The sequence below is a fragment of the Mustela nivalis genome, assembly GCF_964662115.1.
Source record: "Mustela nivalis genome assembly, chromosome: 12".
Classification (NCBI taxonomy): Eukaryota; Metazoa; Chordata; class Mammalia; order Carnivora; family Mustelidae; genus Mustela; species Mustela nivalis.
Genome location: NC_139031.1, coordinates 9,061,479 through 9,133,567, shown reverse-complemented (window position 1 = coordinate 9,133,567; position 72,089 = coordinate 9,061,479). Strand labels below are relative to the sequence as shown.

At 36.9% G+C, this 72,089-nt stretch overlaps 1 long non-coding RNA gene across 1 annotated transcript; it reads right to left on the bottom strand.

The window, feature by feature from the left end:
* Window positions 1-14,043: 14,043 nt before the first annotated feature.
* Window positions 14,044-35,748, bottom strand: LOC309845771. Its single transcript, XR_014301505.1, has 3 exons — window positions 35,512-35,748; window positions 19,671-19,715; window positions 14,044-14,864 (listed from the first exon to the last, which is right to left on the bottom strand). It is a non-coding gene; the product is annotated as an uncharacterized lncRNA (long non-coding RNA).
* Window positions 35,749-72,089: the final 36,341 nt, after the last annotated feature.

Sequence of the window (72,089 nt, the reverse complement as noted above, 5' to 3'; positions counted from 1 at the left end):
ACCTCTCACCTCTCCGCAGTCGCGTGGATATCTTGAAAGGTCTCAGCTGTCAGTTCTACTATAAGAACACAAAATCACCAAAGAGAGCTACACATCGCCGAAAGGAATTTCATTATGAATCAAGACTAGAGAAAAGCTAACCTGTTTATCACCAATTTGGATAGATTCAGATACAGCTGGAGTTTCCCTTGGCTAATTACGTTCTTTTCCATCTTGTTTTATTAAAGATAGGAACAAAGAAAGCCCTTCTGGAAGTAGCTGGCACTTTTTTACTACCTGATTTTAATGGCAATAGCAATACTTCATGCAAGTGAATGTTACTATTCAATTAATCTTTTTTTTTTTTTCCTTTTAGGATATTTGAACTTTGTTATAAATCATGTCTATCTGGTCAAGTGAAGTATATAAAGATGGGATCAAAAGGCATAGACTTTCAGATTTTCCACTGGATTTAAATGTATCTATTACTCTTACTCCTTCTAATCCTCTGTTTCAATGGCTGTGAGTCGAGAGACTAGACTAGAGTCTCAGTTATTTTCTCTACCCCAAAACTAATTATTATTTCATTCTAATACATGTAAAATATTACCCACTTTCAGTTATATCATTATATCTTTAATATGACAGCCAAATTAATGCTGTCAGGGAACTAATTCTTCCATACAAGGTTTCAGGTAGCTCAATGTCAAAAAATGTGTTGCCAGTTCTAAAAACTTTTACCTGCTTTCTTCATACTTACCAGTGTTGTACCAGTGAAACCTGGCTGGCTGAGAGGACTGGTAGCCTGAAGAAGTGTAAAAGAGGGAGCTAGGCTGTATTTTCAATTTTATTAAAATTCTTATTTTCAACTAGCTGTATGCTTTTTATGCTTGGCCTAATTTCCTTTTGGCTATGGGCAACATTATGCAGGTTTTACAATCTCGTCATAAAACACAACCTATCCCATTATCACATTACATACCTCCATCGGCACGTAATATTTTACTCAACTTAGAGGTGGGGAGATAAAGCCAAGAACAGTTTTCAAGGTTTTGAACTTTTCGATAATGTATGCTTTGTTGGGCTTTGCTCCTAGTCACATATTAACCAATAGGCATAATAAAATATTTGAATCATTTTTATTTACTGGTGTCTATATGTCTCTTATGATAAGAATTATTTTAGATAAATGAATTCTTTTCACATGCCATTTTAATTTTGTTTTCATTTCTATAAATGACACACATGGAATAAGGTAAAAAAAAAACCCTCCATCTCTACTCACGCAAACAAAGTTTAAGTACTTTTTTTTAGGTAACTGAAACTTCTTTCTATTGGATGACAAAGAAACTTTTACTTACTCATATGTCCATATTTCCTGAGTTAATAATCTTCTTTTTTACTCTAAGTGTCAGTCTACTTAAATTTTAACTTATAATTTAATTCTCAGATTGGTAGGATGCAGTAGCCTTTGCACTAATCATTCCCCTCCACCCCTTTCCCTGCTATACCTCAGGATCATATCTAAGTGAATGAGTGTACCTAGGTCTGGGTGGAGAGAAGGGGGCCTTGGTTTGATGAATTGGCCCTTGGATTCTGGTTGATGATAGAATTGATTTCCTTAAGATGGAAGATGAAATCCCTTTTCTCCTGGATGTTGACTAAGGCCTCTCTCTCAGCTCTGTAATTACTTGTCCTATGGTTCCCTCCATCTTCAAACTAGCCTCAGAATGTCAAGTTCTTTCCATACTCCAAATCTTTCCCAGGACTTCTTCTGTTCTGCCCAAAACAGAATAGTCTGCTTTTAAGTATTCTTATCTGATTAGGTCTTGCTCACCTGAATAATCTGGAGATCTTAAATCAATTGACCTGGGACTTTAATCTAAATCCCTTCAAAGCAGTACCTAGATTAGCGTTTGAAAAGCCAAGGGAGTGGAATCTTGGGAGGACCATCTTAAGAATTCTGCCTGCCACAGTTTGCCTTCTGGCCCCCAGAAAGTCATGTCCTTCCCCAAACAAAATATATCTACTCCATTTCATGGTACCCCCAAATTTCATTTTATTACAGCATTATTTTCAAATCTCAAATCTCATCTAAATCTTATCAGCTCCAAATTCTAAAATCTCATCATCTAAACCATCTAAATTAGGTGATGAGGCTACCTTTCTTCCCGGAGACTGAGGAAGAAAGTGCTTCCAAGTTCATTCAGGATGTTGGCAGAATTTTGTTCTTTGTGTTGTAGGACTGAGGTCCCCTTCCCTTGCTGGCTCTTTGCCAAGGGTTGTGCTCCCCTCCTAGAGGCTAGCTGTATTACATCTACAAAGTGCTTTTTACTATACAATATAACATGTTCATGGGCAGGCTGTGGAATCATTTTCATCGTTTCCAAAGAGTGGGGAAGGAAAATAACTGGCAGCCATTTAAGAATTCTGCCCACCATGGATGAGATGCTCCTGTGGACCTTCTGGAGCCCTTGTCTTTCACTACTTCTGACTAATTAGCCCTCGGGTCTGTATATTCTTGGATTTTCCCATACATTTCTACTGGCACTGAAAGACAGGTGGGGCAAGGACCTGGTATCTGATTTATTTATACTACCTTTGTTTTCTTACAATCTACTCAGTCTGGCAAAGCAAGCTTTATAGTTCTTCTATTTTATTATTGCTTTCCTTAATGTAAAACCTTGCAGTTTTGTTTGTCACATTTGGTTCTCATTATGGTTGTCATAGGACAATTTAAATTCTAGGATTATGGAGTTCAAATATAACTATACAGTCATTCATTTCTAATATCGGTGAGGGACTCTAATGATTCCTTATAAAATGCACAGAAAGTCTACAAGAAATAAATGGAGATTCATGTGAATGATAAATATTGAAAATTAGAGAGAAGTTACATATGTGGCTACCAAGTGTTTAAATTCAAATTTGGATCTTTGACTCTCTAGTGAATAGATTACTCCTTTAAATTTTTATCTTGTCATTGTAGGCTTGTGGTAAGTGCTCCTAGGTCTGGTGTCCAGGAGAGCTCTAGAATCTGAGAAACATCCTAGTGAAAACACAGATTAAAAGAAACTGTTCATACGTCATTAGTTTAATAAATATTTATTGACTACCTACTATATGTCAATATCTATCCTTTTTTCACTCTTCTAGCGAATGAGATCATGAAAAAACAAAGCAGATACAAAATTCCTGTACTCAACTATTTAAGTAAGTTATACAGAATGTTAGAAAACAAATACTAACACAAAGCAAGACAAAAGAGATCAGAAATGTTGATTCTGGAATGTAAAGATTCAAGTTTATGAAAAATCTAACTAAGAATGTACTCTTTGAGCCAAGGCTTAAAGAATGAAAGAGAGGTTGATCTGTTACTATCTAGGAAAAGAGGATTGTAGGCAAAGAATAGTTAGCACAAAGGCAATAATAGGAATTTTCTAGGAACAGCAAAGGAGCAGTGGAGCTGGGGTGGAGGAGGCGAGGAGGAAAGGGAGAGAAAAGGAGGTAAGGGGGCTGGGCATGGTGGGAGAGAAGTCAGATAGGGACACAAAGGTATTGTAAAGATTTTAGATTTTCCTCTGAAAGGAAGAGAGAAACATTTGATGACTTGGAGTGAGGTTTGACATAAGAATATGGCTCACATTCTAAAGCAATCATTTTGACTGCTTTATTGAGAGTACTTGTATGGGGCAAGGAAGGAAGCAAGGACCTAGTTAGGAGGCCACTGCAATGATCCTAACTAAACCCAAACCAAAACCCCAAAAGGTGGCTTGCACTTAAGTGTAGAAAGAGTAAATGTGAGTAGTGGGCAAATTGTTGATGTATTTTGAAAGTATAGCCAAGATAATTTTTTGAAGGATTGGCTATAGTTTTAAGAGAAAGATCTCAAGGATAAATCTAAATTTTTGGCCTTGAGCTGTCAACTAAGATAATACAGGTAAAAACAGTTTTCAGGGCTATCTGAGGTTCAGTTAGGATGATGTTAAATTTGAAATATGAGATATCCAGATGGAAAAGTTTATTAAATATTCAAGTACAGTATTTTTTTAGATATTCACTTACAGGTATTTACTAGATACCCAAGTGGAAATGAATCAAGATTTGAAATGTGAGTTTGAGGTTCAAAAGAGAGGTATGGGCTGCAGACATAAATTTGGGATTTATTGGCATAAAGACAGATCCAACAGAATCAAAAATGTGGTGAGCATAGATGGACTAGGAATCAAGGGCTGTTCTGGAACACTTCAATTTTAAGAGTTCAGGCAGAAAGGAAGAATAAGAAAAGGAGACTTGATAAGAAGAGAATAACACGATAAGAGACTATCAAGAGGATGTAGAATTCTGAAAATCAAAGAGAATATATCAAGGAGAAGGAAGGAATCAAGGAAGGGGTGGTGGGTGTCAAGTATTGCTGGTGGGTCAGGTAAGATGCAGTATAAAAATTGACTGTTGGATTTTAGAAACTGAAGGTTATTGGTGACTTTGACAAAATTAGTTTCATTTGGGTATGGAACAGTTGCTTACATGGAGTGGGTTTAAAGGAGACTGGAAAGAGAACAGAGCGGTGAGTTTGGATAGCTCCTTGATGAGGAACAACAGGAAACTGCTGCTGAGGAGGCAGAGTCAGAGGGAATTTTTCTTTTTTTAATGAGAGGAAAGCACAACATATTTCTGTACTAATTCGAATAGCCATAGAGGAGGAAAAATTGATTTGCAGGAGAGAGAATTACTATGGCCAATATTAGAATTGTTGAGAGGGCATAGGATCTAATGCCCAAGTGAAGGAAAGGGCTAACCATCGTCCATCTGTTCTACAGGCAGGACAGCAGACGTGTGAGTACAGATACCACAGGTCTGAAGGTAGATGTGGTGGTATTGTTGGCTTCGGCTTTCAAGCAAGGCAGAATGAAGTACATGGAAGAAGTGGGGGAAAAAATGAAAGTAATTGAAGAGAAATTAGGTAGATATATATAGGATTTTCTTGTTACTTCATAGGGTATGAATTTTACAGAAATGCTTTCACATGTGATTTTGTGACCTTACTCTTGTCCTCTGTTGGTAGAAATGTGAGCCAATACACTTCCTTTCTAAGAGTTCTTTCACATGCTCTTGTGTGCTGGAACAATATTCTGTCACCTCCAGAAATGGTAGTATGTTCTGTGACAGGTATATACTTTAGTGCTATGACGTTCATAATTTATTTTTTTTGTAACGACTTTTATTTTTTTTTAAAGATTTTATTTATTTATTTGACAGAGAGAAATCACAAGTAGGCAGAGAGGCAGGCAGAGAGAGAGAGAGAGAGGAGGAAGCAGGCTCCCTGCCGAGCAGAGAGCCTGATGCGGGACTCGATCCCAGGACCCTGAGATCATGACCTGAGCCGAAGGCAGCAGCTTAACCACTGAGCCACCCAGGCGCCCTGTAACGACTTTTAGTCACTTGCATTAATTTAAAAAAATTTTTTTTGGATGACAGAGCACTTTTGCAACCAAAGTCTTGAATATTTTACATAAAAAGAAATCAAATCTGTTAATGTCAGATTAATCAGCATATTTACTCAGGCCACAGATCAAAACTGTGCAGTAACAGTGAGCAAGAAGAAAGAATATTGCTCTCACAAAATTGTGCTATGTGAAACTTAGCTGAATCATTAAATTCAACTCTTATAGTACAAAGTGGGAATTGGTACATTCAGGTAAATTCTGGAATAAGAAGGCAAGTTGTTTTAATACACGTTAAATTCCCAAGAACAGGGGCGCCTGGGTGGCTCAGTGGGTTAAAGCCTCTGCCTTCTGCTCGGGTCATGATCCCAGGGTCCTGGGATTGAGCCCTGCATCGGGCTCTCTGCTTAGCGGACGCCTGCTTGCCCCTCTCTTTCTGCCTGCCTCTCTGCATACTTGTGATCTCTGTCAAATAAATAAAAATCTTTTAAAAAAAAATTCCTAAGAACAGACTTCAGGGATGTAACTGGTTAGGCATATAGAAACCATATAGAAATGTTATCTCTATCTAGTCTCATTAAGAGAAAGACATATATAAACAGAATTTTGTAGATATCCTCATGCATTATTTGCACATTTACCTCAAATGTAGGCTTTAAACCTAAACACCTATATTGTAATTTTATTGGTAAACTGAAATGCTGTTATTAAAATACCACAGATCAATAGTTTAACTTAGTAGTACCATTTGAGTGGGAGAGCAATCCCTGTATGCATTTGAAGTTATGTGTTAAGGAAACTGCATGTTATTTAAAAGCTTACTAAACAAATAACATTAAATAGAGAAAACCGAATTACCTCTTCAGGCATGAAAATGTATTCGTTATTATGAATAAGGAGCAAATTTCTATGCTATACCATTCCTTGCTATGATGTATTTTTCTTTAGTTTTTCTGCTGAATCCCAAATTCACCAACATAAACAAATGTATCCAACCAATACTCTATAATTTATACTTTGGCAGCTTTAGTTTCTCCTTCCTTTTCTTTTCTTCTCTTTCATTTCCTTTACTTTTTTCTTTTCCTTTTTTTCCCCTTTTCTTTCTTTTTCTTAAGAATTACTCTTGCTCTTAGGGACACAGTGTCGGTTAGTACTGAAGGAAAACCAAAGCCAGAATTAAGTAAAACACAATATATATCCAACACAACTATAGACTCAATGGAACACAGAGTAGAGGGAAGTAGAAGTATAGGGAAGGCAAAACATTTCTAGAAGGTGGTCCAAGTTTCAGTCTTAGCAATGTAAGTACTTCAAAAATGCTGTGCATATAGCAAGACAAAATAAAACAAGTTCATGACAGCAAATAATAGATACTTGTGCTATGCAGTATTTTTCTGGATTGTATATGAGGCAATTAATTAAACTTACAAGATGTGTAGGACAAATAATGCAGTCAGAAATATTCAAGTGATTCAGGGTTTTCCTAGAAATATTCATTCTGCTAGTGAATATTGAGTACCTGCTAATCAAATTACTGTTAGAAATATTTCTTGTGCTTCGAGTTTGTATAATTCCCTGTCATGTTTGTTAGTGAAAGTAAGGATGATTAGACTATGGTGATCTAAGTCAAAACTTCTGAAATTACTTCTGTACAGGTCAAATAACAGTATGAAAACCATTTCAATAGACCAAAATGTACCTTTTAAAAAATCATGTTAATCACCATACAGCACCTCATTTTTGGTGGAGATGTACCTTTAAGTATAAAATTTTAAAAATTTATACTGCATTTAAAGAAAATAAATTCTACTGACATTGACCTATATATTTCTTGTTTTTGTTCCTCTGTTTTCCATGTTAACTTTGTACATATCTACAAACTGTATGTTGTTGCTTGCATGTTTGACTTTGTTATTAGATTAAGATGTTCTTTTTTTTTTTTTAAAGATTTTATTTATTTATTTGACAGACAGAGATCACAAGTAGGCAGAGAGGCAGGCAGAGAGAGAGAGGGAAGCAGGCTCCCTGCTGAGCAGAGAGCCCGATGCGGGACTCGATCCCAGGACCCTGCGATCATGACCTGAGCCGAAGGCAGCAGCTTAACCCACTGAGCCACCCAGGCGCCCTAGATTAAGATGTTCTTGAGGGCAGATACTAGGTTCATTGATCCTGATAACTTAATGTGACGTATTCGTAGTTTTTAGCATGTTATGTAGGAGCTGTACTCTATGGCACAGACTCACTGATAGCAAGTAAACACCTGTGTAGTAAACATCTAAAAAGGCTTTAAAAACTGAGCACTTATTGAAACCACAGCCTACAGAAAGCAGGTTGGAACCTAAGGACTGAACTTAACCAGGTTTGATAGTCAAAACAGAAATAGTATCATTCTCTATAAAATGGCAGTAAAACACAGACCTTTGACATAATTTACAAAATGCCCAAAATGAAATTAAAAATTACTGCATACAGCAAAGCCATGAAAATCTCAACTCACATAGAAAGACAACTAACACATGCTAATATTAAATGATATAGATGTTGAAATTACAGCAAAGCCATGAAAATCTCAACTCACATAGAAAGACAACTAACACATGCTAATATTAAATGATATAGATGTTGAAATGAGCTGATGCAGACATTAAAACAACTTGTAAAAATCTTGAATGACGATCATGAACCCTCCTTAAACATTTGCTAAAGTAGATAAGCTCAGCAAAGAATAGAGCAAGTGAAGAACCAAATAAATTGAAAACCATCATAACCAACATTTAAAAAAACAACTCACTGGAAGTTCTCAACAGGAGAATAAAGATATAAGAGAAAGGGTGAGTTAACCTGAAAATAAATCAATAAAAATGATCAAATATATTTTTTAAAGATTTTATTTATTTATTTGTCAGAGAGAGAGAAAGAGTGAGTGAGTACAAGCAGGGAGAGCAGCAGGCAGAGGGAGAAGCAGGCTCCCTGCTGAGCTGGGAGCCCGATGTGGGGCTCGATCATGACCTTAAGCAGACGCTTAACGACTGAGCCACCTAGGCATCTTCCAAATTATCAAATATTAATAGAAATTTAAAAATTGAAAAAAATCAACAGAGCTTGAAGGACCTGCTGGATAATAATAAAATGTCTTCTGCTCATGTTATTGGAATTCCAGGAGTATAGTATTGAAAAAAAACATTTGAAGAAATAATGAAAACCTTTCAAATTTAGCAAAATACATAAAACTACAATTCAAGAACCTGAGCAGACCATCAGTAGGAAGCCCAAATAATCTGTGCTCCTACATAATAATCAAATCACTGAAAACTAAAGAAAAATAAAAGCCTTGAAAGAAATTCCTAGAAAATGACAACTTTACTTGTAAGGGGGAACCAAGATTCTAAAGTGTGAATGGTCCTCACTGGAAATGATGACATCAGAACAGAGTGGCACTTCATTTTTAGTCTTGAAGAAAACTGTTAACCCCAAATTCTATGTCCACTGAAAATATCCTTCAGCACTGAAGATAAAAAAAACATTCTCAGAGGAAGGAAAACTGAGAATATTGAGCCAGGCAAACTGACTTACAATAGCTACCAAAGAGAGATTTTAAGACAGAAGGAAATGAGGGGCGTCTGGGTGGCCTAATGGAATAAGCCTCTGCCTCTTGCTTAGGTCATGGTGTAAGGGTCCTGGGATCGAGCCCCATATCGAGCTCTCTGCTCACCAGGGAGCTCCGTCCCCCTCTTTCTCGCCCTGCCTCTCTGCCTATTTGTGACCTCTCTCTCTCTGTCAAGTAAATAAATAAAATCTTAAAAAAAAAAGACAGAAAGAAATAATACTGGAAGGACAATTGGGACATCACCAAAGGAAGGATGCTCAAAAGAAAAAGTAAATATTGGGTTCATAGAATAGCCATTTTCTCAAGTTCTTTAATATGAGTTTAATGGTTTCAGGCTATGCATATGTAATTTATATGACAATTATAGCATAAAGGGACCTAGAAAGTGATAGTATTTCCGCACCATAACAAAATGGTATAATATTGATTCTAAATAGAATGTAAAATTACATATGGATTTCATAATCCCTAGAGAAGCCATAAAAATATGAAAAGATGTATAGTCAAAATCAAACTAAATAAATTAAAATGGAATGCTAAAGATTTCCAAATAACCCAAAGGAATAAAGGAATAAAATAACAGATGGACTACACAGTAAAAATTAAGTGGAAAAGCTAAATCTAAACATATAGATAATTACATTAAAAGCAAAAGGATGGAAACACCTAACAAGATCCAAGAGTGGAAGAATGGAATTTTGAAAATATTCAGCAAGTTTGAGAAGTTTCCTACCATTAGTTTTTTTTTCTCTCTCTCTCTCTCTCTCTTTTTTGTTTGTTTGTTTGTTGACTCCTTCTCTCTCTCCTCCGGGACTACCACAGCATATATGTTGGGACACCTGCTGTTATACCACAGGTCCCTGCATCCCCCCCCCCCCCAATTCGTTGTTGATGTTCTTTAGACTGGATGATTTCTATTCAACTATGTTCAAGTTCACTGATTACTTATCATTTTTTAAAAGATTTATTTATTTATTTGTCAGAGAGAAAGAGAGAGAAAAAGCACAAGCAGGGGGAGCGGCAGACAAGGGAGAATCAGGCTCCCACTGAGCAGGGAACCCAATGTGGATTCAGGACCTGAGCCAAAGGCAGACGCTTAACCAACTGAGCCACCCAGGTGTCTCTCGTCCTGTCATTTCAAGTCTGCTATTGAGCCCACCTAGTGAATTTTTCCTTAAAATGAATGCACTTTTCACATCTAGAATTTCCATTTGTTTCTTTTACTTTATTGATATTCCTTAGTGTGTTATTATCATGATATATTTCTTTATTCCATTAAACTTGGTTATCTTTAACTCCTTAAATATTTTTGTTGTATCTGCTTTGAAGTCTTTGTCTGCCAAGCCAAATATCTTGGTCCACTCGGTGACAATTTCTGCTGATTGCTTTTTTTTTTTTTTAAATACTCAGAAATGGTTCACACTACTGGTTCTTTGCCTTCCTCATCTTATTTTGATGAAAACTGGTTATTTAGGCCATTTGGTAACTCTGTATTCTGACTTTTTTCCCTTGAGGGTTGTTGCTTTTGCTTTGTTATTTATTTTAAAAGTAACTTGAGTGGACTTAATCTGTGGATTTTTCCTCCTCTGTGTTGTACAATCACTGCTGTCTCTCTTTAGATAATGGGGATGAGGATGGTTGTTAAAATTTAGGGGGATTTCCTGGATGTCTTTGTGACCAGCCAGTGATCTATTGTAGGTTGCGCTGTTGTGCTGAAATGCTTTGAGGGGTAAGGTTCCATTTTCTGCTGGTAGATCAGTATGTGGGTTTAAAAGTGCACCCAAAATTCGGGTGATTTTTAAAAATTGCCTCTGTCTTGTAGTTTTGCTGCATCCCCTCAGATCTTTCCTACACACACCTGAGGTACATGCCTGAGATGAATGGAGAGATTATGAAGCCTCATTAAATTTCTGGCTCTTCCTCCAGTCTACGGTGTGACCTAGGACTATAGTCTCAGGCTAAGGCTGCTGAAGCTTCTTGTGTCCATTCTGCTGGGTTTGCTACTTGCACTGACAGTACATCTGAATGTAGGGTGTCCATCTTTCACTCTAGACTGAGTCAGCCCCTCTGGCCACTTTGGTGGCCATAGCCAGTGATGGCTCAATGAAACCACCATGCTGTTCAAGGGATGGGAGCCCCAGGCATAAATGGTGTCGACACCCACAGCTCGTACCTGAAGTCCAGCAGCTCTGTCTGAATGACAACTTCTCAGTTTGAGGCTTTCTTTTAGTTGATATCCAGATCCCTGATATGGTTGTTTTGGGATGTTCTTATGTAGTTTTATAGTTTGGAGAATTGACAAACTCTTCACTCATTCATAAACAAAGTCCCAACTCTTTCCATGTTAGTTTTGTCTACCATTAAGTTCAATCGCATTAATAACTCATTTTGCTTTTGGTATTATTGTTATTATTTTTCTTAATGCTGTTTACACAGCTAATGTTAATTTAGGCTTATCCTTATCATTAATTATTTCCACCATTGCACTTCTAGACGTTTATCCTAGAGATATGAAAACACACTTTCACACAAAGCCTGCACATGAATGTTCACAGCACCTATATAACCTCAAACTGGAAACAACTCAAAAGTCCTCCAATGGGTGAATAGTTAGGCCTATTATGGTACATGCATACAATGAAACACTACTCAGCCATAAAGGAAACGAGCTACAGATGCCCAGTACAACTTTGAAGGATTTCAAGGGCCACATACTAAATAAAAACAGCCAATCACAAAAGTTATAAATGGGCCAATTATTCAAGGGTGAATCTCAAGTTTACATCAGAAACTGAGGAAATTCAGTACTGGGGAAGGTGCCATGTCTTTAACTTCCCATGTATTTGCCAGAAGAATTAAATCCCATGCAAATATTATTAACATGTTGGTCTCCCAACTGATTATTAGAGCATTAGCAGGAATATGCAAGAATTTACTCCTTCTAAAGCATCTTCACTACTGAAATTTGAGTACCTTAGAACATTTGAATATGAAATCATTGAAACAAAATGTAGGCAGTAAGTTGCCTCCAAAAAAAAAAAAATAAGCTGCATGAATCCATTTATATAACATTCTTTTTTTTTTTTAAGATTTTATTTATTTATTTTACAGACAGATCACAAGTATCAGAGAGGCAGGCAGAGAGAGGAGGAAGCAGGCTCCCCGCTGAGCAGAGAGCCCGATGCGGCGCTCGATCCCAGGAACCTGAGATCACGACTCGAGCCAAAGTCAGAGGCTTTAACCCACTGAGCCACCCAGGCACCCCCCCACACTTATATAACATTATTGAATAACAAAAGGATAGAGATGAAGAGCAGTTTAGTGGTTACTTAGGACCAGGGGAGAGGAGTTACTTTGTGTGACGGAACAGCTCTGTGTCTTTATTTTGGCCATGGTTACATAAGCATATACATGTGATTAAACTGTGTAGGATTCTACACACATACTAGGGATTGCATGGAAAAATTGCTGAAATCTGAGTAAGATCCCGTAGACTACAAAGGAGTATTGAATTGGCACAAATTTCCTGGTTTCTAGTAATTATTGTACGACAGTTATGTAAACTTCTTAACATTAGGGGGACCTGGCTGAGGATTCACGGGTCTCTGCTACTTTTGTTGCAGCTTCCTGTGAATCTAGAATTATTTCAAAATAAAAAGCTTTTAAAAAATGAAGAGAAAGGTAGTTTCTGAAATGATTAATGTATCTCAATTAAGATGATACTTAATATTGAAACATAGCACGTACCCTCATTATAGTGCTGCCTAACCAGGTTCCTATTTCATATGCTTCCTGAAGAACTATTTCACTTCATAAATATGCTCTGTATTTCTTTGGACAATATGCTCATTTCCTTTTATGGTGCTGTGTCTTTTCAGAGTTGCAGGAAATTGTTCTATGTCTAGATGCATGCCCAAAATTAATAGGATTTAGGATCAGAAAAAAAAAAAAATTGTTCTCAGCAGGCCCCAGCTCTGATGCCACCTTGGAAGGGGCTGTGGGTCCAGTGTAAGACCAGTGTAAGAGAGGCCGAACAGTTAGAGTCAGTGGATGGTGAGGCATGTGCGCGACCAAGTGGGACAAGGAAAGAGGCAACCTGAGATCTGAAGGAACAAATATGACCACTTAGATGAAAATCTACTAAATTACTTGCATAATGATGGAGATGTTTGTATTAGAAACTGAGAATTGGCATCATTAAGACTTACAAAAAAATTTGAGGCAGATTTTAAACATTTTAGCTTCTTTGTTAATATTATGGAGGCTGCAGAGAATGCTTTTCCTCTTATGCTTTAGTAACATATTAAAGGTGCTTTCTTTCACTGGGCTATAGTTATTCATAATTTAGTTCATACTTTACACCTGCAAAAAAAGACATCTTTAGGCAAAGCTGCATTTTCTTCAATATGAATTTTAGAAAGCCATGTTAGTGATGTTAGAATTATATCCAATATAAAAGTTCTCAAAATACAACAGAATACATTTACAAAAATAGGAGCAATTACAACTCTTTGTACAGTTGTAACAAAGACAAATGTATTTTATATATGATGGTATAATTTTCCCTAGGATTGTAAAATTTTTATAAATGGCATCTCATTGCTGCAGATGGTGGGAATTAGGATAGTAAATAGGACATTTCTATGTCATTCAGAATAGAACAAAATAACAAAGCTATGGTCTCCTTTTGGGGATCAAGGTATGAGAATTCAGGGCATCTGGTTGTCTTGGTCCATTAAGCCTTCAACTCTTGGTTTCGGCTCAGGTCATGATCTCAGGGTAGTGAGATCAAGCCCCACGTTGAGCTCCTCACACAGCGCAGAGTCTGCTTGAAGATTCTCTTCTTCTTCCCCTCCCCCAACTCTTAGTCATACATGCTTTCTCTAAAATAAATGGATAAATCTTTAAAAACAAGATATGAGAATTCTACAGCTACTTCTGACAGGATCAGAACTGAACTGATAATAATGAGATCTATCACATTAATTTTTTGACTCCCTCCAAAAACCAATAGCCCTTAAATATTTAAGATTTATTTAGTTGGATGCATAGACAAATACATTTTTATTACTGAAGTTTTAAGCTTATTCAAATATATAATTTATTACTATAAATTTTCTGGAAAATTCCTTGAAAGGCATTTAAGTTACATACATATGAATCACTCTACTTGTCCCCAGTAAAACTGCATTATACCATGCTTTTTGTCTCAGAATATCAGCTGCTTATGAATGACAACTTTGAATGACAGCCATCTGGCTGGTGCATCTTGTCATTCATTTATCCTCCAAAACTTACTCAGCTTTCACTTTTCCTGTTGCATAAGATATGTTAGTTAACTGACACCCTGTTTCCAAAATATTCCATTAATGTGGGATTTCATACTGGAAAGCTACCACTAATTTAATCTTTAATTTGATTCTGATTTCTGCTCTTCATTGTTGTTTTTTCTTTGCCCATGTATATGCCATGAAATTAATTGTCCATTGGGTATATAGTAGACAGAAAGTATAATGGCATGAACCTGGCCAAGTTATTTTTTAAAAAGATAGTCACTAACAATGGATACCCTGGAAGACAACTGGTCAACCCCAAGGAATAGACACTGGACATAGTACATGAGGCTGAGTAGATGACTGCACAGTTGGCTACATGACTATGCCAAATTGTTGTGGTTTCTAGAGATCCTGGAAGTTTCCAATTGTTTTGTGACAACATGTAAGCATGCATAATTCTCAAGAAACAGGAGGCAGTCTTATCCGGCCAGTTAGGAACGATCCTGCAGTTCTCTCAGAGGGGACAGGACCATTGCTTTTGAGGTGTTCCATTTTTATCTGGAAAATAAAGAAAATAATGATTAAGTGGAAAACTCAGTAAAGACATAACTTCATTCAACACACACCATCTGACCCGTTCCATTTTTACTTGTAGTCCACCATTCCTAACACTCAGGAAAGATCTGAACAGAACCCAAGTCCATCAGAACACTTAGGGCCATATAATTGGAAAAAGTTTAAGAAGCAGCAGGGTTGTCATCTGAATTTTGCTGTAAATGATGACAAGAAACTAATGTAGGCAGTAAAAAAAGACTGCCCCAGGGATGATAATTCGGTCAATGGAGAGTTTCAACTACCTCTTTACTATTTTAGCACTCAGTGACCATGAAACCTGAGCCACTCATGGCTACTGTGAGCACTAATTGATAATGTGGCAAATGCCTCCCCCAACACATGTACTTGTAGGATTAGTGAAGTAAGAAACCTTTGGAGTGACTGTTCTGAAACTTCCTGACCAAAAATCCCATGTGGGACTTTGTCTTCTTCTGGATTTAGGACATAAAGTGAACAGAAACAAGGAAAGGAAAAGGTCTTGAAGATACCTTGGCTGACTCAGCCAATACTAATGGGAGAACTTAAATATCTATATACACTTACATATGCTCTGTCTCTGTGTTGGAGAATATTCTCTCATGTATGGAATTAACAGCAGTGGTAAGTTTCATGTTTTCATAGTTTACAGCGTATACTTTTGACAGTTTCAAAACTTGCCCCCGCCCCCAAACCCACTTTTTTCTCTTTTGTGAAGGTGCCAGGCATCTGTTAAGCAATTGCAAAAATTTTAGTGATCCCTAAACATACTTTACATGAGGAAAATGTTTTTTCCTTTAGGGGAAAAATTACAATTAAAATCAATTTTATTCCTGCATTCTCCTTGGACTTAGAACATTTTAGTTGCCTTCCTTTTTATTAAAAAACCTGAATTTTTATCAGCTGAAAAAAATTGGAGCATAGAAATATTTTATGCAGAATTTGAATTGCTAATTAAGTGTGGGATTTATTTTAGGGTTGTAGTTTCTGAAATAGTGGAAATAACAGCTGTGACTGTTTCATGTTGTGCATTTGAGACTCCACACTCTGAGGCAAAATGGGCAGAGTATAAAATAGCCCATCTCTAATATGGGACACTTGAATTTATTATATAGTTCTCACTACACTGAGAGAAATTGACTGATGTTCTCATCTTGCTGTTAGTAACAAAACAGTTCTGTCTCCCTCCCTAGTTCCCTCGTTCTCTCTCGGCTGCCTTCCCCTCCATCTCTTTCTCTTTTTTTCTCTCCTCTCTCCCCACTACATCTTTCTCTCTCTCTCCATCCCGTACTTAGGAACCAGTTTTGTGGAAAGCAGTTGAGGATTCTGAAGGATTTTCAACTTGAACCCCACAGAAAACTTACTTTAAAAACAGAGAGTGACTCTGCTGGATAAGTATAAACCCATTTTGTAATATTATCTACCTTTTAAAAGGAGTTCTACTTTTCAGGAGACATCTGAAAAATCTTAAAGCTTTCTGATACTTACATAAAAACAGGCAATAAGTAGGACACAGTAATAGTCTCTGCAAAAGACTTTCATTTGATTCTATTTTTGCCACTCTGGGTTCGTGGGAATTCCTTAAACTCTGTCAGCCTTAGCTTGGCCTTATCTGCAAACTAAGAAAAATAATAACTAGAATGCAGAAGATTTTCTAAAGATTAAATAAAACAATGCACGTGGAAGTCATTGTGTAGACCTTCCTTGTGTTCTGAGTTACATATAAAGATACCGTAGCAACGGCACAAACCTGTCTAAGATCGAATATCTGACTCCTCAGACAAATGACATAGGGAGGGGCCAACTCCTTGAATAATGTTTTATTGATTTTAAAAATCTGTAGAAGGTTTGCCTGATATCAGGATTGGGCAGAGGAGAATGATTGGTTCCTTGGTGTTCATTTTATGAGTCTGTCTATTTTGGGGTGTTTGGAATATTTCAAAATGAAAATGGTGAAACAAATTAGTGGAGTAGAACCTGAGATTGGGCCGTGGCAAAGTGCTGACTTCTTTTTTTTTCTTCCTCTTCCTTTAAATTTAACCTTTTTACTGCCTTCGTGATGAAAGAGTATTTAGCTTTATGTCAAAGTGAGCTAAAATGAAGATATGGAAAGAAGAGAAAGGAAAGTGCTTACATAAAATTAAATTGTTGTTCTTAAAGTACCAGTAAAGTAAATTTTCTGGCAGTGGCATTTTTTTGGTTTTCAAGTAGAAGTGGCCACCTACATAGAGAAATAAAATGGAAAAAAAATTTTAAGAGTTTGACATCTTCTCCCTCAGATTAGAAAGTCTGTTTTGTAAATTCTGGTGATTAATTAAATATGGAGTAGACGCCATTGCATTACATTTTAATCAAGACAGCAAGAAAATGTACATTATGGCTAGATGTTTATGCAGTGCTCAAATTTCACTTAGAAATATGAAAATTGGGGGCGCCTGGGTGGCTCAGTGGGTTAAAGCCTCTGCCTACGGCTCAGGTCATGATCCCAAGGTCCTGGGATTGAGCCCCACATGGGGCTCTCTGCTCTGCAGGGAGCCTGCTTCTCCCCTCTCTATCTGCCTGCCTCTCTGCCTGCTTGGAGTGATCTCTGTCAAATAAATAAATAAAATCTTTTTTTAAAAAAAGAAATATGAAAATTGTATTAGCAATAAAATAGAAAAATATTTCTCCTGATTAAACTTGTATGTTTGCCTTTCTTTGTTTTAAGCAGTGTTACAAGCCAAGAAGGGTAATGAAATCAGTTTGGACAACGTCTTTTAGAAATTAGAGGTGAAGGCAAAAGTAGCATTCCAATACCAAGGACTTGCAGTCCCAGGGCTTTATGAGTGAGTGAGGGAGGAAAAACAATTATAAATAAATATGACTTGGTGGGTTGCCAAGCCACACAGCCTTATAAGAAACAGCAGCTCGGGGCGCCTGGGTGGCTCAGTGGGTTAAAGCCTCTGCCTTCGGCTCAGGTCATGATCTCAGGGTCCTGGGATCGAGCCCCGCATCGGGCTCTCTGCTTGGCAGGGAGCCTGCTTCTCCCTCTCTCTCTGCCTGCCTCTCTGCCTACTTGTGACCCTGTCTGTCAAATAAATAAATAAAATATTAAAAAAAAAAAAAAAAAAGAAACAGCATCTCTATACCGTGCAGAGGTGGGAGACGGCCTAGATTATCAGATGATGAGCAGACAGTGAGCCGTAGGGACCAGGCCTCTTTGAGCAGGAGCATGGAAAATGTATTATAAGGTGTAGAAATTTAAGGAGACTTTTGAGAAAAAAACATAAGGCATAGAATTTACCTTAGCTTAAAACTGAATATGCGGTAACATGCTGTGTAAACAGAATGCTGTTTTGCATAAATTCACATATTATAAAATGAGAAAGAAAATGAACAATAATATTAATCTAGTTGAATCCAAAAATCCTAGCCAAAAACAAAAAAAAAAATTCTGATAATTTTTAAGTGAGAAAGATTTGAATCAGGCTGCGATCTCATTAAAACCAGCCTCGTGGGTGACAGTCAGCCTCTGTCTAGACTCCTGCAGAGCTATTTGGACAACTGCGGCAAAATACACTTAATTCCTCTGAGACGATGTTGGGAAGCTTTTTTTCCTGATCTAATGAATTCTTTCACAGCAGGAGTCTAGAAATGCTCATGTGACTATTTCCAAAGCCTTCTTTAGGTCTTTGGGAACCACTTCTGGAGTTTCCTGCGTAACCATCGAACCCTACCTGTTCAGAGACTCACTAAGATAAACTGAGCCAGAAGCTTCACCCGCACATTGACATTTTAAGTCTTTGGCAGGCTGCCTGAGAAAATTCTAGATGAATTTGTCTCCAGAGGTTCAACAGTAATATTCCTGAATGGGGTTAGAATCACATATTTCAGAAATAATTAGAAGAGTACATAGAGTATTTTAAACACTAAGGGCAGAGTGCCTCGGTGTAAAGGGTTGGGATCTGAACTCCACGTCACTGTGTGACTTTGTGCAAACTGCCTTCTCTGTTAACTGTTGGGAGAGGTTTAACTCCTACGTTTGTGTGAATTTTAAATGAGTCCTATAAGTGCTTGATAGGAGTTGTTTCTCTATATTAAACATTTCTTCCTGGAGACGCTCAGTGCCTTGGAGTAATCCTGACCAGATTGAGTCTTTAACATCATGTTATTTTTTTTATAGAAGCATAGAATGACAAGGGAGGGAGAGAGTTTAGGGTAAATTGGTTCACCTATTATTTTACTTTAAAAATTCCCTTTTTTTTATTAGAACATTTTTGGAGAGTGGTCATCTAATCTCTGAGTATTTTTCATAGCAAGGAATACACATCTTTGTATGGTTACTTGTTTCACTATTGGGCACATTTTCTTCAACTAAGAGGAATTAATATTATGTCTCTAATGTGAGTTATATTATAATTTCCAGGGAATAGCAGTTAGTAACATTATATTTAATCTGATTTTTTCCTGACCACTCCCAACTGACATCTGAAAAATAATTTAAAAAAAAATTTCTTGATGTTAATAATAAAGAGAGAGAACAAAAGTACTAATAACTTAAATGTTAGTTTTTTTATTCTATACCAGTAACATTTAAACATTTTTAACACCTGGGTTTGAGGGTTTTAACACCTACGGTTGCATAATGGGTTCTAACTTGCAAAATCCTACAAAACTTGGGAAATTCTTCTCAAATCAATGCCAACATTTCCAAGATCACCACCACCACCAATAAAACCTGTCAGACTGAATCATAGTCACAAAAGAAAGCTTTTTATGGCCTTGTCGTATTACCTGATAAGTCCAGAATACATTGCCTTGATTGTTCACATCCAGTATCTATGATAGAAAGATAAAATGAATATTACTTTCTTCCAGATGTCAAATGGAATTAGGTAAAATAACTTGAAGGAATGCCTTGCTTTGCTTTGCTACATTTTTCAGCTTGTATTACCTATTCTCTCTGGAGATGGGCGGTATATTTTTCTTCTAATAGAGGGGAAGGCACTGACAGCCCATTGTGATGGAGGCTTCATTGTTAATGATTGCTGTGAGGGTTGGAGAGAGAGGAAGGAAAACTTATCCATATCAGTGTAACAAGTGTACTGTCCTTTCAATCACCAGCAGGTGCAGACTTCTCTATTCTGGGTCTGGAAAATGTAATTGATTTGATAGGAATTAAAATGCAACAATAGCAAAACTGTAACAAATACTTCAACTTTTTTGTGTTTTATCTCAAAGCCTTTCATCTGATTATGTATCTTAAGAAATATAGCACTCACAGAGGGGAAAAAAAACATGCTGAAAGCAACTATGAAATCTTGTTGAGTATTCAGATTAATGGAAAGAGAAATATAAACATGAATACTAATTTCTGGACCGAGCACGTTTGGTAATAAGCAGACCTGCCTGTTCACAAACAAGAACTTCTAGCTGCATACCTTAAAACCATGTGCACTTTCTTTTTTATAAAAATATAGATAATGTAGATGTGGAGGGGGATATTGTGTTCATAAATATTTTCCTTTTGTAGGAAGATTTTAAAGGATCAATAAGTGACATTGAATGGAACTTCCAAGACATAAATTGAGGGAAGTCTATGGATACTGATGACATTGCTCTCTTTCCAACTTCTCCCTCTCCTACTCCTATGAAAGCAACCCCTCATCTCTGAGCCCCCTTGGTGAAATAAAGAAAGATTATAGTCTGTGCCCTGTTTACATGCCTGAGCTTTTGAGATCAGAAGCTCCATATATGTTAAAGTATGCTGGTGTTGATAACGAATCTCAGTGACATGAAACATTATTTCTATATTAAGTGAAATTTGTCTAATTCGAATGTTTAACTTGAAGCAACTAGACGTTTGGAATTTTATCCCTGTAAGTATCACTAAAAATTAAATATTTTTATTTATTTTATTCACTTTTAGAGATTTTATTTATTTAGGGGTGCCTGAGTGGCTCAGTGGGTTAAACCTCTGCCTTCGGCTCAGGTCATGATCTCAGGGTCCTGGGATCGGGCCCCATATCGGGCTCTCTGCTCAGTGGGAAGCCTGCGTCCTCCTCTCTCTCTGCCTGCCTCTCTGCCTACTTGTGATCTCTGTCAACTAAATAAATAAAATCTTTTAAAAAATGATTTATTTATTTAGTTGTCAGAGAGAGAGAGAGAGCACAGGCTGAGGGAGCAGCAGGGAGAGGGAGAAGCAGGCTCCTCGCTGATCAGGGAGCCCGATGTGGGGCTCGATCCCAGGATCCTGGGATCATGACCTGAGCCGAAGGCAGAGGCTTGGCTGAGTGAGTCACCCAGGCGTCAATAAAAGTTAAATATTTTTAAATGAGGTTTTCCCCCTCTAGATTAATGTAGTGTTGCTGTAAATAGACAAAATGAATAACATTTCTAAATATTTTCATGCCCAGTTATGTCTATTACAATATGACATATCTATATTTGGGGTGGACCCCTCTGTGATATTTGGCAATTTCTTTTATGAACCAAATTTTCTATATTTTATCTTAAAACAATCTATTTGCATCTTATGTCACTTAAAATTACTAGAAAGTATATAAAACTGCTCAATATATTGCAAATTATTCAAGACATATGTGGTATCACTTAATTTTCATGTAAATATTATAAAATGGAATTTAGTTTTTGTAGATGAGGATGTTGTGGTTTGTATCTTTATCCCCAAAATAGAAAAGAAATAGAATATATTATGAGCACTTACATAAGATTTAAAAAAAATTTTTTTTAAAGATTTTATTTATTTGTTTGACAGACAGAGATCACAAGTAGGCAGAGAGGCAAGTAGAGAGAGAGGAGGGGAAGCAGGCTCCCTGACAAGCAGAGAGCCCGATGCAGGGCTCGATCCCAGGACCCCAGGATCATGACCCGCACTGAAGGCAGAATCTTTAACCCACTGGGCCACTCGGGCACCCCTTACATAAGATTTATATGGAGGAAATTTCATCTGCACTTTAAATAAAGAACATGGTATTATTAGCACTGTTTGATTTTCTCAGATAATATTCAGTATACAATCATAAAAATGTTTGAAAAATGAAGGAATATAGCTGTGTTTTTAAAAAGGAGTCAGGGTAACTAAACATGATTCAATGATATTAAAATGTAAAGACAATTTTCTTTGTATATTGAATATAGACTGAGAGTATCTTTCAGATGGTAAACTTAGACAAAACAGTTCTGATGAAAGCATTTTAAGAAAAGAGTAAACCTGAATATTCCAATGCAAATTTTTTTTCTCCTTCTAAATGTTCCTGAAAGAAGAAAGTTCAGTACGAAATAAAAATCCAATAGTTATAAGTAAATGTCTGAAGAGTCTGATACACAAAAAATAGACGATCCCCCCCGCCATCTCTCACAGTGCCTCTCTCTGCATTCCCCCCACTTTTATATTTCTGTGTATCAAATAAAGGCATGACTCTTAGTTAATAAGAAGGTAATGCTAAGACCAAAAACATAAGGAGTCCTAACAAGAAAATCGCCAGAAAAGTTTTGTTGAAAGGCGACCAGGTCTTCTTCTCTAATACTGCTCTTACTGAAATTAGGTTTTTAGCCTTTTTGAAGTCAGGGACAGGAGCATCATCAAAGATAGTCCATAGCTTTTATATAAAAATATGTGGAATGTGAAAAGCGCTGTCCATCAGGACTTGAGTTTGTTCATATCCCAAGTTTGGGGGCAACTTTAATTGTAAATCTTGAGAGAATATTAATCTATAACTTGATGAGAATAGATTAACTACTCATATTGTAAGAAAATGATAGTAATTACCATGCCGAAGAAAGTACAGGTTCCAATATTGATTTACCTTTTTGCTAGTAATTTTTTTTTTTGCTAGCAAATATAGAACAATTTTAAATTATTTCTGTAAATTTTCAGCTCAGAAGCTCAAAGTTTTCTGATATCATTCTGCTGAAGGTAAACATTTTTATATAATTTCCAGAAGCTTCTTCATAGACACTTTATACATATACTATATCCACTTACAGCCCAGAAAACACACCTACACAGAGACTTCTCGGTTGATTCGTTCTGAAGCCTACATTATACTGTGGGAAACTTTAGTCAAGTTAAAGTTCAATCCCTTTGACAGGGCCGCAGTTATAAAAAGACTCTCCCAAGAGCTTCCACAGCCTGCAGCCACCCTAAAGGACTTCTGTTAGTGGTCCAATGTCTTGAAGCAGGAGCTGCAAAACAGAAATTAGGAGGAGACAGGTCTAAGTTGAATAGTCAACTGGAATGGCAGAGGGGACAAGACAGGTCATGAAAGGGACACCAAAAAGATTAAGGTCACTGTGAGAGAAAGGGTCCCCCATAGCATTCTTTTCTATTTGGTTTGCAAAGTGCTCAACTTTGCTGTCTTCAGTGCAAGAATTTCGCTCAAGCTTGCTCTTGAGTTTTGGTTCAAAAGGCCTTGTAGTTTCCATTAAACTGACTCAATGTGGTGTCACCTGCTGGTAAAGTGTTTGATTTCTGCCCTCAACTAGTTCTGCATGAAGAGAGAGGAGCGCATACAGTCCTTAATACCAAAATGCTTTGCAACCCATAACCATATGTTCCACTACCTACTCTGACCACTTCTTCCTTCTCTTTTTTTCATATTAGTGAATTGTATTAACCCTCGTGGCCTAATGCTTTACAGATGTTTTCTAGTTCCATTTTAAGTTCTGTCTACATTTTTTCCTGCACTAGATTCTAAATACTTCGAAAGCAGAGACAATTTCCTTTTTTTGAGTATCACCAAATAGATTCAAGTAGAGTTCGCAATGAAACAATCAATACTTTTTACTTTTGTTAAATGAGTTGCCATTACTTGTGATTCTTACATTAATCATATGCTTAAATTTAAAGTGAAATTATTAGTAATATGGTTCTCCTTATAATTAAAAGAAACTCCTTAAATATATATATTGAGTGGACAGTTAATCAATTCTCTAGCTCTGCTACATAGTATATGGAGCATGAGAAATATTTAAATTCTGAATATTGATGATCTCTCTGGGTGTATTGTACTATTAGAACTTGTTTAGCAATTCTGAAGGAGTTCGGGACATTCAGGATTGTGTTTTGTGATTGAATGTTTCCATCGCATTCCACACTTGCTTTCATACGTATCAAATTGGAGCATGCGGTGTGGCCTTTCCTTGATCGTTACTTAATTATGACGTTGTGCTAAGTCTTCGCTCAGGCCCAGCAGAGTGAGTGCTGTGCTGAATCCTGCAGTGACAGCTCTTTCTCTTGTTCTGAAATATTGATGATCATGGAACCTACTGTTGTGTTTAGTCTTCAGCTCTTCTCGCTCCAGCTAAAGGTTAATGGGCCAAAATCCTATTGACCAGTGGGAAGGGAGTGCCAAACGACCCAATGACAAAGTATAGGTTTCTCAAACATAGTATTGCAACTGCAAATTATCAATATATTATTGTAAAATTCACCCAGAACAATGTCCAAGATAACTTTTCTCCCATGGAGAAAATGCAGATGTGCAGTCATAAAAGGAAGCTGTACTTGGGCAGATCAGGGATGATTGAAACGTGAGCAGACAAGAGTTTGAGTGGAGGCTGGTAACTTTTTTCAATTGCTGGTACGCTTTAGAGAGGAAAGAAGAACCTAGAGCAGATAGTAGCCAATATAGTGTAGCATGGCTGCCAGTGCTCAAGTCCTGCCCATTCAGGATCAAGCTGGCAGTGGTAGATGGAATCGTATTTTAAGTGGAGCAAATATTGGAAAAAGTACCTGAAGAAGGCAAACTCAGTTCAATCAAAAGTATTCTACAGCCTCCCTTACCTCACACCCCCTACTTTAAGTTACATTCTTGGACTTTGAATGGATATCTTTTGAGTGAATAATAATTCATTTATTTATTTGTTTATAAAAAGATTTTATTTATTTATTTATTTATTTGACAGACAGAGATCACAAGTAGGCAGAAAGGCAGGCAGAGAGAGAGGAAGGGAAACAGGCTCCCCAATGAGCAGAGAGCCCTATGTGGGGCTCGATCCCAGGACCCTGGGATCATGACCTGAGCTGAAGGCAGAGGCTTTAACCCACTGAGCCACCCAGGTGCCCCTTGAGTGAATAATAATTTAAAAACAAAAGATAAAGTACACTGCTAAGATGCTTAGCACCTCTAAGAATTTACTATGTATTCATGTTTACTTGAAAAATGATTCTATGCATTTTAAGATGAAACAGCCACCTATAAAAGGAGGTCTTACAAAAATCATAAAGTTGTCTATACGCTTAGGTTTTTAGACAATTCTGTTTTGATAATTATCTCTGATTCATATGTTTACATTTTTTTACTGTAAAACATGCAGAACAATTTAAAAACAAGGAAATGCCTTCCTGGGAGCCCTGCTTTACTCTTAAGAAGCTTTTTAAGTCTTTTGATAAGTTTAGTGTCAAAAAAGAATTTATCCGTTAGGAAATAATTTTAGTGGACAATATAGAGGCCACCAAAGGATATGAAGTAGAGTTTGGAGCGTTGAATTTTATGAGCATGGTACATAAGTGCCATTATAGAAGCTAATTCTGCACTATAGATGTCTTGAAAATATACTGCCATTAATCTCCTAAAGTGAATTTTACTAGAAGACCTTGGGAAGGTGTGTAAGAGCAAGAAATAGGAAAACCTGCAATCCAAGTTTCCTTGGATTAATATTCCCTGGAGAGAGCAGAGACGTGCTTACTTTCATTGGATGGACACTTTTAACAATACATTTGAAAACAAACAATTTGAAGAAATACTAATATCAATCTTACTAGTCAATTAAATTGTCAAATCTTAATATTGAAAGAAATCTCTTTCTTTAAGCACAGATTTCTTCCTTCCAGCCAGTGTAGAAATCCCTTTTATCATATCTTTAACATAGTCAACTGACCTTTGGCAAGGACAGTGATAACGTAATGGAGAAAAGACAGTCTTTTAAGCAAACTAGACATAGACCTAGTCTCACAAATGAACAAAATATACTCAAAATGGATCATGGACTTAAATCTAAACTCACAAAAATGAACTCAAAATGGATCACAGACCTAAATACAAAACACAAAACTATAAAACTCCTACAGATAAGGTAGGAAAACAATACGGGTAAATTTGGGTATGGTGATGACATTTTAGCTACAATGCCAAAGACACAAGGCATGCTTAATTGATGGTTTATGTCTGTTCTGACTTGCAAATGAATAACTTGAAGATCATCTGGCTTTGTGTCCCTTAATTCCTTGACAATACACAAGCCACTCCAAGACTTGACAAAACCTGAGACATCAGAAATCAGAGACAACCTCCCCATCCCTTGCCCCAGAGACCAAGATTAGTGTTCTCACTAACCATTAAGTTATTAAATTGAGAAAATAGAACATAAACTTAAGTTTCCTTCACATCATTAAGTTATTAAATTGAGAAAATAGAACATAAACTTAAATTTCCTTCACACCTATATCTGTTGACTAAGAGACATATCTACTCTATCACCAACTGGCTTTTGACCTATGAATTGACCAGAAATTTAGATAAATTTGGGATATTTATTTTTGGATAGATTTTCTTTAAAAATATTGTATATTAAGTGTAGAGAAACCATGGAGACTCATAGTGAAAAAATAATCCGAGCTCTAGCAGATGTTATCAGTGATTCTATCTAAAGATCTGAGGTGCTAAACACTTGTTTAGGGTAAATCCAAGGACACAAGCAACTACATTTAAAGAAATTAATGTAGACATTAACGTATTAATGTCACATAATAATACGGAGAATCCTGAATGTTAGGTTATCTCTAACGCAGAAGCTGGTGCTGCTATCGAGCTTTCTCTGTATCTTCTGATAGTTGACCTTCTGCAGTATATACTGTGTATAAAATTTCACTCCATTATGGGTAAGTTGAGCATTTATATATTTAAAATGTCAGTTGAGCAAAAGAATGAGGATGAATGAAAATCATCTCCACCACTCCAAAATCGGAGGAGGGTTGTTACAGAGCCAGCAAAGAAAACCACATTAGGGTAAAATTAGAAAAGACTGTACTTTGTACAAATATTTTAACCAATACATTTCCCTTAAGTTGTTATTTATTTTTGGGTGAGGGAGCGTGCCCACAGGAGCAGGGAGGAGGGGCAGAGGGAAAAGCAGACTCCCTGCTGAGCCGGTAGCCTGATGCAGGCGTTGATCCCAGGATTCCAGGATCATGACCTGAGCTGAAGGCAGATGCTTAACTGACTGAGTCACCCAGGAGCCTATTAACTAATATCTTTCAGTGTGTTTCTTATACTTTTAATAGCATGTTGATATTACGGTAGCCAGGAATTTTTTTAAAAAATGCCACTTTTATTCTTGCTGCATTTTCCTGTGTGTGTGTTGTGGGGGGGACTTATCAGGTGCCTTTCCATTTGGATGCCTATTTAAAGGGTAGTGGTATAATAAGATGTGCAAACAACTGAATGACCTTCAGTCCAAGCAGGTGTGCTCTGCCAAATCCTAGCTGTCTCTGCTGTAAATAAGAAAAAAGTCCAGCTTTATTCAGATCTCCTAGAATCAAGATTGACATTAGAAAATAAAGCATTCAACTCTTTCTGATTAAAGAAGCAGTAGAGGAGAATGGTAAAAATCGGAAGCTGTTTTCTTTAACCTCAAAAAATATAAGTTCTGAGGAAATGAGTATTGTAAGTATAAACATTACTGTCATTGCTCATATTTTGGATGATAATAGATAATCTTGCAGATTTTCACATTCTATGCATGTGTTGTTTGAGTCTGTGGATCTACTGTGTGCACATACACAAGTACTGTATTGTCTTGGAAAAAGAGTAAGTTACTCACAAAGGCCAGAGGAGGTCCTTGTGGAAGAATCCTCCATAATGATTCCACTCAGGAAAACGAATGATTCTAACATAGTGAAAAAAAAAAAAATACATGCAAAACAGCAAAGAAAGGAGCTTTTTAACAGCATTTAAATTGTAATTATAAATAGAGAATTGATTTCTAAAGTGATCTGGTGGGTTTTGAACATATTATTCACTCTCAGTGACTTTTAAATTGAATATCCTCAGTTTATAAATCAAAAGATCATTTTCACCTGCCAGTGTTGTAAATTCCACCTGCAATCTATTAATCAAGCTATGTTCCTTTTCTCTGACATCATCAGCAGTAATAAAGATTCTGCAAATGGAACTTAGCCGACAATGTTGTAGTTGATGTATGAGACAAAAAGAACCCAGCCTGCTCTTTCATAACCGCATTGGCTCAGCAGGACATAATGGTGTTAAAAACTTGTTTTCTGTTTCCGAGGTAAGAAGATACTGGGCCAAGACACCTAGGGAGAAAAAAAAGTGTTGAGTGAAACTCTGCAAAATTCACCATCTGGCATCAGCCATGCTTACTGTTTTCTTCAGTTCACGTGGCTTTCTATTCATTAAATTGTATTTTGTTTCATTATAACATAAGTACAGATGGAAAGGCTGATGGGCAAAACAAAATCACAGGATTTCCTTCCAATGTGTAGATTCATAATTTCTCATAATGGTTTGTCTCTTCTCTGTTGTAATTGAATAATCAGCCAGCACAAAATGTTCATTATGCGGCTCAAGAGAACAACCCAACCCAAACTCTGATGAAATGTCTACCCTTTAAAAGATAATAATGTATTTGAAAAGAAAAGCAGGTACCATGTGCACAGTATCAAAGTAAAATCACAGAATATTTTTAGAGAATGTCCAATTCAAACTGTTCATTATAGATATGCAGAAAATAATACTGTTACATCCTTCAAGTTCAAAAGCGAGCTACTGGGAAAGAAATTATCCAAATCTGAATGTTCTAACCTCTTTCTGCGGTGTTCACTTTGTCACATTTTTTAGTCAGATAAGCCTAAATTTCAGACCCAACTGTATCATTTATTGGCTTTATGACCTAAGACAAAATTTTTTTTTGGGGGGAATCAATTTGCTCATGTCTCAAGTGGAAATAACAAGGTAATTAATGAGATTACATTGAGAATTACATGAGACTACCCATTCACAGCACCAAGAATAACTTGTGAGGTATTTTAAGTACTAGATAACAGGTACTGTAGTGAGCACACATGATCACTGTGGTGGTTAATTTGAGGTGTCAACGTGGCTAAGCTATGGGGCCAGTTCTTTGGTCAAACACTAGTACAGATATTGCTGTGAAGGTAGAAGAGATGAACATTTACATTATTTAATTGACTTTAAATAAAAAGGAGTTTACCCTGGATACTGTAGGTGTGGGCCTTATGTAATTGGTTGAGGGCTTTAAGAGCAGCCACTGAGATTTTTGGGAGAAGAAGCATTTCTGCTTCAAGAATGTTACTTGGAAACTGTGTCTGAACTTCTACACCTATAGCCACCTGCCTGCTCTATGGATTTTGGGCTTGCCAGCCTCCACAATCATGTGAGCCAATTTTATCTATCTATCTATCTATCTATCTATCTCTCATCTATTATCTATCTATTGATCTATCATCTGTCTATCTATCATCACCCATTGTTGTTTCTTTGGATAGCCCTAACTAATATATTAACTAAAGGAACTGACCAAAAAATGAAGCAAATGACTCCATATTCTTGTAATACAAAACATTTTTTTATTCTGAAATCAATGTCTAATTCTATATACCACAGTTACATAGTTGCAGTGAATGAAGTTCCACTAACATATTTAAGTGTAATCATTTTATCCTAACTCTGATATCTGAAATATTAGAGTTGTATCTGGCATCAACTCTCTCATTCTCTTTTTTTCATTTTATTTTATTTTATTTTATTTTATTTTATTTTATTTTATTTTATTTTATTTTATTTCTTTTCAGTGTTCCAGTATTCATTGTTTATGCACCACACCCAGTGCTCCATGCAATACATGTCCCCCATAATACACACCACCAGGCTCACCCAACACCCCACGGCCCTTCCCTCCAAACCCTCAGTTTGTTTCTCAGAGTCCACTGTCTCTCATGGTTCATCTCCCCCTCTGATTTCCCCCAATTCACTTCTCTTCTCCTTCACTCAATGTCTTCCATGTTATTCCTTATGCTCCACAAGTAAGTGAAACCACATGATAATTGACTCTCTCTGCTTGACTTACTTCACTCAGCATAATCTCTTCCAGTCCCATCCATGTTGATAACAAAAGTTGGGTATTCATCCTCTCCGATGGAGGCATAATACTCCATTGTATATATGGACCATATCTTCTTTATCCATTTGTCTGTTGAAAGGCATCTTGGTTCTTTCCACAGTGGCCACTGCTGCTATGAACATTGGGGTACAGATGGCCCTTCTTTTCACTACATCAGTATCTTTGAGGTAAATACCCAGTAGTGCAAATGCAGGGTCATAGGGAAGCTCTTTATTTAATTGCTTAAGGAGTCTCCACACTGTTTTCCAAAGAGGCTGCACCAACTTGCATTCCCACCAACAGTGTAAGAGGGTTCCCCTTTTTCCACATCCTCTCCACCACACGTTGTTTACTGTCTTGTTAATTTTGGCCATTCTAACTGGTGTAAGTGGTATCTCAGTGTGGTTTTGATTTGAATCTCCCTGATGGCTAATGATGAGGAACATTTTTTAATGTGTCTGTTAGCCATTGTATATCTTCTTCTTTGGAGAAGTGTCTGTTCATATCTTCTGCACATTTTTTGACACGGTTATCTGTTTTGTGTGTGTTGAGTTTGAGTTCTTTATACATTTTGGATATCTGCCCTTTGTCTATAGTGTCATTTGCGAATATCTTCTCCCATTCTGTGGGTTACCTCTTTGCTTTGTTGACTGTTTCCTTTGCTGTGCAGAAGCTTTTAATCTTGATGAAGTCCTAAAAGTTCATTTTCGCTTTTGTTTCCTTTGCCTTTGGAGACATATCTTGAAAAAATTTGCCATGGCCGATGTTGAACAGATTACTGCCTACATTCTCCTCTAGGATTTTGATAGATGCCTGCCTCACATTGAGGTCTTTTATCCATTTTGAGTTTATCTTTGTGTATGGTGTAAGAGAATGGTCGAGTTTCATTCTTCTACATGTAGCTGTCCAATTTTCCCAGCACCATTTATTGAAGAGACTGTCTTTTTTCCACCGTATATTTTCCCCTGCTTTGTTGAAGATTACTTGACCATAGAGTTGAGGGTCTATATTTGGGCTCTCAACCCTGTTCCACTGGAGTGTGTGTTTCTTTTTGTGCCAGTACCATGCTGTCTTGGTGATCACAGTTTTGTAGTAAGCTTGAAATCAGGCAATTTGATGCCCCCAGTTTTGTTTTTCTTTTTTAATGTTTCCTTAGCAATGGCATTGACTCTTAATCCAAGCTCTTCTTTTTTCAGACCAAGAAACAGTTTTAGCAATGTCATCACACATTTTAGAGGAAGGTGGAGACTAGAATTCAGATCCTCTAATTGGTACTTAGTATGTTCACACTTTCCAGCACACATTTTAGTACTTAGATTGTTTTTTCAATTACTTGATGTGGTAATTTGAGTGTGTCTTGTGTGGGATACATGCTCTTTATATTTTAACAAATGGGATATAGTATATTTTCATACCTTTAAATTTGGGGCATTATTTTGAGGGGGCATTATTTTGATCTCAAATGATAAACAAGGATATTTTAAATAAAAATAGATAATTTAATGTTTAATAGGCAACTGCATAAATATTATTGTCATGGTTACACATGTCCTCATGCTTCCATCATTGTCCTTCCTGAGAAAAAATGCTAACTCATTAAGGCTATTTCGAGATACTAACATTTATGCCCGTGAAGAGTCATCTTCATAACATATATGTCTTTTTAAATTTTCTGGTCATTTTTTCACCTATCTTCATGGACTTACTGAAGAAAAATCACAGTTTATATTGAAGAAGGAAATATTTAAAAATTAGTTGAGTATTTGAGTAATTTGAGTTAATCATCTTCAGAAAGAAAGGGGCTATATTACATTTATAATTATTAAGAAACCTATGTTCCACCAATTAGAGTCAGGGAATTGTCTCAGCCATGGTCAGAAACCTTCCTGTGGATGCCCCACACGTATCCAGGAGAATGAGGTGCCCCTTCTCTTGCTCTACGTTAGTGTCAAAGAAGTCCTAGTGGGGAGTCCAGACTCTTCAGGACTACCCCAGGCTAATGCAAGGCCCTCCTTCCCACCACATGCATACCCTGTGATGTCCAGGTGGGGAACCTGGATTTCTATCCCCAGCTGGTAGTAAGAAGATGGCATGACCTCTCTTTCTACAGGAGCATTGTCAAAAGAAACCAGACAAAAACAAAAGTTTTAGATAAACATCAGAGTCTTATAACATACAAGATGTTCAGATACCAGTTTAAAATCACTCAGCATAACAAGAAGCAGGAACATTTCAACCTGAGTGGAAAAAGAGAGTTAAGGGACATCAACACTGACGTGACAGGGATATTAAATTTATCTGAGAAAGAATTTAAAGTAGTCATTACAAGATATTTCAGCAAGCTATTGTAAACATGTCTTTAAAAAATGAAAAAAAAAGTGTTGCTAAAGAAATAGAAAATAGTAAAAAAAAAAAAAAAAAAAGCAGAAGATACAAAAATAAATGAAAATCTTGTAACTGAAAAATAAACTGGCATAAAAAACTCCATGGGTGGCTCAGAAGCAGAACGGGTCGGGGGAGAGAAGAAAAACACATTATAATAGAACTTTCTCAGTCTGAACAGCAAAGAAAGGAGATTTTAAAATGGAGAAGAACACATATTTTGTAACCTATGGTAATATAAAAATATTCTCACATATATGTCATCAGCATCTAGAAGGAGAGCTGGAAAAGGGTAGGGCTTTTGAAAAATACTCAAAATAATAGCTAAAAATCTCTCAAATTTATCAAAAAACATGAACTTAAAGGTTCAAGAGCTGAGTAAATCCCAACTAGAATAAACTCAAAGTAATCCACACCAAGACACATCATAAACTTCTGAAAACTAGAAATAAAGAAAAAAAAGCTAATTATCTAATCTATCTAATTATCTAAATCTATCTAATCATCTAACCTACTCTTTCATCATAAACCAGAGAGGCCAGAAGGAAGTGGTATATCATTTTCTTCAGCTGCCACCTGGGCCCTTCAGAGTCAAGGGAATATCAGACAAGGAAGGAGTCTCAACTGGGCAGGTGTTATTGACCCTGATTATTAAGAGGGGATTGGGCTACAGTGTACAGTGGGGATCAGTGCCCAAGCAATCCCCTGGGGATCATCTTGACTTTCTAATGCTAAATTTTGATGGTAAATGCATAAATCAAAGTCTTCAGTCTGGGAAGGGCTTGGTAATCAAGGGGTTCAATAACCTTCGGGGTTCAGGTTTAGGGCACACCCCTAGGTAAGACACCAAGGTCAGTAGAGGCATAGCTGAAAGTGAAGGGTGTATATCTCATGATATGGAATAGAGCAGGTGTGGCTGTGTTTATTGTTTGGGTGTAAAGGGAACCATAGAAATTAGGATGAAGGAGGGAATGGAGTGGGGCTATCAATTTCCACGGCTTAAAGCTAGGTTAGATTTTTGTTTTTGTAAGGATAACTGTTTGCTCTTTTTCCTCTGCCATGTTATGACAGTAGGGTTTGAAAGAATAGATTTTATGCTGAATAATAGGCAATGAAATAGTTCTGCTGGTAAGGTTGAAGGGGACAAATCAGGTTGCTGAGCAGAGATAGCAACGTAAGAGCAGTGATTGGAAGTAGAGAGGAGGCCATGGTGGGGGCAGTCTTTTTCCTTGTCAGCTGACGGCCAGTTGTGGGCATTTGCCAATAATGACCTTTCTGCTTGGGTGTGTTGATGAATAGGGGCATCTGGATGAAAAAATAAATCTTATGGGTACCTGGCTGGCTCAGTCAGTAGAACATCCAACTCCTGATCTCAGGGTCACGAGTTAAAGCCCCATGTTGGATATAGCAATAATAGGTAAATAAATAAATAAACAAATTTCTTTAAAAAAGAAAAAAAATTGACTTTATTCTCCAGAAGTTTTCTTTTCAGATTTGAGATCTGTTTAAATTATGGCCAAATGATAATTATTAGAATTAATAAATTACTATCAAGAAGAAAAGGAAGAGGGGGGGAAGAAACAATACAAGAGAGAAAAGAAGAAAGAGGGGAGGAAAGGAGAGAGAAAAAGGAGAACTTAGAGATTGGTAAAGAGGGTGACAAAAAAAATAGAAAAAAAGAAAAGTCTTTTCCATAAAGAGGCTGGGATGAAGAGTATTTGTTAACTTTGGGCCCTTACACATCTATTTTCATGAAGTTTTAACACTGGATTTGAAAAATCAGAGAAGAGTACAATCCCATTACAGATCATTTCATAAAGGTCTCAGAAGTTAATATTGTGGCTAAAATTTTATAGAGAAAAAAGTCTTGGCTTTGGCTTGCATCTGACCTAACACCCAGCTGTCAGAGAGACTGAGAAAAAAAAAAAAAAAAAAAAAAAAGAGAAATGGAACATCTTTATAGGACAGTGAAGGCTACAGAGGAGAAGAACGTCTGCATTACTTACTCCTACCCCCGTTAGTCTTTCAGTTTTAAGAGAATAGTTTATGTCCTGTGGACAATTTTAAAGCTTTCCCAAAAAAGAAAGGGAAGTCAAGTCAAAGTAAACTGAGAAAATACTTCTACAGAATTTTCTGTTAATGGATATACCATAGTTTCTAATGATGGGATTCTGACTTTTCAGAGCCATATAAGGCAGTTGAGGGAAGCCTAGGTGGGTATCATCATTGTCTACTTTGCGTCTGCAAGCAAACTGAGCCAAAAAATCACATGACATGTAGATGTGGGTCAGAAGGCTGATATACCAAACACAGATTCGCTAACAATGGGTCACTCCTCACGAGTGGGAAGAAACTGCCTAATATGTCCAAGTACAGACTTCATAACGTGAGACCAGGAAGGGTGGGATTGTCCCCAGACTGTTCTCAGACACCAGGATTCCCCCGCCACTGGCATTTCCTCCTACTTTCGTAGGGAGGCAGAAGGAGGCTGGAGCAATTAATTTCAGGCAGAGAGGGCAGGGGCATCTATAAATGGCAACTCTTGAAGGTGAAAATAAATGCTCTCTGGGAGGGAATGAGAGACGGAAGGAAGGCTTTCTTCAGGAAAAGTCAGAGGAAGACAGCTAACCACAAGTCAAGCAAGTGGTAAGACTGTGCTACGGGTGAGGAGTTTGGGTTTGATCTAATAAGTACTCAGAGATTGCTGTTAGGAGGAAATGAGATAACATATGTGAGAGCACTTGGTAAATGGGAAGACTCTATGCTAATGTGAGGCATTAATACTATTATTCTCATCCACTACAGGTTCCTGAGCAGGAGAGTGACATGATAAAAGCTCTACTTTAGAAGATTAGTGTGGGAGTGACGTGCAGAATGGCTGTAAAGGCAGGGCGAGTGTAGGTAAGGAGGTCTGCAGATTCCGCTGAGCCAGCTCCGCTGGGAGTTTGGAAGTATTCCTAAAAAGAGAAAGTTCTCTGTTCTCTCCCCTCCCTCCCCTCCATGCCCTGAGGGCCGGAAGACCCAGCTGACAATCAGATCCTGCTTTAGCCTAAAGATAAACTAAGAAAGAACTATAAAGGATGCTTACCTGGTCCAAACACTGGGGGACTGTGTAGATGGACCTGGGATTCTATTTCTGCTTCTTCTGGATTTGGTTCAATGTATTTCTCTTCTTTCTTCACTTCTCCTTCAAAAAACACAGATGTCACAGTGCTGATACCAGTCCATACGTGGTTCTAGGGAAGGAAACTGCCCGTAAGAGGAACAGGGGCCTCTGATTTTGGCTTCCTCGTGGCTTCCTCGCTTCTGTATGCACACCTTATATTACTAAGTGCAGGATTAAGGTGAGGTGAGTCACTTGTTCCTACTTCCTCAAAAACAAAGCTTCAAATTCAATACCCTTGTGTGCCTTGTAATAAAGTTTAATACCTCATTAACAAAAAAAAGGCATGAAGGAACATGCATTTTTAAACAAGATAAATCTTTAGGGAAGACAAAAGTCCTGAGGTATAAAGAAAGGAGATAACATTGCTTAGAATAAAGGATCAAGATGGATAATGTGAAACTTCAATTCATAGAAAGAATGATGTGTCTTACAAGTGAATGATGAACTGCCAGCAACAAAATTAGAAATCAATATGCTATATAAAAATTAGCTGGTGTAAGACCAATAACAAAATACAGTAATCATTTTTAGAGATGGGACTGGGAATAAAAACAGAAGTATTTGGATCAAATTGAAAGCTGCCACACATTTGTCAAGGGAAAAATAGCAAAGGCTGTCAAAATATCATAGCCTTTTGTTCTTCCCTTTTTTTAGCTTAAAGAAACAAAAATTCCCAAAATAGTCAACCCTTGTCATTTGAGCCAGGAAAATCTAGGAGTAGCATTTGCTCATAAACAGTGCCATTTATAACATTATTTGTTGTTTATATCATTGTAATAAGCATAATTGCAGGCTGTCTTGGAATGCTAGAGTCTGATTATTATGGGGTACTTAGTGTTCTTAACTGGGGACCCAAGAGGAGTGACTCAGGAGATCTGAGTCTTCAGGGCAGAAGTTCTGACTGCTGGCAAAGTGTATGCATGTGATACACACAGGCAGACACACTCACACACACACACCACACACAGAGCGAATGACCCAGTCTGACCTTACTTAAGGCCAGTCTTAAAAAGAGATTAAGGAGCTAGAGGGCATTATGGCAAGTGAAGTAAGTCAGTCAGAGAAAGACAAATACCATATGATTTCACTCAGATGTGGAATTTAAGAAACAAAACAGAAGAACATAGGGAAGGGAAGGGAAAATAAGATAAAAACAGATAGGGAGACAGACCATAAAAACCTCTTAACTGTAGGGGACAAACTGAGGTCATTGGAGGGGAGGTGGGCGGGGTGACAGGGTACCAGGGTGATGGGCAGTAAGGAGGGCACGTGATGGAATGAGCACTGGGTGTTCTATGTGTTCTATGCAACTGATGAATCATTAAACTCTACCTCTGAAGCTAATAATACACTATATGGTAACTAAATTGAATTTAAATTAAAAAAAGAAAAAAAATTAGTTAAGATTTCCTCGCTTCATAATGTTCCATAGCAAAGTGCTCCTATCTTACATTATATTCATTTGTGAGTCAGCAAAAATAAGAAATCTTAAAGATCTACACTTTAAATATAGGGATGTTCTAGGGCTAGGGAATTTCATATGCCTGTTACAAGGGGAAAGAAAATGTGTACAAGATCAAAGGGAAGAGAAAGATAAAGAAAAATAATTCACCCTTTATAGTGAAAAGAGCATATATGGAAAAGTGTAAAATATGAATATTTAAGAATATAAGGCTTATAATTTATAGATCTTAAGAATTAGCAGTTGCTTTGTTTTGATAGTTTTCTCATTATTTCCTCCTGAATTTACTTGGCAATATGGTTTGTATAGAAGAAATGATGAGTCTAAACCACATGGAGCTGGATCTGTCACACCCTAGGGAAAAGGATCTTCTAAGAGGAAGTAAGTATCTCCAGTTGGAGGTGGCACTTCCCTTCCCTAATTACTTATGTTTGCTGTAGTAGTAATTTGAATATAAAGCTGGAGTTTAATATATACAAATACAATAACTGGTTATTGGGTACGGTATAAAGAAAGGGATTAATACTATGTAAATGCCCTTTCTGCCCATTTAGTCAGGATTAAGGAACTCTCCAGGGAAACAGAACCAAATGAAGATAGATAAATATGGACATAGATCGATACAGATATACAGGACATTTATTGCAGGCACTGGCTCACATGATTGTGAAGGCCAGGAAGTCCCAAAGTTCTGCTGTCTACAAGCTGGAGAAGCAGGAGAACCAGTGGTACAGTTCAGTCTGAGTCTGAAGGCCTAAGAATTGAGGGTCTGATGCAGTCATTCTCAGTCTGAGTCCCAAAGCCAGAGAATGAGGAGCACAGAAGTCTGAGGGTAGCAGAACCTGGAGGTATCAGCTCTAGCAGGAAGTGTGAATTCAACCTTCCTCTACCTTTTTACTCTATTCAGGCTCAGAAAGGATTATTGAGGTCCACTAGTATTGGGGAGAGCAATCTTGACTCAGTCTACTGGTTCAAATGATAATCTGTTCTAGAGACATCCTCACAGACACACCCAGAAATAATGTTATACTGGCTGTCTGATCATCCCTTAGCCCAGTCAGGTTGACACATAAAATTAGTCATCATAGGTCCACCCCTTGTCACCTTGGTACCCATCTCCTTAAACCATACTTAACCTCCAAATGGAGATGGTAACAAGGTCATAATTCCACCCAACATGGTACAACTATCCTGACTGCATCTCTTTCTCAGAAGAGGAGATAAGGTCCTTGAGGAATGTGTATTCTTCTCCTGATACCTCATAACTTAGATACGATGGTGTAAAATTAGCAATACTTAAAAACTGATATAAAGTCAGTACCTCTTATGTTATATGATAAAGGAATAAGAGAGGAAAGAAAACAAAGAGGATTTGTTTAATAGATGTTGTATGTCTATGTTTAATATATGTTGTAGTTACTTATACACACACAAACATAAAAATTACAAAATAAGGAGAAAATATTCTCAATCGTTACAGTCTTTATTTCTGTGACTGCTCACATGTTGTAGCTGGTATTTGTAACTACGTCCTTCTACTAACCATTCCATAGTCTCTTCGCCTTCAGCAGGAACCTCAGTTGATCATGGTTTTTGACTTGATGGTGTGACTCAAACCCTCATTCCTGAGAACATTGGGCCATTAGAAGTCCTACCTGGATTGAGTTGTTGTAGTTTTCCATTGACTTCAATTATAAAGGATGATACCCTGTATTCCAGACATACTCTTCTGTACATCCATTATAGAAGAACAGCACAATTTCCCCTTGGTAGTCAGGATCAATGACCCTAGCCAACACTGTCATTCCTTTCTTTTCCTGTTGATTCAGAGACATGCGAGGCCCAAAGTGGCCATGTGGCTGTCTTAACTCCCAGTTCAATGGAATCATTGTTGTGTTTTCTGATGAAAGCATTCCTCCCTCTGGAACTAGAATCTCTAGGCCAGCAAATTATAAAATTAATGAGAATAGGTAGCAAAAATTTTACTTGTGGGTTGCTGGGTGTACTAATAAATGGTGCCACTCTCATTTTCACACCTTGATGATTCCTGGATTCTTGAATCCTGGTTATCCAAGAAATAGCACCATATATCAGATCCTGATTTGGAGCATATTTGGCCTTGGGGAGAACCTTGACCCTGCCCTGCCAGGTATTGCCATCTAGATGACTCTGTAACTGAGTGTCAAAAAGCCATTCTACTGTTCTTTTAAGCTGGCTGCTTCAGGATCATGGGGAACATGATCAGTGGGGAACAAGGTCAGTGAGCACGAGATGTCCCACTTCTTTTGTTGTAAAATGAGTTCCTGGTTAGAGCAATTGCTGTGTGGAATACTATGATGGTGGATAAGGCATTCTGTGAGTTCATGATAGTTGTGGCAGAAGAATCGTTTGCAGGAAAGGCAAGTCTGTGTCCAGGGTGTCTATTCCAGTAAGGACAAAATGATGCTCCTTCCATGGTGGGAACAATCCAATATAATCAACCTGCCACAAGGAGTCTGGCTGATCACCCTGGAGGATAGTGTTACCTTGGGTCTTGGTGTTGGTCTCAGGAGCTCCGCTGCTGACAGATTGGGCACTGCAACAGTAGCTGTAGTCAGATCGGCCTTGCTGAGTCCAAGTCCGTTTTGCTGACCCCATGCATAATCTCTGTATTTGTGTCCCATATGAATGCTCATTGAAAGCATCCTTCAGCAGGCGGTGATTTTAATAATCAAGCAATAGGATGACTCATTCTTTGAGCAGTGAGGGGGTGGCTGGGGAAAAAGGCTGACTTGATCCAAAGGATATCTTCATGTGTTTTGCCTATTCAGCAGATCTGATCTTATATCTCTTCCTAAAATTTCTTAGTCACCAATTTCCCATTCCTTTTCCTTCCAAGTCCCATATCATCCAGTGAAACCACTGGCCATGGTCCATGAACATTGGTCTTCTCAATTTTAGGGTTCATTATGTTCATTTGATATAAGGGGGTCAGAGGCACAAATAGTAAAGATGGTAGTATGAGGCCATAGAGAGAGGATAATCATGACAGCTGGTGAAAGGTACCCACTGTGGAAATGTGCTTACTTTAAATGAATCATGTTGTGGTTTGTGACCCCTTTCTATAGCCTGAACTATAAAGGGATCCTACCTTACTAATACCATCTAATAAATAAGGATTTGGGGATCTTCTTTATTCCATTGTTATTATGTGCTGTTGTTACAATTAGATCTAGCTATGTTCTAAATGTGTGTTCCTCCAAAATTCATATTGGAACCTGACTGCCAAGCGGATAGTCTTAGGAGATGGGGCCTCTGGGAAGTTATTAGGTCAGGAGGGCAGGGCCCTCATGCAAGGGATTAGGGCCCCTATAAAAGAAGCCTGGGAGAGTTCCCTACCTCCTTGCACCATATGAGGACTCAGCAAAAAGTCAGCCATGGGCAATGGGGAAGAGATCCATCATCAAAATGCGGCCATGCTGGCGCCTGGGTGGCTCAGTGGGTTAAAGCCTCTGCCTTCGGCTCAGGTCATGATCTCAGGGTCCTGGGATCGAGTCCCATATGGACTCTCTGCTCAGCAGGGGGCCTGCTTCCTCCTTGCTCTCTCTGCCTGCATCTCTGTCTGCTTGTGATCTCTGTCTGTCAAATAGATAAAAATAAAATCTTAAAAAAAAAAAAAAATGCGGCTATGCTGATGTCTTGATCTTGGACTTCCCCGCCTCCAGAACTGTGAGAAATAAATTTTGGCTGTTTATAAGCCACCCACTCTGTGGTATTGTGTTGTAGGAACCAAAATTGACTAAGACAGATCCTAATAATATGTTTTGCAAGTTTTTAAACTTTTTTTTAAAGGGTTTTCCTTTTTATATCCTGAAAATGGTTATGCTTTATGATAGAGTTCTTTTTTTCTCCCAACAGATTTACTAACAGTATGGACAAATTAGCTTTACACTATGGCACTGTTACAGATTGTAATTGAATATCAGACAGCTGTTTTGGAATTACATAGAAATCTGAAGGGGGGAGTAAGGAAGAGTACAGATGGCTCTGTGTGCCATTCCCCACACGGGATAAAGACAGCTCAAAGCACAAGGCCTTTGGTGGATTTGTGTGAATCAGTAATATTATTTCTAATTATTAAAAATAAAATTGAATTTTAAGTAATAAGAACTTGTAATTGTGGAATGAAATCTTGCATTCCAGATTATAGTAACACCGTACATTTTTAGTGTCCTCTAATTTCAACGTCAAATATTTGAAACACAACCAGCAAACCTGGAGTGAGCAAGAAAAATCATTATCAGAGCTAGAGTAAATAATTAAAAATAATTAAAGTTCTTTCATTTTTGGTGGGAGTATAACATTATATAACTGTTGAAAAAAGTATTTGGCAATGTGTAACTAGTGCCTGCATTTTTCATAAATTTAGACCTTGAATTCACAACTAGTAATCCAAGTTAGAGTTGTGATTAGACAAGTGATTTTCATAGAATCGTAGCCCAAAATGAAGGCAATAGCAATAATATGTGAAACAAAGAAAAATAGCTAAATAGACTATGGCATATTCATATCATAAAGGTTATATGGAAATCAAAATTCATGTGTTTGAAAATTATTTATTTACATAGGAAAATATTCCAATTTAAATGCTAAGTGAAAAAAGCACGGTACAAACTTCCATTTTCTAAAACTAATAACATTAATGATAATCAGACTAATAGTAATAATATTAAAGTATATGTAATAGAAAATGCACGAAAATATTGGGTTGCTATCTGCCTGCTGAGGTTAAAGATTGTGTATTCAGTCGTCATAATTAAACCCTTTTACATTATGTTATTTTTTTTCATTGTGTTATTTTTTAAATAATGAGCATGGGTTAATTTTACAGTCAGAAAAAAAAGATTATAAAGAGCAACCAAAAATCTCCTATAAAATGCAAGCTCATATGATTTACTTTTAGATGGTCTCTCATAGCCAGCAGATTTTTTATTTTAAACATTTAATGATTGGATTTCAGGCCAACAGCAAATTGGTAGCAGGAATTTAAAAGGAGGGATAATGGGGAACTACTATAAAAAGCCACAATGACAAAAAGAGGAAAGTAACTGACAACTTCCTCCCCGTGGGAGGAACAGGAATATTATGGGAAAATGTGCAAGTCCTCTAAAATCACAGCTTAGTGAGGCCATTTTGAGTAGGGGCTAATGAGCTACCAATCTCAACAGGCTTCCAGGGAATCCATAATATGTGGAGGAAAGAATTCTGCATCAGAAATTAAAATTACCTGATTCCAGTCCCTGGTCCAGGTACTTCCTAGCTTGCGATTTTTAATAAATTCATGTAATATGTTTAAGACTCAGAATTCTCAGCTTCTAAATGGAAACAATCAAGTATTTTTTTTTTTTATGGTTTGTAAGTGCCTTCTCTGCCCGTGTCGTATAAAATTGTTTTGAAAATAATGATGTGCCATGCACATGCCTAGGATGTCAACAATGCACAACATATTAAGTGACACTAACAATAAAGCTAATTCAATAGAAATTTAAAAATCACCTACTTTCTATGCAGTCTAAGAAATGTATAGAGGTACAGTGTGTTTTAAAAATACGTTTTTGCAGATGGTTACAATCAGTGTTTACATTTGGTCCGTCTCTGGCATGACTCCTGTTTTGGGAGAACGAGGCATGGTGGAAAGGACTTGGGGTTTGGGGCCCAGCACATGTGGCCCAGGTCCTGAGTAAAGCATTTTCAGGTAGGTAAAATATCTACTACACCAGAAGTTACAGAGCACAGATAAGGTCTGTTGATCTGGCTTGGCTTCACATGTAACGCAGAATGTGCTAGTGTTGCTGAACATAGGTGTCGCTGGAGAATGATAAGCAGCTGACAATCATGATTGGCACGTCAAAACTTGGCGGGAGGCAGATTCTTCACTGAAGGCAGCAGGCTGAGGTTGGCTGGAAAAAAAGAGGTGAAACTGAATGAAAACATAGAAGAGTCAGGAATACTGGTAATGGGCTCAAGACCTAAGCAAAGAATTAGAAGAGGCACAGGGTGAGCGCATCTGCCTTCAGCTCGGGTCATGATCTCAGGATCTTGGGGATCGAGCCCCACATCAGGCTTTTTGCTTGGCAGCGAGCCAGCTTCCCTCTGTCTCTCTGCCTGCCTCTCTGCCTACTTGTGATCTCTCTCTATCAAATAAATAAATAAAATCTTTAAAAAAATTATTTTAAAAAGCATGTTACATGCATATTAGAATTAAGTGGTACTAGTCATAGTGCATCTATGTCTGAAAGGCCTGTTTTACAAGAGGGGTTTGATTTTTCTGAGTCAGGTGCTGTGTTTTCCTCTGTCCACAAATTTATTAGACTCTGAAGGTCAGTGTTCTGTCCCTGGTGCTTAGCCAGGGAACCTGCTTCCTTAGAGACACAATTATCTACTCCTTAGTCTGAGATCCTCTCCAGGGAGTGAGTGGTAGATGTCCTGACCTAGGGGTCTGGGAGCATTCTTAAAGCTGGGCAAAACTAAATATCAGCATATACTTTATTTGGATTTATCTAGAGTCACAATGCCTCACCCTACTTCACAACATCGTGTGAGGTGCAAATGAGATCGTATCAATGGTCAAACTATATATTTGTGTGTGTGTGTTTTTTTAAGATTTTATTTATTCATTTGACAGACAGAGATTACAAGTAGGCAGAGAGACAAGTGTCGGGGCGGAGGGGGGAGAAGACTCCCCGCTGAGCAGAGAGCCATATGCGGGGCTTGATCCCAGGACCCCGGGATCATGACTGAGCTGAAGGCAGAGGCTTAATCCACTAAGCCACCCAGGTGCCCCAAACTATATATTTGTTTAAGGGAGAAATGAATGATCACTTACTGAAGATCTCTATTTCTATTTTGATTACTTTCCTTTTTTTTATTTTAAAGATTTTATTTATTTACTTGACAGAGATCACAAGTAGGCAGAGAGGCAGGCAGAGAGAAAGGAGGAAGCAGGCTCCCTGCCGAGCAGAGAGCCCGACGTGGGGCTTGATCCCAGGACCCTGGGATCATGACCTGAGCTGAAGGCAGAGACTTTAACCCACTGAACCACCCAGGTGCCCCTGATTACTTTCTTTTGAATTTTATTTTATTTTTTTTCAGTGTTCCAAAATTCATTGTTTATGCACCATAGTGCTCCATGCAATATGTGTCCCCCTTAATACCCACCACCAGGCTCACCCCCACAACCCTCCCCCCAAACTCTCAGTTTGTTTCTTAGAGTCCACATTCTGTCATGGTTTTTTGATTACTTTGAGATGCATATGCAATTAAGGTGTGAGGCCTTATGAGGGATGGTAATGATAGTAATGATTGTAATGATGTAATGATTATATTTGGAGCCATAATGTTCAAGGTGGGTTCTTTTCCATTCTGCAAAAATAATTTCCATTTTGCTCCATTGCACTGGAGATCACATCAGATATTCAAGGTTCCTCATTCAAGAAAGAGTAACTATCCAGGAGATGTTGTTCGGAAACAACATTTGACAATGAATAATACCATTGATATAAAATGTGTTTAATTATGGAAATAGGTATTTGTAGCTAATTCATATAAAGTTTCTATCATGAATATATAATTTATACCAATAAATATGAATATGCAAAAATATACATCTGTTAATTAAACAAACATTGATTAAGCACACACTAAAAACCTAAGAAAGACAGTGCTAAAAAATGAAAGCTAGACTGATAGAGAATGTCATTAGGTACGACTTCATTTTAGTTAACATCAGGGGAAAGACAGCAGCTCATACAGCTATTTAAATAGCTTGATTGGGATCAGGGTTAGCTCACCAGTGATATGATGTTCCTATTCTAAATACATTAATATTATTTTAAATATAGTAATAAAATAAACGTGCTATCATTTTTATATTAGACATTTTCATTGATTAAAAAAATTACACTGTGGCATCTGCTATATTCATTCACTTAGGGAAATGTCCTAGTCCCTGAAAAGTAATACCTGAATTAGAGCAATTGAGATACCACATTCCTAGAAGCTATAACACATTTCAAAAAGGAGAATAAGAAAGAATTCCAAACATCTGATCCAAACCAGAGTCAACATTCTGAAATAATTAATGAGACTGACTAATCCCAATAATTTTCTATGGTTTTGTGAAATACTAAATGGCCTTAAGATGATAGAATTATTTAATTCCCATGTTATCAAATGTAGAAGGACATTTCAAGAAAATAAATCTCACCCCCCTTATTTCAATTTAAAAAATATTATTCAGGGAAGCCACACATGCTAGACATTTTTGAACTGTGTCTAGAGTTGAAATAGAATTACCTTTACAAATTTGATATGAAATTTGACTAACTAAAAAGGAATTTGAAAGAATACACAGATTTGCTACATAAAACTTATAAATCAAATTTTCTTATTTAGCAAGGTCCAACTCTGCTCCTGCAAAGGAAACCCTTCCACCTCCACTTTCTTAGCCACAGTACCCTTGTTTCTGTTTATTTTATCTGGACCAAGGATGCTGGCTGTTTTTTTTATTCTCAAAAACTTGGAGTTATAATGGTTTACATAACATAGCAGTTTTGGCAATCTGAATCAGTCATCATGAAACCAAATAGCAGGGAAAAAGGAGTAAAGCATAAAGTTTAATAAGATAGGATTTGGGATTAGTCAGTTTTGCGTTAAAATCCGTGCTCCACTTCAGGACTTTGAGAAAGATGGATAAACTCTATATGCCTCAGATTTTTCAGCTGCAAAATGGAGAATATCATATTAATCTCATACAACTATTTTGAGTATTAATTAGGGATAACATAACATAATACCTGGATGTTTAAGTGCTTAATAAATGGCAGCTGTTTTTTATTATAATAGTAAATATGTTAGATGTCAATCCAAGGTTCCAAAGTAATTTTCTGGGAGTCACCGGGGCTAGAGAAAGTAACGACCAAAGTTGAAAAATTGATCCTTAATATGGAGTAGTAAGTAGTTCAGATAGCTCATACAATGATATTATAGTTATGGAGGATTTGTTATTAACAGCATTATTAACCCATCTCTCTAGTCGCGGAACAGCCTCCTTCACAGTGAGCATATTGGAGGAGGGTGTGAGGGGCAGGCTTTTGGAAGGAGCATGAAAGAATGCAACTAACTCCTTAGTTTCCTCTCCCCGAAACCTGGCTATCCCATTCAAAGAAGTTTTGAAACAACTAAAGTCACAACAGTCTGTCAACATTGGATTCTGAGTATCCTATCTTTGGCAAAATTAGTTTGTTCTTTTCTGATTCAGGACAACAGAGTCATGCATAGGTAAAGTGTCAAAGTGGACAGTTAATATCCTTATTCTTTTGTTCCCTACCTTTTTGCCATATAGGTTTTCTAGTCATCACATTTTCCCAAAAGAAGAAGATAATAACTTATGGAAGGGTCTAAAAATTAAACACCAGTTGCAATGAACCTTTTTGCAATTTTATAGTGTCTATTATTTCCTAAGTACCTACAAGGAGCAAATACAAACACAATTTCTGTCTGCCCCAGAAATGCAGTAACACATGTGATAAGAGGAGGAATACATTTCTTGTGGGCTCAGTGAATCCACTTCCCCGTGATTGGCTGGAAACAAGCACAACTAAAAAACAAAGAAGTTGAGAACAAGTTGGACTGGAGAGGTAAACATTGTGAACATTTGATGCTCTCCTTCAGGTCCTAAGGAAAAGTTCTCTAGGACTTCTGTGGCCAAGAAGCTCAGAAATCCATTCCATTTTAGCTCACTGGGAAGCTGCTCCTAACATTCAGGGAACAAGCTCGTTCTAGCAATACGTTCAGGTGCATTTCTTTGGAAAACAGAGTAGAAGTTTTTAGACAACACTCATTCTGGCCCCACAGGTCAAAATTGAACTGGTGAAACTCAGTTTCCTCTCCCACATATGTTTTTTCTAAACTGATAATTAATCCCTGCACTGGAACTGGAGCTTTGAGGGCCGTAATATAGGTGATGGTGAGCAGAGGAAAAACAATGCGATGTCTTTGTTAAACAAGCGATGCTCAACAGTTCAAACTTCATCTGTTTTGAGTTTCAGGATGGAATAGTAGGTCTTTCTTAAACTGTACGGGGCATGGGTAAGACAATTTATAGAGAGCAGAATGAGTATTTTAAAAACTGAATGAATGGAAAATGAAAATGTATAGATAACAGTGGAAGAAGAAAAGTGTTGTAGGCTTTTGAGGAAAGAGTGGACTTTTGAGGTTTTGTGAGTGTTTTCAAAAATCAATGTAGACAGAGAAAGACAACTATCATATGATCTCCCTGATATGAGGAAGTGGTGATGCAACATGGGGGCTTAAGTGGGTAGAAGAAGAATCAATGAAACAAGATGGAATTGGGAGGGAAACAAACCATAAGTGACTCTTAATCTCACAAAACAAACTGAGGGTTGCTGGGGGGAGGGGGATTGGGAGAAGGGGGTGGGATTATGGACATTGGGGAGGGTATGTGCTTTGGTGAGTGCTGTGAAGTATGTAAACCCTGTGATTCACAGACCTGTACCCCTGGGGATAAAAATATATGTTTATAAAAAATAAAAAATTCAAATAAAACCAATGTAGAAAATAATATAGATATATCGATAATTTAAAAAGTGCTTGTGGTGGATATGTGAGAGTTGACGTTCTTCCCATTCAAAAAACGATCTTCGGTCAAAATAAATTTGACTCTTTTTCTCCTGCAGTCAAAATAAATTAAATGTCTTGAGAAGAAGAGACAATGCAGGTCTATGACAAAGAAGATGCAGATGGTTCTGCAGATGGTGGCACTGAGTCATTGGTCTGCTTGATGGATAGAAATCATAGAGCTGATGGTGGAGTAGTGGTCACTCTCACTCAGATACATGCTGTATTTTAGGACAAACCTGAGTTTGCAGAGAAGGTCTCCCCAAATTAAAAAATTGCACTTGATTCAACTATTCTTGTGAGCTTCCTAATCAGTTAAGTAAAGAATCTAAGGTGAGTCATTACCGTAGGGAAGTCAGTTAGGAAGATATGGAAGACAGATGGTGGGAACACGTCTTTATTTTAAGAGCAGCATCCAGTTCTGTGCTTGGAGGAGCTTAGCAAACCATTCTTTAGTCTAGGAGTTTATTAGAAAATGTTATTTAAAAGTAACATTGCCACGGACTTGCCAAAAGATAACGAGTTGTAAATCCATTTCATTCATGGGGGGGTGGAAAACAAATCCAGCGTGTTAGAACTGGAGAGTATTAAACCCTGAGCTTTGCCTCGGGTTATTATGGACTCTGCGTAATGAGAAAGAAAACAAAGGCTCTCTGTATTTTTTCCAGGTGGCAGCCTAGATCTCGAAACCTTAGAGGGATTATCTTGCATAGCATATGTTAAATATATCACCCCTTTAGATGTCTGATATGGCGATGAAAGTGCCTAACAACAAAGAAAGTGACTAACTCTAACACATTATAAGAAACACGATGATGGGCGCCTGGGTGGCTCAGTGGGTTAAAGCCTCTGCCTTCGGCTCAGGTCATGATCTCAGGGTCCTGGGATCGAGTCCCACATCGGGCTCTTTGCTCAGCAGGGAGCCTGCTTCCCCCTTCTCTCTCTCTGCCTGCCTCTCTGCCTACTTGTGATCTCTATCTGTCAAATAAATAAAATCTTAAAAAAAAAAAAAAAAGATTTAAAAAAAAAAAAAAAAAGAAAAGAAACACGATGATTATATAAATATATTAAAGTTCCAGTGGAGTATTTATTGTCATTTACATAACATGTTATATTCAACACTAGATTTGGCCAGTGTTTTTGGTTTAGAATGGCAACCCTTTTATATTTGAACAAATTATAAAGGTGTCCTTAAGAAGGATATGGTTAAGGTTAGGAGAGGCTATGAGAAACCAGATTCAGAGGGTAAGGTATGGACAGACAGACTATACATCCCTGAAATTCATGAGCACAAAACCATGAATTAGAATCTCACCTTGATACCTTCTGTGATTTAAGTTACAACTTTATTTTTTTCTAGTTTCTCTGGAGCAGTGTTATAAAGAGCTAGCTCATCATACTATCTATTACTTTATCCCAGAAGATGGGTACCAAAAAAAAAAAAAAAAAAAAAGAATTATAACTCCTATGACGGGTTGCCTCCTTGATACTAAAATGAATGCGTGAAAAGTAGCCTGAGGAAGAATATTTTATTAGATCAATTAATATTGTAGAAGAGTTTTGTTCCCGGGTTAATCATTGGTATGATCTCTTAGCTTGTAGTTAAGGTTTGGGGCTAGTCATAAAAGTGACTTGGAAAGGACACTTCTGTTCTTTATTTTCCAGCAAGGACTTTAACTCAGATTTATTCAATTTGATACCTGCAGATTTCTCGAACAATACATTTGCCAAAGAAATTGTAAGAAGAGTGTTGAGTTACCTTTCAAGGGTGTTTCCCTTGTTTTGATTAGATTCATCTTTTTACAAATGAAGAAAGCATCAAAACAGCTAGGTACTTTCTAAGGTTTATTGATCATAGCTGCTTTTAATGAAAAATAATATGGACTTCAGTTTAACATAAATTCAGCCTATGTATTTATTGCTCCTTCTAATCCTTTTCTCTCTCTCTCTCTCTCTCTTTTTTTTTTTTACCTTTGCTAATCCCTGGGATGGATTCTGATCTTGTTTACATATATTGTGTCTGTTCATGTAGAATCTTGTCTACAGGACTGTGGGACTCTTTACTGATGGCAATAATACTGGCACCTCTGTGTTTTAGGCCACCCATTGAACCCATGCCCCTTCTCTTCTGGAGGTCTGCAAAAAAGAGGTTATCTGGTGGGACAAATATCCTGTCGCTCCACCCTTGCTTCACCATTGTTTTGTTAAAGGTTTAGTGTGATGTTATAAGTGACTTAAAATGTTAGAGGGACAAAAATTATTGGCCTTACTAAATGTTTTCAAGCTGACATGGTCACATATCATTGACTCATGGACTCAATTTTGGGTATTGTAACGAGTTAAAAGTAAAAACTAAGAGAATAAAAAATATTAGAGTTCATTGTGCAGAGCAGGGCTAAATATTGTCCATGGAAGCTTTTGTTATGTATTGTTTTCCCATACAGATAAAATACATTTCTTACTGTTGGTTTGTGCTGGATTGAATAGTGTTTCCTCAAAACTCTTGTCTCCCCAGAACCTGTGAATGTGACCGTATTTGGAAATAAGTTTTCTGCAGATGTAATGAAGGTAAGATGATGTCATATTGCAGGGTGGCTCCTAAATCCAATATGACCGGTGTCCTAAGAAGAGGGTAAGTTGGACCCAGACACACAGAGAAGCCGGCCACGGAAGCAGAGATTGGAATGATACAGCTGTCACTGAGGAACACCAAGGGTTGCCAGCAACACCGCGAGGTAAGAGAGAGTCATGGGACACATTTTCCCTCAGAGTCTCCTGGGAAAGCAATCTTGTTAGCGCCTCGATTGCAGACTTTTAGCTAGAGAAGAAATTTCTGTTGTTTTAAGCCACCCAGTGTATAGTACTTCGTTACGGTAACCGTAGGAAACTAATACAGGGTTATTAATGAAAACTTAAAAGTCTCTGAACTTGCTAACGGGACTTTTCTTGTAAGTGCTCAAGGTAGGCACCTAATGTTTTATTTTACTTATTTATTTTTATTATTTTTTAAAGATTTTATTTATTTATTTGACACACAGAAATCCCAAGTAGGCAGAGAGGCAGGCAGTATAGAGGGAGGGAAGCAGACTCCCCGCTCAGCAGAGCGCCCGATGTGGGGCTGGATCCCAGGACCCTGAGACCATGACCTGAGCTGAAGGCAGAGGCTTTAACCCACTGAACCACCCAGGCGCCTGGCACCTGATGTTTTAATGTCTTCAGAAAAGAGGGACTTGTGTTGGTTCCTTCCTGTCTTTCCTTGCCAATCCTGCCCTCATATGAAGGGTTTTGCATCAAATAAATCCCTTCTTAAATCTTTCTGTGCTGTAGTCTCATGCTCTCCCACAAGAAAAGGGGACCAGTTTTTATATTACATCCTAAGGAACATTGTTTCTCTTACATAGGAGAAGATGTCACTTCATTAATTATTTCTAGACTCTTCCACTTCCCAGTAGTGCCTGATACTCAAGTGGGCACTGATTAATATGTGGACCGCCATCTTTTTCCTGGGCTCCTGTCCCATGAGAAAGGGTGAATGAATGTCCTCAATTCCATTTCAGCTTTCTCAATAGAGTCACAGACTTGCTAGTTGTTTTACTCAGTGATATTTTAAGTATGAACATCTCAAAGGTAACTATTATTTATTTCTGAAACTCAACACACTCTCAATTGATAAAAAGAGAAGAAATATTTTCCTTGGTAATACAACATTGGAGCAGACCGTAGAGTAATTCTTTCCTTTTTTTTTTTTTTTTTTTTTCTTCAGCTCATTTGCAGGTTTGGTGACATCACACTAAATATCCCAGATTTTGATGTCTGCCCTCTCTGTTTCTGGGGGAATGACACTATCTTGGATTAATTTGTTTTTCCTTTTCATAACAGCTCTGATAGAAGATTAGGGCAGTAAGGCACGCAACTGATTCTTTGCCACAACATAAAAATAGAATCCTATTAAAACGCTTGCTGCCTCTGGTTCAGTGAAACCTGCTCAGATCTGGTAGCAATGTGTCAACACACCTTCATAATACCTGAGAAAATATTTAACTAATTTTCTAATCAATTAATGCTGATTTTGTTCAGAGGAAGAAAAGAACACTAAAAACAACTTGTGTTTTATTTTATTTTTAAAAATATTTTATTTATTAGAGAAAGACAGAGTGGAAGCAGGGGGTGGGGCAGAGGGAGAAGCAGACCCCCGCTGAGTGGGGAGCCCAATACGGCGCTGGATCCCAGGACTCTGGGATCATGACCTGAGCTGAAGGCAGTTACTTAACCGACTGAGCCCCTCAGGTGTTCCTTTTTCATGTTTTAAGTTTAAACAAATTCTATTTTAAAATATGGGGAAATATTTCAAATATTAGGCATTATAAGTATTTTGTTTTGAACTGAAATTTTAACTGAAACAAAACACCACTATTTTTTAAGACTTCTGAACAATATAATAATTTAATATAAGGCAATAATAGAAGCTGCAAATCTCAAGAGAAGTGGCGGGAACAAAAGAAATAAAATAATTGCTTGCTATTTTATGAAAAGGTTAATATCAACTTCATTCTATTTATACTTACTCAAAGAAATAGTGGCTGCCTGCCATATACTAGGCCCTCTGTTGGTGTTGAAAAACAATTGTGAAGAAACTAGATGACTTGTCTGATCTCTTGGGAGAGATGGTTGACAAATGGCCTTTTTCATGCTTTAACATTACAGTCTTCTGGATTTTAAAATAGATGAAAAGAACTCTGAGGCCAAGAGATGTTCAACACAATTCTAAATTGTCTGGAGTTCAGGCCCCCCATGGAATGTTGATGCGGGGTGCAAATTCCATCCTACTGTGTGACTTGGGTCAATCTCAGCACCCCGTAATTCTCTGACACATTATGTCATTTTAATTGGTTAAACCTGAGGAACTAAATACTTACATGCTTGGTGATTATAACAATTTAAAGCCATTCACAAAATTATGGAATAGTTTCTTTCTTTCACAAGTGAATTTCTGTCTCTCGCAATTACGTTTTCTTTCCCCAAAATTGTTCATGGAAAAATTAATAGTTCCAGCTTGATCTTTTGTAACTGCTGCCTGGTGTTCTGAACAGAAATGCAGCTTGATATATTTAAACATATATTTAAGTTGTTTAAAATTCTACAGTATTATACACAATTTTACGAAAAACATGAACTATCCTGCAATGAGTTCCCTTGTATGTATTTCTTTGTACACAAATGCTCAGAATATGTGTTGGCTATATTCTTGCAAGTTGGATTATGAAGTGAGATTCAAGAGACTTAATTTTTTAAAAAGATTTTATTTATTTATTTGACAGAGGGAGAGAGAGAGAGCACAAGCAGAGGGAGCGGCAGGCAGAGGGAAAAAGAGGAGTTTTCCCACAGAACAAGGAGCCTGATGTGGGGCTCGATCCCAGGACTCTGGGATCATGATGCCCAACCCACTGAGCCACCCGGGCACCCTGAGACTTAAGAATTTGATGGATGGTGATAAAATATTCTCCAAGGGTCCTCCAACCTACAGACTGACCAAAAATATGGGACAATGCTTATTTTCTGAGAACCAAGCACTGGACATTATTAAAAACTTTTAACTTTTGCCATTCTACTGAGTGATGAATAATCTATAATTATTTTTGTTTGTGTTTCTTTGACTATCAACAAGGTTTAATTTAATTTTATTTATTAATATTCACATATTAAGTGGTACTTACATTTTTCCCTTCTGCCAGAAGTCTATTTTTAATTAAGCATTTTCTATGCTTTTAGTTGAAGCCATTCATTATATACTGTATTATAGATATTAAAAATTTTCTATAAATATTGCAAATATTTCCTTTCAGTCTATTGTATATCTTTTAACTGTATCTATGTTCTTATATTTTAGCCATATATATATATTTTTTTAGATTTTTATTTATTTATTTGACAGAGAGAAATCACAAGTAGGCAGAGAGGCAGGCAGAGAGAGAGGAGGAAGCAGGCTCCCTGCTGAGCAGAGAGCCCAATGCGGGACTCGATCCCAGGACCCTGAGATCATGACCTGAGCCGAAGGCAGCGGCTTAACCACTGAGCCACCCAGGCGCCCCTATTTTAGCCATATATTTTTAATGTAAAAAATTTTCATGTTTTGCTTCTTGGCAATAGGGCTTTATATTCTTATTTAATGGAGTTTGTTTTCTTTTTGGTGTGGTTAGAGTGAACAATATTCTATTCTGCATTTGTTGAGTGGTTCAAGTTTCGCACCTATGTGAAATGCCATACATACCATATTCAAATTTCCATATATGCATGGGTTACTCTGTGTACTCCCCATTCTGTTCTTGTCATCTGTTTGTCTCTACATCAATGATTTTCTGTTTTCGTTATGATCCTTTTCTAGTAGTTTCATTACTTGGTAGGTCAAACCATTGGTCTGTTCTTCCTAGGTATCTCTGTACGTGTATTTTTCTGTAGGGATCTTTGAATCAGCCTGTCAAGTTTCAAAACTGCCTTTGGCAATGATTTCAAGGAGCAGAGTTACGAATAGCCATGTGTTTCCATTTATTAAACATTCCTCTGTAGGTTTCAATAACGTATTTTAATTTTTCTCCTATGAAACTTCAAAGATCTTGTTGGATTTATTCTTGGGAATCTTACAGTTGTACTGTGAAAGAGATCATTTTGTTCATTTTTGGGTTTTGGTAGGTCAGTTGTCTGCTGAAATAGTATCCATTTCTCTATGTTTATTTTGCCATTTTATTGGATACATTATGATAGTGTTCCTGTTCTACATAGATATTGGATGCTCTGGTGTGACAATGTATTATAGTTCTCCATTAGCATGTTCCCGTGATTGCAGAAATGAGATTTAATTATTTTTAATCTCCTTTATTATGAATAAGTTTAAATTGTAAAATGCAGCCTTAACCTGAGGCCAAAACTGAGCTCTCTGACCTTTCCCCCTGAATGAGAATAGTTTTAGAGCTACATGTCTCTCCCGAAAAGAAAGGACGCCTCCTGCATCCATGACTATAGGAACTACTTGGCCCACAGGAGGCACAACAGAGTGGGTCGAGGACTGTAAGGAGGAAAATCACAGACTTGAATTTTTTTTTTTTTCTTCTGATTTTGGGGAAAGATGGCATGGGGAAGAATTAGACATGGGATAGTTCTGACAGACCTTAGGGCCTTTGTGTGGTAAGGTAGAGCTGCATTTGGAATAACCAGAATCGCCTCCCGCTAAACCTGCCATGCTGGGCATCACAGCCTCCTCTCCCTCATTTGATAATTCTTTCCTCCTTTGAAGAAAGACACTGTTAGTGACTTGTCAGAGGAGTTTACCTTTCAAGAGGAAGTTAATTTTCTTCATGTTCCTTCCCCATCACTCTTCATTATCTCCAGACCTATAATTAGAATCCAATTCCTTTATGTGTAGGAGACCAATTATGAAGTCAAACATGTAGGGAGAAGAAGGCTCAACACAACAAAGGATTTCAAAATTTTGCTCATTTTCCGTTTTTCATTCCACCTTTCTTCCATTATTGTATGTGGGATTTGTTTGTGGAGGTTAATTACACATTTTGGTCTATAGATAGCTGATTATTGAAACAGAATTGCAAAAGAAGCAGAGGGAAAGGAGACATCAGAGATCCTTGGAGCTGAATTACTTAAGAGATAAGAATTTGAATTGTTTTTTGAGTTCACTTTGGGCTGCAGAATGCCAAGTTGAATTGAGTTAACTTGGAGCTTTTAAAATTTTTATTACTAAAAAGGGTATATGTAGATTTTAGAACAGTGCTTAGAATATAGGAGGTTTTCTAAACACATTTGTTGTATAAATTAATAAATACATGCTAGGTAGTTAGTGAGGTGGCTTGTAAGTTAATTTGAATTTTAAAAGTTTTTGATTTATTAATATCCAGATCTCCTTTTTGTGGGTAGTTATCCATATTTTTGTGCATCTTGTTGAGAAGTGGTGCATGCCTCTAAATTCTTTCACTTTGTTCTTTGAAATTCAGCTTTTCATAAATAAAATTTCTTGTTGGAAATGATTTTCTGTTTCCACTTTCTTTGATTTCTGCTCAAAGTCTTCTCATTTCTCTTCTTCTGCTTGCTTTGGGTTTAATTTGCTCATTTTTCTAGTTTCCTAAGATAAAAGAAAGATTAGATTATTGCTTTTAAATATTTATCTTTTTAAGTGTATGCAATCAATGCTATAGATTTCCCTCCAAGCCCTACTTTCATCACATCCCACAAATTTTGATAAGTTGTGTTTTCATTTTCATTAAGTTCAAAACATTTCTCTTGAGATTTATTCTTTGACCCATATGTTATTTAGAAGTGTATTTTTAAATCTGTACATATTTGGGGATTTTCTACTTACCTGTCATTGATTTGTAGTAAAATCCACTGTGGTCTCAAAACAGGCATTTTATGATCTCTCTTAGTTTAATTTGCTATGATCCGTTTTACGGCCCAGAAAGTGGTCTATCTTGGTGAAAGTTCCATGTGAGCTACAGAAACACGTATCATCTGCTATTGTTGGATAAAGTGGTCTAGAGATTACAATTACATCCAGCTGATTGTCAAAGGAGCTGGGTTCAACTCTGTCCTTGCTGATTTTCTGCCTGTTGGATCTGCCCATTTCTGAGAAAGGTGTGCTGAAATCTCCAACTACGAGAGTGGATTCATCTCTCTCTCCTGGCTGTTTTATCTGTTTTTGCCTCACATCCTTTGATGTTCTGACATTAGGTACATGCACATTAAACTACTCTGTCTTCTTAGAGAATTGACTCCTTTATCCTTATGGTAATCCCTTTCTTTATTCTTTTTTTTTTTATAAACATATATTTTTATCCCCAGGGGTACAGGTCTGTGAATCACCAGGTTTACACACTTCACAGCACTCACCAAAGCACATACCCTCCCCAATGTCCATAATCCCACCCCCTTCTCCCAAACCCCCACCCCCCAGCAACCCTCTGTTTTGTGAGATTAAGAGTCACTTATGGTTTGTCTCCCTCCCAATCCCATCTTGTTTCATTTATTCTTGATAACTTCTCTTACATTGAAGTCTTCTCTGTTTGAAATAAATAATAAATAAATAAAACTACTCCTGCTTCCTTTTGACAAGTGTTAGCATGATGTGTTTTTCTCCATCCCTTTACTTTTAATCTATATGTTTCCATTTTAAAGTAGATTTCTTATGGACAGCATATAATTTGGTGGTGGTTTTTTTTTTTTTTGTACACTTCATTATACCTGTTCTTTTTTTAAATTTAATTTTATTTTTCAGTGTTCCAAAATTCATTGTTTATGCACCACACCCAGTGCTCCATGCAATCCGTGCCCTCCTTAATACCCACCAGATCCACTCTGACAATCTCTATTTTTTACACGATACATTTAAGCCACTGACATTCACAGTGATCATTGATATAGTTGGATTAATAACTACCATATTCCTTGCTGTTTTCCATTTGTTGCCCATATTCTAGGTTCCTATTTTTTCCCATTTTCCTATTTTGGTCTTCTACTCTTTTTCTGTCTTTGTGGTTTTAACTGAGCATTTTATGTGATTCCATTTTCTTTTCTTTCTTAGCACATCCGTTGTACTTCTTTTTAAAACAGTTTTTGTGGTTGCCCTGGAATTTGCCATATACTTTTACAACCAATCCAAGTCTGTTTTCAAATAACACTATCCCATTTGATGGACATAAAAATAAGATGTAAAAACTTATAAGCATAATTCTTCTCCTGTCTGCCTGGATCCGTAGTGTAGTTTCTGACATTAATTCGGGGGAAGTTCTCAGTAATCATTGTTTCCAATATTTCTTCTGGTCCTTTCCCTCTCTCTGCCTGTGGTGTTCCCAGGATGTTTTGTTGTCTCTCAGTTCTTACTGTGTTCCTGTGTTTCAGTCTCTGTTCTCTTTGCTTTTCAATATTTGAGGATTCTTTTGATATCCTCCAGCTCAGACACTCTTTCCTCAGCCCTGTCTAATCTACTAATAAGCCTATCAAATATATTCTTTATTTCTCTTACAATGTGATATTATTTCTAGCATTTCTACTTGGTTTGCTCTTAGATTTACATCTCTCTGCTTACATTGCTCATCTATGCTTGTATGCTCTCTGCCTTAACATATTAATAATCATGGTTTTAAATTCCTGGCTTGATAACTCCTACATTCATTTTTACTATGTCTGGTTCTGATTTTGTATCTTCTCTTCCAGTTGCGTGCATTTGTTTGTTTTGGCCTTTTGGTATACCTTGTGATTTTCTTTCTCTGTTAGTCAGACATAATGCACCAGGTAAAGGGGACTGCCCTAAGCAGACCTTTATCTCCCATCGACTCATTTGCCTCTCTTTTGGACATTTTCAAAGATTTGTCCTCTAGCCTTTCATCTATATATTTTCCTCATTTGGACCTGTGGTTTAATATATATATCTACTTGCTAAATATTGAAAATTGAGAATTCTAGTTTCTGATAACAGTGGATGAGATGATTAAGACTAATTGTTCCACTGAAAACCATGACAAATGCCAAATAAAAAATATAAATCACCTTGTTTAAAGTATCAAAGTCCTGACAAGATTATGAATAATACTCAGATGAAATTTGAAACAAAAATAAGAATGCAGAGATGTTAGCAGAACACAAAAACCGCGATTATATTAAGAGCACAAAACTTTTAATTGAAGGCTTTATCCATTATGAGATGTATAAACCAAGGCAAGGGCCCATCCAAGGTAGTACTCTAACAGAGACAATTCCAGCTGGAACCCGGGAACTCAGGGTTGAACCAAAGTAATAAGCACTATGTGGATTTATAGCTGCAGTTTGATTTGTCTCGGTTTGGAAAAAACCTTATTTTTCAAAGGGGTGTTGGAGTTTTACTTTATTTAATAATTTATTTATTTGGTATTGGGGTTTTAATTAGACCTTGAAGCCCCTCTGTAGAGTCAGTTGAACTGAGTTAACCCTTTGCTAGATGACCTACAAAGGCGTAAGATTCTCTGCGGCCATCAAATAGACAAAAGATTTGTGGCTCTTGTAGAGTTACATGAAGCAAGTGTTAATTTAAAGGGGATAATGTAGACATGGAAATCCAGTAATTTTTTAAATGTTTCACAATACTCAGTAAATAAAGGTTCTTCTTCATCTTAAGTGGTATTACTTTGAGACACTTGAGCATCCCTGATCACGAGGACACATTTGTCCTTCTGAAATAGTAGTCATGCTTCTTGAATGAAAAATCACTAACTTATCTTAAAACAAACAAACAAACAAAAAAAAAAAAAACAAGAGAATTCACTGTGATTTTACCAGGAGTGGAACCAGACATCTTGAGAGACCGCCGAGTTCCCCATTTCTCTGTCTAATCCTGCTTTATCTACTGGACCAACTTCGTACACTGGATTTCTCCTTACAGGTTCAGCTTCCATGGGATGTTGGCTTTCTGTGACTCTCCAATTGATCTGACGTTTTATTAAGGACATTTTCAAATGCACATAAAGAGAATTATACGACAAACTACTATTTGTAATCACCTTCCTTGAACAATTACCAACTTTCCCTTCCCATTTTATGATGGACGTAGTTTTTTTTTTTTTTTTTTAATTTTATTTATTTATTTATTTTCAGCGTACTACTTTAAAAAAAAAAAAAAAGGTAACCCAGTTATGTATGAGTCAGGATCCTCTTCTTAACAAAACTGCCATGTCATTATGAATCCTTGAGAATTAATAGTAGTTCCTTAATAGCCTCTAATACCTAGCTCATACTTAATCACCCACATTGTATCAAAGATGCTTTTTAATGCTGATTGTTGTCTCACAGAGCTGTTTATTTTCCTTCTCTCTACCCTGTACTTCCTGTAAATTGATAGATCCATAGGCTTGATAATTGGGCAGTAATTCTATATCTATGACTCTATGTCCTCTTTTACCATTGTATCATTAAGATAATGATAAAAGGTTGTAGATCTGTTATGATTTTCAAGTGGAAATGTTCTAATACGATCTTCCTCTTATCCTTATTTCCTGGAATTCTATGAAAGGAATCTCATCAACCTCTTGCTACTCTTCATCTAAGCATAAAGGAAAGGTAGAAAAAATAATTCACAGCAGTGAGTTGGTGCCCTAGCAACTTCCATGGTGTCCAGTGATACTTATTTTTTTAGTCTAATCAGGAATTTTAGTATACTTGATACACTTGATTCATTACAGTTTTTTTTTAATGCTATTTAAATTGTCCCATAGGGGTTCTGTCAAATTCTTTGTCCTTTTGTCATAACATGATTGGACTTACATTGCCTTCTTCCATTCTACACGGCAAAACAGATTCATCTTTTTACTTCTAGACCTTTTCATTTGGTAGATCAGGCTATGAATATGTTGAATAGAAATAGTGTGGATGTATTTATTCTGGTATTTCAAATTCAAATTTGATATTTTACATTTTACTTTAATTCTTTGATTTTATACTTTTACATATTTCTATTTTAATGAAAATATTGGTTCTTAACAATATTAACACAACTATTTGCTTTTATCTATTCCAGTAATGGTTTTGAAATAACAGAATATTTTAACTATTTTCTCAAAATAAAATAACTTTCTCTCTGTGATTTGCAACCTTTGTTATAATGTTCAATGTTATTTTTTGTTTTGCCACCCCCAAACCCAGTATTTAGGGATTTTTTGTGGTATTTTTAATGTACATAGAATATTTACCCTGTTCCAAGGTCAAAATGAAGAAGAGCTATGTTTCCATAAAAGTTTTTCCGGTTCTTCCCATCTACTTTCTCCATTTAGCTGTAGATAATCATTTTGATTATGGTTTTGTTATCTTTTCATGTGAATACTTGATAAATAATTCTGGAATATTAATTAGAAATTTAGAAACAAGTTTTACATCATATTATACATCTAAATATATTCCATAATTAGTGAATAGCTATATGTAAAAATTAAATTACTTTTAATAAAAAAGCCATTTAATGTTGACTCAAACTCTGAAAGAGGGGAAAAAAAAATCTAACCATTAAAAACTCTAAAACAAACATGGAAGCAAAAAATTTGTTTCAAAATAAATGAAGTTAAACAGTAAACATTATCATGAAAAATTTTTACAACAAATGTATCAAAATAATTTATAAAAAATAATAAGTATCTTGTATTACCTACTCTATTCTAGTAACTTCAAACCGTCTTATTTGATACCCAGTACTTTCATGATGTTCGTTTCGGTATACTATTTTATAAGTGAAGAAAGGTTGTAAACAAGGGTCCCCCATCTCACAGGTTTCGTGTAAGCGAGGGGTTTAATGGAGTGGCCTGGCTTCTTGGGACCATCAGCTTCCATAATCTGCCTCATTAGGATGCCCGTCTGAGGCTTGGTTAATGGCCATTGAGTGACAGCATTTCAGAAGCCTTCGTTTCTCTGTGCGGAATCTGATCTTTCTGCTGTTGATTTCCTTGCTGTTGGCTCTGGAGATCTGAAAATGAGCAACTACTTCTTGGAAATACTTTCAGGAAGAGAGGCTAGCGGGGCTGGGAGTCTGGAGGTGTCCACAGGGTCATGGCTGTGGTTCTATATCAGCTCAAATATGCCTGCCACTAAGCAGATAAATCTTTCTACAAATACATATTCATATATATATATATATATGGCTATACTCATATGCTTTCTTACAGTTGCATAGCTAATAAGTGAAACAAGGAAGAAACAGACTCACCTGACTCTAAATTTCATGTTCTTTCCTATTGTGCCTTCTATAAATCATTTATAAAATATATGAAGTGATACAAATAGTAAATAAAAATAGCAAAAGAACAATTTCATGAATAATTACATAGGAAATATCAGAAATATATGCATTTGAGTGGGCATGCATGTTCTGTCATTAGTTACAAAATGAACAAGACGTTTATTGGATAAATTTAGCATTAATATTGTATAAATTTAAGATATGTATTGCACTACTTTGATACATTTATATATTGTAATACAGTTGCTGTTAATGATATTTATCACATTACATACCTATTACAACATAGTACTTAATAGTACAATATTACTTTGTTCAATAAACACACAGTAAATCTCAAAGCTATTTTAATGCTTATATTATTATGTTATATCTTTGTACCCTTAAACACCAGCAATTTTATCTCCTCATCCTTATCTCCTGGTAACCACCATTTTATTCTTCATCTTTTTTTCACATGTTTATTTATTTTTTTTTACTCCACATATGAGCAATATCATGCAGTACTTGTCTTGGCTGTTTTTGTTTACCATAATGTACTGAAGGTCCATCCATATTGTCATGAATAGTAGGATATCCTCCTTTCTTATGGCTAACTTACATTCCATTGTGTATAGATAACACATCTTTTTTTTATCCCCTCATCCTTTGATGGGCATTTGGGTTATGCCCTTTTTTTGGTACTGTGGATAGTACTGCAGTAAACCCAGATGTGCATGTATCTTGTATGCAAAGGATATAAAAACAGGAAACTTTAACATTCTCAGAAGTGAAACTAATGAATTATATAGTAGATCTATTTTTAGTTTTTGAGGAATTGCCATAATGTTTTCCATAGTGGATAAACTAATATGCATGCCACCACAGTGTATAAGGATTCCCTTTTCAATATACCCTTACCAGCACCTGTTATCTGTCTTCTTGATGATAGCCATTCTAACAGATGTGAGGTAATAGCTCACTGTGGTTTTTATTTGCTTTTTTTTTTTATGATTAGTGATGTTAAGTACCTTCTTCTGTGCCTTTTGAGCACTTTACTGTCCTCTCTGAAAAAAATGTACTTAGTTCTGCCTGTTTTAAAAATCATATTGTTGGGATTTTGTCCTTATGGTCATTGTTGTTGTTAAGTTGTGTTGGTCCTTAATATATTTTGGATATTAACCCCTTATCTGATGTATGGCTTACAAAATTTTTTCCCATTCTATAGGCAGCCTTTTGATTTTGTTGTTGTTGTGAAGAAGCTTTTGAGTTTGATGTAGTTCCATCTGCTGATTTTTTTGCTTTTGTTATTAGTGCTTTTGACATTATGTCCACGATATCTTTGCCAAGACCAATTTCAATGAGCTGCTTCTGGAATTTTATAGGATCAGATCTTTTGTTTAAACTTTTAGTGTACTTTGAGTTAATTTTTATGAGTGGTGTGAGGTAGGGATCCAACTTCATTCCTTCACTGTGTTTCTCTGCACTGGCTTTGTAATCAGAAGATGGGATGCTTCTGTTTTTTTCTTCTTTTTCTCAGAATTGCTTTGGGTATTCATCTTCTGTGGTTCCATACAAGTTTTAAGTTTGTTTCTTCTATTTCTGTGAAGAATGCTTCTATTGTTTTGATGGATATTGAATTGAATCTATAGTTGGCTTTAGGTAGTGTGGCCATTTTAACAATATTCTTCCAACCCATGCACATGGAATGCCTTTCATTTGTCTTCATTAATTTCTTAACACACAGTCTTGTTATTTTCATTGTCCAGATTTTTCACTTCCTGGTTAAATTTATTTCTTTTTTATTTTTATTTTTATTTATTTATTTTTTTAAAGATTTTATTTATTTATTTGACAGACAGAGAAATCACAAGCAGGCAGAGAGGCAGGCAGAGAGAGAGGAGGAAGCAGGCTCCCTGCTGAGCAGAGAGCCCGATGTGGGGCTCGATCCCAGGACCCTGAGATCATGACCTGAGCCGAAGGCAGAGGGTTAACCCACTGAGCCACCCAGGCGCCCCGATTTATTTCTTTTTTAAAAGATCTATTTATTTTAGAGAATGTGAATGCAAGGAGGGGAAGTGCAGAGGGAGAGAGAAAGAGAGACTCTTAAGCAGACTCCCTGCGGAGCACAGAGCCCAACATGGGGCTCAATCCTATAATCCTGAAATCATGATCTGAGGTGAAATCAGAGTCAGAGTCTGAACCAACTGATCCTCAGGCACCTCTGGTAAATTTATTTCTAAGCATTCTTTTGTTTTTATGCAATCACAAATGGGATAGTTTTCTTTATTTTTAGTTGGATGTTTTCTTATTGTCAATGTGCTGATTTCTGTAAGTTGATTTTGTAACCTAATATATTGAAATAATTAATTTCAATGCTTTTTTGATTGTCTCTGTGAATTTCTTTTTTAAGGTTTTATTTATTTATTTGACAGACAGAGATCACAAGTAGGCAGAGAGGCAGGCTGAGAGAGAAGGGGAAGCAGGCTCTCCACTGAGCAGAAAGCCCAATGCGGGGTTTGATTCCAGGACCCTGAGACCATGACCTGAGCTGAAGGCAGAGGTTTTAACCCACTGAGGCACCCAGGCACCCCATCTCTGGGATTTCTTATGTAAGATCATGTTGCCAAGTGGTGACAGTTTTACTTCCTTCCTTCCTTCCTTCCTTATTTGGATGACTTTTATTTCTTTGTCTTGTCTAATTGCTCTAGCTAGGACTTCTATTTCGGATGGGAATGGTGAAGGTGGGCAACCTTGTTGTGTTCCTGATCTGAGAAGAAATCTTTCAGTTTTTTCACCATTGACTATAATATTAGTTGTGGTTTTGTCATGTATGTTCTTTATTGTGTTGAAGTATGTTCCTACTATACACAATCTGTTAAGATTTTTCCCCCTGTGTCTCTCTGAGCTTTAATTTTATTTTTTAATTTTTTTGTTTTGTTTTTATCATGAAAGGATGTTGCATTTTTTCAAATACTATTTCTGTGTCTATTGAGATAATCATGTGATTTTTATCTTTTATTTTGTTGATGTAATGAATTATATTTATTGATTTGTGTGTCTTGAATCATCTTTGCATTCCAGAAATAATCATCTTTGCATCCCACTTGGTCATGGTGTATCATCTTTATAATGTGTTCTTGAATTTCATTTGCTAATATTTTGTTGAGAATTTTTGCATTTAGTAATCAGTGATATTGGCCTATATGGTTTTCTTGGCATATTAACTGGTTTTGGTATCAAGGTAATGCTGGCTTTGTGTGAGTTTGGAAGTATGCCCTCTTCTTCAATCTTGAGGAAGAGTTTGAAGGGGATTGATGTTAATTTTTGAAATGTTTGGTAGAATTTGCAGGTCAAGCTATCAGGCCTTGGAATTTTCTATGTTGGGAGAGCTTTAATTACTTACTCAATCTCTTGACTTGTTATTCATCTGTTCAGATTTTCTATTTCTTCTTGATTCAGTCTTGGTAGGTTGTGTGTTCTTAAAATGGATCCATTTCTTCTAGGTTATGTAATTTGTTGGCATATAATTGTTCATAGTAGTCTTTTAAAATTCTCTATTTTTATAATATCAGTTTAATGTCAACTCTTTCATTTAAAATTTTATTTGGGGGCACCTGGGTGGCTCAGTTGGTTAAGGGACTGCCTTCAGCTCAGGTCATGATCCCTGAGTCCTGGGATCAAGTCTCGCATCAGACTCCCAGCTCCATGAGGAGTCTGCTTCTCTATCTGACCTTCTCCCCTGTCATTCTCTCTCTCACTCTCTATCAAATAAATAAATAAAATCTTTAAAAAAACAAAAAACAAAAACTTTAAAATTTTATTTGTATGAGCCATCTCTTTTTTCCCTTAGTCTAGCTAAAGGTTTGTCAATTTTATTTTTTAAAGAAACAGCTTTTAGTTTCATTGATTTTTTTTTAATTGTTGGTCTCATTTACTTCCATTCTGATTTTTATTATTTCATTTTTCCTGCTGATACCGGGCTTAGTTGATTATTCTAATTCCTTCAAGAGTTAAGTTAGAAGGTATAAAGTTAGGTTGTTTGTTTGAGATCTAATTTTTTAATGCATGCATTTTTTCCCATAAACTTTGCTATCAAACTGCTTATGTTGTATCCCACAAAATTTGATATGTTTTATTCTCAATTTCATTTGTTTCAAGGTAATTTTTTATTTCTTTTTTAATTGATCTGTTGGTTGTTTAGAAGTATGTTGTTTAGTTTCCACATATTTGTCAATCTATCTACTTTCTTCTCGGTGTTGATTTCTAATTTCATAACATTTTGGTCAGAGAAGACACCTGGTATGATTTCAGTTTGCTTAAATTTGCTATTACTTGTTTTGTGGCCTATCATATGACCTATCCTGGAGAATGTTCCATGTGCACTTAAGAATATGTATTCTGTTGCTGTTGGATAGAATGTTCTATACATGTCAAGTCCATTTGTTATAATGTATGGTTCAATTCCAACATTTGCTTGTTGATTTTCTGTGTTGGGTGATCTATTCATTGTGATAGTGGGTTATTGAATTCCGCTGATATTATTGTATTGTCTATTTCTCCATTAATATCTGTTAGTATTTGCTTAGTAAATTTTAGGGCTAAGGTTTTGGGAGCATGTATATTGAAATATCTTCTTGATATATTGATATTTTTATCATGATATAGTGACCTTTTTGTCTCTTGTTATTACTTATGGCTTGACGTCTATTTTGTCTAATAAAAGTATGGCTACACATACATCCATTTGCTTGGAGTACCATTTTCTACCCCTTCACTTTGATCTTATGTGTGTCTTAAGGCTGAAACGGGTCTCCTGAAGGCAGCATGTAGTTGGGTCTTGTTTTTTAATTCATCCAGCCACTCAGTGCCTTTTGGTGAGAGCAATCCATTTACATTCATATTTATTGATATGTCAGAACTTAACTACTGCCATTTTTTCTTTTGTTTTCTGGTCGTTTTGATTTTTCTACTGTTTGTCTTTTTTTTTAAGATTTTTATTTATTTATTTGAGGCAGAGGATGAGCAAGGGAGAGAGAGCACACAGAGGGAGAGTGGGAGGGAAAAGCACATGCCCCACTGAGCAGAGAGCCCCATGCAGGGGCTTAATCCTAGGACCCTGAGATCATGACCTGAGCTGGAGGCAGACACTTAATCAACGGAGCCACCCAGGCATCCTTGTTTGTTTACTTTTTAAAGTTAGTTGTTTTCCATGATGATTTGCTCAGTTTGCCTTTTTTTTTTTTTAAATGTTTCATGTCTCTGCTTTAAATTTTTGTTTTGTTGTTACCATGAGGTTTGTATAAGGTGTTTCATACATAATCTTTTTTTTTCTGCTGATAGCAACTGATCCTCATTTGGCCATTTAGTTTTCATTATTTTCTTCCTCCCCTTATATGTTTTTGCTGTCACAAATTATCAATATTTATGCTGTGAGTTTATGACAAATTGTAGTAGCTATAGTTTAATGCCCCCCCCCCTTTCAACCTTTGTGCTGTAAGTGTTTAACAGCCTATTCTAAAACAGTTAGGCTTTTCTGCTTTTCTGATTCTATTATCACCTTATTCAGAGTTTTGTATACTTTTGTCTTTTCATTTTAGGTAGAAGATCTCTTTTCAACATATTTTGTAAAGCAGGTCTAGAGCTAGTGAGCCTTCTCAGCTTTTGTTTGTCTCGGAAAGCCTTTATTTCTCCCGCAAACCTAAAGATCGCTATGCTGGATAATGTGTTCTGGACTAGAAATGTTTATGTTGTTTTTGTTGTTTGTTGTTGTTGTTATTTAAATACTTTGCTTGTGTCCTTCTATTCTCTCCTGGATTATAAAGTTTATGCTGAGAAATCTCATTGACTAATGGGGGTTTCTTTGTAGGCTACTTGCTTTTTCCCTCTGGCTGCCCTTAGTAGTTCTTTATCATTGACTTTGACAGCTTTGTTACAATGTGTCTTGGAGAAGGTCTTTTTGCATTTAGGTAGTAAGGTGATCTAGGAGTTTTGTGGACTTGCATGTCCAGTTCTTCCCTCCAATTTGGGAAATTCTTAACTATTACTTTTTTTAAGCCCTCTCTTCCTCTTCTTTTTCTCCTGTTCCTGTTATTTATGTTGGCTTTTCTAATGGAGTTTCATATCTCTTGCAGGATTTATTTATTTATTTATTTTTAAACTTTTTTTGAATCTTAATTTTCTCTCTTCTACCTGAATCATTTCTAGTTTCTGAACTTCTAGATTGCTTATTCTCTCTTTGGTCTGGTCTGCTCTCTTTGTACTGCTTTTGAATTCACTCTTCATCTCATTTATTGAGTTCTGAAGCTCTAGAATTTGAGTTCTGCTTTGTTTTGTTTTAGAATTTCAATTTCTTTGGTAAAGTATCCCTTCAGTAACTTTGTGAGTTCATTGAGTTTGCCTTTCTGAGTTTTCATGTAACTCATTGAACCTATTTTTATAACCATTATTTTGAATTCTTTGTCATATCACAATCTTCCTTGAGTTCGAGTTCAGTTTCTGGAGGATTCTTTTGTGTGTGTGCTATCATATTACCATGATTTTTCATGGTGTTTGAGATGTACCTCCCCTGGCTCATTGAATAGCAAACACACATCTAGGGGACATTTTGTTGATTTTGATTCTAATAGTCCAACAGGTTGGCAATTAGAGCCTGTTCTTTTGTTTTACAGCAGGTAAAACAAAGCTTGTTTTACCACAAGCTTTGGTTACTCTTTTTTTTTTTTTTTTTTTTTTTTAAGATTTAAGATTTTATTTATTTATTTGACAGAGAGAGAGAGAGCAATCTCAAGTAGGCAGAGCAGAAGGCAGAGAGAGAGGGGGAAGCAGGCTTCCCACTGAGCAGAGAGCCAGATGTGGGGCTTGATCCCAGGACCCTGAGATCATGACCTGAGTGGAAGGCAGAGGCTTAACCCACTGAGCCACCCAGGTGCCCCAGCTTTGGTTACTCTTAAGTGAGTTGTTCTGTGGCTGTTTGGGAACTCACACTGAAAATAGGGTGGGGGGAGGAACAGAGTTGGGGAAGTGTGTATTTGGCCCGTAGGGCTTTAGGCATGCCCATGGCCTGGTAGGGGAATCCTTCAGTGAGGGAGTCCTGGATGGTCCTCTTGTTGAACTTCAGATGTAGGCAACAAGTAATGTGTTTCTCCTTGTCTCTTTCCCTTTCATTTCATTCCTATGCCTCTGCCACCCCCACAATGAGGATTTCTCTCCTCATAGGACCAGGCACTGCTGAAGTGCAACAGGACTCTGAGCTGCTGCCTGCAGAGCTGCATAGACTTTCCCTCCCAACTTCTCACCTTCCTGCCTGCATCTCTGCTGCTGGGGTCACTGGATGGGATGGCAGGTACCTTTGTGAGCCCCCCCATATTGGCAGAACCCTCTCCCCATGTCTGCAGCCCCCTCTCCTCCCAGACTAACTTTAGCTGGGCACATGCGTGTATATTTCTGGTGTCTTGATGTGCTGTGCAGAGTACTTTTGGTGGGTTATGGATGTCCTACTAATTGTAAGTGGAAAGGAGGGACAAAGGGAACATTTCACACCATCATGACACTCAAGATAATATTTCTTTCTAATAGTTAAGTGATAGCATATGGTTCTCAAGATTCTGTTAATTATTTGTTAGAGTTTGAATTGCTTTTTAAATATTAGAAATAAGCTATTAAATATCTTCCTATTCATTTTGTTTCTTAGAATCAACCACAAAGGAAGGATGATATGTTTTCTTTTTTGAATTTGTTAATGATGACCTTGCCGAAGTTAAAATTATTTATAATGCAACAAGAGACCATATGGAAAATAGTAAGATTGGGGAACACATGGAAAATGTAAACAATAAAATACTTTTTTAAATTCTTAACACTATAACAAATAAGTAAATAGAATGCAAAATAATTGCATGAATCATAATTTAGGAATTAAATCTGGTATCCATTTACTGTCTCTTACTACCTGTAGTTATTTTTATTTAATAATAGGATATAGGGAGTGATGAGTCACTTTTATGTCTGGTCTTTCTGATAGAAGAGAAGCCCTTAGAAGAATAAATGAAACAAGATGGGATTGGGAGGGAGACAAACCATAAATGACTCTTAATCTCACAAAACAAACTGAGGGTTGCTGGGGGAAGGGGGTTGGGAGAAGGGGGGGTGTGGTTATGGACATTGGGGAGCGTATGTGCTTTGGTGAGTGCTGTGAAGTGTGTAAACCTGGCGATTCACAGACCTGTACCCCTGGGGATAAAAATATATATTTATAAAAAATTAAAAATTAAAAATTAAAGATTGAAAAAAAAAAAGAGAGAAGCCCTTGTATTTTATTTGCATATCTGCACTCTATCACTCAGGCAGGGTGATCTGACAGTTTGGATAGGCTGTGTGCCTTTCAGATCTTTTTCTGGAACCCAGGTTTCAAATCATACTTAATCTGACATAGTTTCTTCTAGAATATCTTAATGTTTTTTGGGGGGGATCATGAATACCTTTGGGAATTTGAAAAATTCTTAATTCTTTGTCCACCAAACAAATATCTTCCTACAGAGAATGAATGGCACTGCATGAATTGGGGAATGGATAGGTCTATGAAATATGTATGTACTAGCTGGACATAGTGTCACAAGAACCATTAATCTGCCTAGTGATGGTCTCAATTGGACTGACTCACATATGGATTACCCCAAATAGGGAATTTTTAAACTGATTCTAATGTACTGATGAGATCAGCTGGGATAAGATGGGCCATGTAGCCGGAAAAGAAAACCAGATTTTCTCCACTTATGGATAGTGCAGGGCAGGTGCCCTGCTGGTGGGGACTCTTCATTCAAAGCTATCTGAACTTACTGCAATACTGTGAGAACATTATAATAGCTAGGGAGTAGAAGAAGGAAGGAAGATTACATCCTGGTTCTCACTTAGTTCTGCATAGAAATAAAAAATGTCACTTCTTACATTTTCCTGGAGGGAGTCAGGTACTTGGCCATGTCCAATTTCAGGAAGTTCAACTATCACACTTAATTTTAGTAACACAACTGCAGACATTGATCAGGAAATCAGATCATCTGAGCATTGGTTCATGGGAGAGCAAAGAAAAAAGACAACAACTTAGTGGGTTATTTAAACATACTCAGTGTGTATCAGCAATACCTACTTAAAAGTAATAAGGAAATTAACTGCTATACAAATAAAGGTAAATTATGAATATTGGCATAACATTAAAAAAAAAAACCTGAAGCTTGAGAAATATAAAAAGGGTTTAGCAACAATGTAACGTAGTAATAGGATTAAATTAAAAACAAAAGCAGAGCAAAAGACGCAAGATTATGTCCCTGAGAGTGAGAGTCAAACTTGGAAGACATTTCTCACCAAAAATAGGGAATAAACATGTAAGTTACCCTGAGCAGCACGAAATAGTTTGATTAGGACTGAGGAATGGAGGTTACATTAGCCCCCAAATAAATAAAAGGTGTCCATCAAAAGGACTGGGCATGTTGAAAAAGAAATTCTCAGTTCCATTTGTTCCAGGAGGGACTCCGTTACTGTCAGGCAGACTGCAGAAACACTGAGATAACTCAATGAACCTCAAACACTTCCTTTAGCTCTAAATTATGCGGTGCAATCCTGTGTCATCATTTTCAGTTATTTTCTGGGCAATATTATTTCTTGAGTGAATTGTTCTATTTACCTCCAAACATTTCATCCTGACAATGTCTTGTAGAATATAATCTTTTCCCTTAACTCAGTTTACGGTTGTTAGTATTTATTTAACCTGAGTTCTCTGTTCCTCCCTTTCATTTCCTCTCAATCCTCTGCCTCCCTGGGCCATCTGTCATTTGTCTTTTCTAAAGGAAAACACATTTTCATTTTGTGGATATAAAGATTTGGGGTATAACTGGACTATGAAAGTGAAGGAGACAGATATTGTTTAATAGCTGTTTTCTATACTAGAAAAAGGGCTTGGTTACTCTCCTTCTCCCTATAGATGTTTCTTCCCTTAACAGACTTGATATTGTAGATACATATTTCATCGGAGGCAAAATTAGAAAGACCAAGAGACAGAGCAGAAATGATGCTGCTGCCAATTCATCTTTACTTGCACTTTTTTCACTGAGTCTGTCAGATGCTACGGGGGGGAAAGAGACAAAGCTCTGGTGACAAATAGGCCCCATGATTATTTTCAACAAGTCACAAGAAAGTAGGACAAAATATCTTAATGTTTTCCTCTTGGCCTTCATCTTTCATTCAGCAGAGATTTGCTGTCATTTATAAAGGTCACTGGGCCTGTAAGGAGTCAGGCAGAGAAAAAGTTTTGTCCATTCATCAGGTACATTTGAAGTAGTGACCCTGTTGAAGTCCTGAAAAGTGAGAGACTGGAACCAGTGTGTGTCTGCGTCTTTAAAGGGGTAGATTTTCCTAGGCCACCCAACCATCTTCTATCTACTTGGGGTTGTTGTGAGCATCCGATAATGGAGCATTTTCATGTGGAAATGATGGTAATGCTTAAAAGCTCATTTATTTCTTTTTCTTCTTCTTTTTTCTTTTTTTTTTTTGTAGAAATAGTAGATTGGTTTTGGACATGAAGTCCTAAAGAAGAAAAAAAGTTCACATGAGATATCCTTGGCACTTCATAAA